Consider the following 72,089-nt stretch of genomic DNA (forward strand, 5'->3'; position numbering starts at 1 on the left):
TGACAGACGCGGTGTATATAGACATAAACATGTCCACCCGTCCATCTGTCCGTCCAATTCACTTTTGGTTTCCTGGTCATAATTAGAAACCGCTTTAAAAAATGAAATGACATCTAAAAGGAAAGTTTTGGACCTCCAAAGACCAGTACAGATCGATTTTCGACGTTTTCACATTTACATTTCCACAGTTTTGGTACTTGATTGTTAGAAACAATTAAAATTCTAATATGACGTCCTTCTTTCGCTTTGTAAACACCACCGTGGTAAAATTCTTAATATATCTATACTTAACGCAGACTTAGAGATATACATAATAATGGCTGTTATAATATACCTCCCACGTAAATCCACATGTATCGTAACCTATTTGCAAACGCCATGCCGAATTTTGTTGTGTTAAAAATTGTAATTGAAAAAAGAATGCATAACCCGTATTCTTATTATGATGCACAACAAAAAGAATTAATGCATTAGAGCTCGAAAAGATGATCAAAATCAAATAAAATTCCGCGAAATTCCATTAATGCTTTTGACTACCTGACTGTTAGAAAGAGTTACAAATAAATAGATTCAAAAATATGTGTTTTGGGGTGAAATGATTGAATTTAACTCTTTCTTAATATAAATCATTATTAACTAGTTAAACAAGTAGAATTCTACTTATATAGATATAGGAAGATGTGGTATGAGTGCCAATGAGACAACTCTCCATCCAAGTAACAATTTATAAAAAGTAAACCATTATAGGTCAAGGTACGGCCTTTAATATGGAGCCTTGGCTCACACCGAACAGCAAGCTATAAAGGGCACCCCAAAAATACTAGTGTAAAACCATTCAAACGGCGAAATCAACGGTCTAATCTAAATAAAAACGAGAAACAAGTATGAACTACATAAACAGAAGACAACCACTGTACATCAGATTCCTGACTTAGGACAGGTGCAAACATTTGCAACGGGATTGAGCTGATACTAGAGGTTGTCTTAAACTTGCTATGATGTATCTTTATTTTGCTAATTTTTTAAGGCATGAACTCATGTTGACTTCAAGATGAAGAAGTACCAAAAAGGCATCGTGTCATAGCTTTGATTGCCCGGTATTGTTTTGGATTATGTCTTAACAAGGTTTACTCCATACCCCTTCCATTTTATTCTCATTAACATTTTTCATAGTACTCAATAACTTACAAAAAACATTGGTGTGATTATAACTATTTATCTGTAACAAATGACTTCTAAAGTATTCAAACAATTTTGGCTTCAACGGCAGAAAGCAGAAGTAAACAAAAAACAAAAACGTTCTAACAGAAACTACAGTATTTTAAAGTCTCTTAAAATGTCAGAAAAAATTAAATGATATGTACTATTTTCCCCTTATTGTTCAATTGTAATAGTTAATTACTTGTCAGGCTAATAAATCCAACCCACTTGTCTTTCAAAGTAACTACGCTCCGCCTTTGCACGTGAAATTGAAAATGATTGAAGAGTAAATCAATAGTATGTTGCAAAAATAGATCAATTTTATTATAGAAGGACATTCTTACATGAAGTATAATAATTTAAAGTAATATAAATTCTTTATATTTTGAAAAAAAAAAAAAAGGTTTCAACTCCCTCAGGCAACTATTAGATGGATTTGGCTATTTTTTTTATGTCCTTTATCGGTCTTTATGCATCCTTGGCCTTCAAATATTCGGCTCTGAGCATTCCAGATGAAGGTAAATCTAGAAAAGCGCTTCCGACGCAAAAAAGTATAAGGTATTGTTTTCAATTTTTTAATGGATAATCAACTTTTAATTTGTAATCGGTGGTTCTCTCCTGGCACTCCGGCTGCCACCACTAATATAAAATGACCGCCACGAAATAGCATAATAGTGCTGAAAGTGGCGTTAAACACCAATCAATCAATTTTATTTTGTATTTAAAATATTTATAGAAGTTTAAGTTCGTATGATACACACACTTGTAAAACACTTTCGTTCAGTTGATTTATCAAAATTAGACATAATCAGTCATAATTTAAAACAGGTTAAAAATATTTGGTGTATAAATTCACAATAATAAGATGAATAACTGCTAAACATTGACAAATAAGGTGGCAGGTACACGTTTTGGTGTACCAGAACATGTGTCCCACGCAGAAATTTTGTTATAGTTAAGTATTGAGGTATATAATTGCATCATGTTAACTGAAAAAATAAATGAATGTAAATTCTAGGCTATTGTACTACACAAGTAAGTAGTTGCATACACAGGTTGGGGATTTCCTTCACATATAGGTCCAATCAGATGTCAATATTGTTGTCTCCTCACCTGACGGCTTCCAATCAAAGTGGGGGAAAAATTTTATGTAAACAAAAATATCTTGAGATTTTGATGGTAAGGATAGGTTAGGACAAGGCTCTAATTCACTAAATATCCTTTATCTCTTGAATTTTGCCTAAAATTCTTGTCAACTTTTACCAGGATTCTGCAGGTGAAGATTAGATTGGTATCAGAGCATCACATTTTTTGCCTTATTTGCAATGCATTTATAAATTTTTAAATCTCCATGCTGGACAGACAACTAAATGTAAAGGTTTTTTTATATATTTACACGAGCACGCACACATCTTAGTTCCTTGAAACAATACATTTTATTTGTATATAAGCTTGAATGAATTTTCAAGAAAATAAAATCATAAATCCATGACATTCTAAAGATTTACTGTAAAATATCTGGTTTCTGCCACCTAAGTAAATTTGGGGAAACGTCAACAAAACATCCTTTCAACTACATAAAAACTGAATAACGCCTAAGACGGGAGCCACATGTGGAACAGGATCTGCTTACCCTTCCGGAGCACATGAGACCCCCCAGGTTTTATTGGGGTTCGTGCTGCTCACTTATAGTTTTGTGATGTTGTGATATATGTACTATTGTTTGTCTGTTTGTCTTTTTTCTTTTTAGCCATGGCGTTGTCAGTTTATTTTCGACAAATGAGTTTGAATGTCCCTCTGGTATCTTTGGCCTCTCTTCTACGGAATACCATATTTTAAAAACCAATTACTTTTATAACTCAAAATAAAATCCTTTACTGTATTTTAATATCTGCACTCCTACTTTTATAATTCATGGTGATGGTTAATCTATGAATAACTGCAGTGTGTATATTTACAATATAAATTTTGAAACCTATTGAAATATTTTCTAGAGAATTATTCGAAAAGACTTCCAAAATTTCATAAATTTGGTGCAAAATGACGGTGGGCACGGATAACATAAACAAGCTCCGTTGGAAGTTGGTCATGATACTATTTGGCTTCTATACTATTAAACGAGCAGACCTCATTTTGTGTGTCGCTTCTCTTCCTTCCACGATAAATTAATCATCATGCCTCTGTGTTCTATAGGTAACATGCATAGTCGCATTTGTCATCCATTCTTATGATTATTCAGGTTGAGTTATTTTTGGAGAAAAACGACAAAAAAGGAGTCCGGATATTGATTCCGTCATTAGACTGACTTTTAGTCATAGATAAGACTTCCGGTTTGAAACATGCACAAGTACAACCAATCGTATGATAGATAACAAAAACGAAAAATAAATAAGCCAATCAGAGCGTTCTCCATATCATGGTGTTTAGATCGCAAGAACCACAACTATTATACCTCCTTAGAGAGGACAATTATTTTTCGCGTTTATCTACATGTAATCTACGATTATACTACTTTAATATATAGAGACTCTCTGTATTCTCTCTACTGTTTTCTTTGAAATGTTTACAAATTAAGGGGTCATACCAGTTGTATATATATTAAAATAAGCAAAACATGTTGAAACAAGAATGTGTCCATAGTACACGGATGCCACATCGGCACTATATTTACTAAGTTTCGAGTTGATTTGACTTCAACTTGCTTCATAAAAAAATACCACCACCAAAAAATTTAACCTGAAGCGGGATAGACGGACGTACGTACGAACGAACGAACACACGGAAACACAGACTAGAAAACATAATGCCCATAAATAGGGCATACAATTTTATTGTTGAAAGTGAAAGTAGTGATTTGGCAAAAATGAAAGTAGGGTAGAGATTAGAGGGAGGCAGGACCTTTTTCGGGAAGCGGGATCGGGTGTTTTTTACCTCGGGATTTTGGTATTAATCCTTACGGGATCCTGGAATATGATTTTCGATTTCTGGATTTCGGGATATGAATTTATTTAAATTCTGTATATCGGAATTTCAGGTTTTTAAGCCCGGGATTTCGGGATCAGGGCCCTCCGATCACCCCTAAAATTAGCCTTAGTCGGTCTAAGACATTTATACAAGATTCATATCCTACCATTGGCATGTTAATAAGGCTCTCAAAGGAAAAAGCATCGGATGATCCTAGAAGCATATTTTCATAGACTAATAATGGTCTATATATAAGCAGTTACATTTATTTCATGTGTGAAGCGGTGCAAATTTTGAATTTAATTTGACTTTTACCAATAGATGCATTGTAGCAAAGGAGTAGAATACTTGTGGTCTGAGGCCAGAAACACGAAAATAATTGAATTTAACAGAAAGGAAACAAATATCAAACTTTGGAAAATGGGAGAGGGCTTTTGATACCTTAAAAAAAATTATGAAATTCTCCATACATAATATCTTTTACAAAAATCATCCTACAGCAGTTCAGAAGATGTATATGCCCGCGATTTCGCGGGTGTGTTCTAGTTAATTTTTAAAACAGAATAATAAAGTACTAACACAACACATAACTGTTTTATCTAGGTTTTATCTTAAAAAGTGGTAAATTTAGAAAATGTTAATATTGTCGCCAATGGCAGAATAAATAGTACCGTTTTCCCTGCCTGAAAAACGGTAGTATTTAATTTTCCCAGCATTAGGTTGGCCTTTTGTGTACCCAAGGCAGGTGAAGGAAGTCAAATTAGGAGCGCTGTGATTGGATGTAAGGGTACAATATATTTTTTATGTATCTATGAATAACTGCAGTGTGTATATTTACAATATAAATTTTGAAACCTATTGAAATATTTTCTAGAGAATTATTCGAAAAGACTTCCAAAATTTCATAAATTTGGTGCAAAATGACGGTGGGCACAGATAACATAAACAAGCTCCGTTGGAAGTTGGTCATGATACTATTTGGCTTCTATACTATTAAACGAGAAGACCTCATTTTGTGTGTCGCTTCTCTTCCTTCCACGATAAATTAATCATCATGTCTCTGTGTTCTATAGGTAACATGCATAGTCGCATTTGTCATCCATTCTTATGATTATTCAGGTTGAGTTATTTTTGGAGAAAAACGACAAAAAAAAGGAGTCCGGATATTGATTCCGTCATTAGACTGACTTTTAGTCATAGATAAGACTTCCGGTTTGAAACATGCACAAGTACAACCAATCGTATGATAGATAACAAAAACGAAAAATAAATAAGCCAATCAGAGCGTTCTCCATATCATGGTGTTTAGATCGCAAGAACCACAACTATTATACCTCCTTAGAGAGGACAATTATTTTTCGCGTTTATCTACATGTAATCTACGATTATACTACTTTAATATATAGAGACTCTCTGTATTCTCTCTACTGTTTTCTTTGAAATGTTTACAAATTAAGGGGTCATACCAGTTGTATATATATTAAAATAAGCAAAACATGTTGAAACAAGAATGTGTCCATAGTACACGGATGCCACATCGGCACTATATTTACTAAGTTTCGAGTTGATTTGACTTCAACTTGCTTCATAAAAAAATACCACCACTAAAAAATTTAACCTGAAGCGGGATAGACGGACGTACGTACGAACGAACGAACACACGGAAACACAGACTAGAAAACATAATGCCCATAAATGGGCCATAAAATTTTATTGTTGAAAGTGAAAGTAGTGATTTGGCAAAAATGAAAGTAGGGTAGAGATTAGAGGGAGGCAGGACCTTTTTCGGAAGCGGGATCGGGTGTTTTTTACCTCGGGATTTTGGTATTAATCCTTACGGGATCCTGGAATATGTTTTTTGATTTCGGGATTTCGGGATATGAATTTATTTAAATTCTGTATATCGGAATTTCAGGTTTTTAAGCCCGGGATTTCGGGATCAGGGCCCTCCGACCACCCCTAAAATTAGCCTTAGTCGGTCTAAGACATTTAAACAAGATTCATATCCTATCATTGGCATGTTAATAAGGCTCTCAAAGGAAAAAGCATCGGATGATCCTAGAAGCATATTTTCATAGACTAATAATGGTCTATATATAAGCAGTTACATTTATTTCATGTGTGAAGCGGTGCAAATTTTGAATTAAATTTGACTTTTACCAAAGATGCATTGTAGCAAAGGAGTAGAATAATTGTGGTCTGAGGCCAGAAACACGAAAATAATTGAATTTAACAGAAAGGAAACAAATATCAAACTTTGGAAAATGGGAGAGGGCTTTTGATACCTTAAAAAAAATTATGAAATTCTCCATACATAATATCTTTTACAAAAAATCATCCTACAGCAGTTCAGAAGATGTATATGCCCGCGATTTCGCGGGTGTGTTCTAGTTAATTTTTAAAACAGAATAATAAAGTACTAACACAACACATAACTGTTTTATCTAGGTTTTTATCTTAAAAAGTGGTAAATTTAGAAAATTTTAATATTGTCGCCAATGGCAGAATAAATAGTACCGTTTTCCCTGAAGGGAAAACGGTAGTATTTAATTTTCCCAGCATTAGGTTGGCCTTTTGTGTACCCAAGGCAGGTGAAGGAAGTCAAATTAGGAGCGATGTGATTGGATGTAAGGGTACAATATATTTTTTATTTATCTATGAATAACTGCAGTGTGTATATTTATAATATAAATTTTAAAACCTATTGAAATATTTTCTAGAGAATTATTCGAAAAGACTTGCAAAATTTCATAAATTTGGTGCAAAATGACGGTGGGCATGGATAACATAAACAAGCTCCGTTGGAAGTTGGTCATGATTCGTTTATAAATTTACATCGTTTCAATGTATGATTTGTAAAGAAAATGATATAGAAACACTTTAACAGACAATACAGAAACTGACCTAATTTTTCATCCGACATCTTGGGATGACCGTGAATGCAGTTACGGTCATCAGCTTTACCCCAGTGTATATAGAATCGGATTGAAAACTATAGGAGCAGTTACTTAAAAAAAAATGTAGATCTATTAACGTCTTTTATAAATTTTGCTATAAAATTGATAGGTTCGCAAGTCTTGAAAACGAAATAAAACAATTATGCAATTAAACAATTCCATAACAGCAGTTGGACATCTATAAAGATGCAAAAATGCGTGATATTTAAAGATAATATTTATTAATAAATTACAAATAAAGTTTTGTTGAATAATGGAAGAATTGCACAGAAGTTAAAGAGAATATTTATCACTAAATTGTAAAATAAAATGATAGAAGAATAAACGTAAATAAAATTAATTAAAGAAAGTTTAACTTGTTTATAGAACAATTTCCTAAAATATAAATGTAAAGTGTTTAATCTTTTAAGCATATTTGATAAAGTTGTCTCAAAAATGTCCCCCAGCTAATTGATAAATGTGTCAGCTTCGAAGGAATAAATATAATTGTATATACTTTTGAAATTAATAGACTTGAACAATTAAGATTAAGTAATTCTGCCTTTAACGATATATAGTCAATTGTTTATTAAAAGAGATCAAAGAAAGCTATTGTGTTGAGTAACAAAATAATATGTGTCAAATTAAGTCCAGCCTGCTATATAAAGTCGTGCAAAACTATTTGGTTCACTAGACTGTGTGAACCAGAATAGAATGTAGTTAGCAGACTGGATTGTCTTTTAAAGGTTAGTAAATATGTTAATGTGTTTAATAGTTTGTTTTATAAATTTAGAGGAAAAAGAATTAAAAGATGTTTCCCAGTAAAGTAATTTTAATCACATTCGCATGTAAATTCGTGGTATAGATTAAATAAATAATAGGCAAAGTTTGAAATGATGTTTAGGTAAATGATTTGTATAAAAGATTCTAAAGTTATAAAAAAGGAATTAACTTATTCGTAAAGATAACTTTTGAAAATACAATTCTTAATTTGATACTTGATTAAATATTAAAAGTCAACGAATTAAGGGGAGATAACAAATGACACGACTGTTCATTTATGGCGCGTATACTATTGTCGGGTTTTGTATTATTGTTCGATTTATATCGCGAATTATTTGATGTATAACTATGATGGAAAAGTAATGTAATCTGTAATTGTAACTGTTGTAAATTTGACTAGACTGTGTGAACCAGAATAGAATGTAGTTAGCAGACTGGATTGTCTTTTAAAGGTCCCGTTGTCATGCCGAGTCCAAGCTAGTTCCCAAATAATGTAACATCAATGTGAGCAGTTCCCCGGAAAAAAGAATCGATAAAACCATGAGAGAAAGAGCACAACATGAATCACAAAAACGGGACCAAGTTCCCGCATAATACATCTTTAATATGTGTGTAATTTATCAACACAATTTTAAGGATCACCACACATACTATCGACCTTTACGGCTAATTGTTCCTTTCTGTCAAAAATGGTCCAGTTTTACAACCCAACATCAACATTTTACAGATCGATATTGACCTGGTTTTATTTTCGATCTATTTTTAAAATAAAATTATATTAAGTATCAGAAAAATTCATGCTTTTTTTATTTAAGGAATGACTGTAATATTTTTTCTGTCTATGAAGAAATAACATAAAAAGTTTGGTGCACACTGAATAACGCGTGTAGCGGGTTATTAAACAGTGTGCACCACATTTTTTTAATGTTATTTCGAATAGACAGAAACAAATATTACAGTCATTTCTTATAATTTAATTCTAAATTCCATTTTAAACCGTATAAAACCATGACAAAACGTTGATGACGTCACGGTCACATGACTAAATTGTGTCTATGGGTTCATAACAAAATAACGTCAACCAATCAGAAGACGCGTTGCATCCAAAATTAAATTATTCAGAAATAACTCATAGTTATCAAATGGTCACAAATTGAGAAACAAACGTCATTTTTTGCCGTATATTTATCAAAATAAAAAAAATTTGCACTATTTACAGTTTTATAAAATTTGGTCCACATAATCTTCCTGAAACATGAAACGAAATGTCGTTTTAAAAAATAGGGGTCCATGCACTCGTTTTCAAATTAAATCAGTTTGAATTATAAAAATCAGTCGAAAACTGCATCTTTTCCCGATATGTCACAGTTTGACGTCGCGAAAATAACATTTTACGTTAGCGTTGAAACTATAAAACCGTAACGTTAAACGTTATATAAATCTGATTGAAATGTATTTTCCTTTGTCTTGTTTGATTGTATAAAAAAAATTTGACATATTAAGTTTCTCAGTGAAAAGTAAGTTACTTAATCACTAAAATGTCGGCGGGTCAATTTTGTTTGAACAATAGTCGGTATTGTTATATAGTTTTTTTTTACATTATTTTGAATTATTTAGCAGGGTTGATTTAAACACTATTCCATTATCGGATGAACAGAAATATAAAATAAAATGGGAAGCGGAGTATACGTCAATGCGTGCGACGACACGCAAACGAATCCAGAAGACAAATAGAGAGGAAAAAAACTTCCTTTTAACATTTAACACTCGTAAAAAAAGAATAAACATAGGAGTACGATAATGAACCAACAGTTTCTTTTCTAAGTTATGTTGAAAATTGGCCAGGCTGTAAGGACATGTAGGTGTAGTATTTTTTTTGTAAACAATTGCTTGATCTTTAACCTAATTATTAGTATATTGAGTACATCTATACCATGTTTCAGCGACAAATACATTTTCGCTCCAGTTGTTGATATCACTTTAGTGAGAACGAGGTAGGCGCGATAACTGCTACTGCAATAATAATTAAGAATTGTTTTGCTTTAATCCATATATGTATCAAGGCACAATAGTAGTGCAATTCAATGCTGCTATTTCTGCAACAACAAAAAAAGTTCAGTGATTTCAATTGCAAATTATTTACGTTTATTAATTAATCTCTTTTTAAATATTATATATTTGTTAAATATACTTTATGAAGTAATAAGAAAGATCAATGTCGTCTTGAGATGATGATGATGGATGTCAAGAGGCAATGTTATAAGCATATTCAAGACGAGAACATGTAAATGTTATATAGATATTAAATCTGTTTTGCACTAGATCGGCACGCTTAAGTAGATTTATTAATGTTGTAGTACACTAGGTAGCAGCATACAAGGCATGTCATCTTTTCCCGGATACTTTATTTTGACATCGAACCGACCGTTTTTTTCTGACTCGTTACTGCCGCGTTCTTTGCGTAGAAGCAGCGAATACCAATTTTAAAGTCTCTTGTTTGAACAATTTAAGCGTCTCGTACTAAGATATATAGAACCAAACTAAACATTTTTTAAGAACATTTTATTTTAAATACGTAAATAAGCACACTCAGTCTGGTAATTGTAATTACTATAAAAATATATCAATAATAATCAAAGTAATAGATTTAATAAAAACAATGTTTTAACAAAACCAAAACCAATTTGCAGGTTTCGACAAAAGTAAATTCATTTCGTAGTCCTGAAAAGGAAACTCTTAATCAACAGAGTCTAGATTGTGAATTAATAACACTAAGAAAGGAGGGACGAAAGATATCAGAAGGACAGTCAAATTCATAAATCGAAAACAAACTGACAACGCCATTGCTGAAATGAAAAAGACAAACAGAAAATAATAGAACCCATGACACAACATAACATCATTCCTCGGATTGGTGTAGGTAAATGTTGAATAGATTTAGTCTTACAGTGGTTATTGCGCTTTTTAAAGAAAGGGGCGAGTGTGACCTTAACAAGCAACCTATGTATTCTTATCTTGGATGTTTTCTTCTTTCCTGCAAATCGGAACTGTTTTCACCATTAATTTTGTACGCATTGCGAAATCAAATTGAAGTGCTTCATAAAAGTTTAATTCATTGTCCTGTTCAAATAACAAAAATAACAGGTAACACGGCAAATAAAGCATTATTCGTGATTACAAATTAGTAAACGACAAATTAGCAAATATATTAATAAAGTTAAGAATGAAAACTGGTAATGTGTCAAAATTCAGCATTCACCAGGAGAAGAACTTCACAAAATATAAATATTGGACTTTTCAACCCATTACACAAATATTTCGCAATATAAACTAAAAAACAAATTGACAGAATCATACCTGCTTTGTTTTATATTAATTGATGCTCACCATTGTAGATACAAAATAAGTATTTTGTCTTAGGGAAGGATGAAACGTACATTTTTAAGATCATTGTGATTCAAGGAAAAAATTCTCTGAAAATGACATTATATCATTTTGTTTTGGCACTATACAGTTCAGAAAGAAAATTGTGTACATGTTGCGTTCGCGGGAAAGGTTTTGCAACAAAAAAGGTATAACCATTGGAATGAAATGTGCTCTGCCTTCTGCCGAATGGTTTTTAACACGTCTTTTATGGATATTATTGATCGAACTACAGGCGGTAATCCTTTTATATTTATTCTATCATTGTCAAATATAAGTCCTGTCTATTTTCTATACAATTTCCTCCGTATGAAGCACATTAAAACCACAAATGGGCCTTGGTGACCCTATTGTCTAAGTAGTGAATCGAACAACTGTTTCACTAGCCAGTCAACGTTTAGTTTTCAGTTCGATCCCGCACGGGGTAGGTGCATTCGACTCTAATCTGAAATGACCAAGATTGTTAGTTTTCCTACCGAAGGTTTGTGGTTTTCGCCGGACATTACAACTTCCTAAACCAATGAAAACTGATTGCAACGAAATAGTACAACAGTGTTGAAAATGGGATTTAACACAAATCAATTAATCAATCAATCAATCAACGAAACCACTAAATGTTATATAGTCTTAAATCTGAATATAGATATCGTGCAAAACCTTTTTTTCTATTATAGAACATGTCTTACGTTAAATGGCATTATGCTTCAAAACTTGTTAACAAACGGTATTAAATTAACATTCGCTTATCTAAAAATTACCTGTTTGAAATGAACCGCCATTTAAATGTCTCACTTAAACTGTTTGTTTATTTGTTACATTGTGACCATGACTCTCGACTACCACGTGATCAGTTTCTATTTTTGCATTATTACCTTCCTTGTCAATGTACCCTTTTGCGTTTCAGCTTGTGTTATTACTCCAGATTTGATTCAGGTAAGTATTGGAATACTTATATTTGGTAGTAATCAGTAAATAGGCTTTTCCAATTAACATTTTAATTTGTAATTCGGCGATCATTTACCAGGTAATGTCGAGGATATGAAATATAGGTTCATTTATATCATGTATGATAACGTAGTATATTAATAACTTTTAGCTCACCTGGACCTAAGGGCAATGTGTGAATGTGTGATAACGACATCATTTTGGTTATAACTTCGGCCTCCCGAAGCGGAAGTAAAAATATAAGGATTCCTAGGTTAGCAAGTCTTGGAAACGATGTTCCTTCGTGCTAACCGGCAAAATGTGCTTCAATATAAACCCACAATAAATGAATTAAAGAGCAGAATCTATATTTATATTTCGAAATTAAAATTTTACTTCTGGGACAGATTGAAGCAAAACAAATTCTGAAAGTTCAAAGACAATACAAACATTGTGTAGATGATCCCAACTCTTTCCCTGTTTATACTGTCTAGTATATGATTTTAATTTATAAACAATGTCATATACCTTTTAAATAACACTTTTATCTGAATCGGTTATTTTATTTTCGATCTATTTTTAAAATAAAATTATATTTTATAAGTATCCGAAAAATTTATGCTTTTTTTATTCAGATATGCTGTATATTTATCAAAATTAAAAAAATTGCACTATTTACAGTTTTACAAAATTTGGTCCACATAATCTCCCTGGAAAATGAAACGAAATGTCGTTTTAAAAAATAGGGGTCCATACACTCGTTTTCAAATTAAATCAGTGTGAATCATAAAAATCAGTCGAAAACTGCATCTTTTCTCGATATGTCACAGTTTGACGTCGCGAAAATAACATTTTACGTTAGCAACGTCATTACCTCCCCTGTAACTGTATCGTATGCCCTTAAATCTGACTGAACTTTAGTAAACTCTGCAATAACACCACCAAAACATTTAACAATGAAAAAGGGACATTCCCTTCTATACTGATATTTACGTTTTGTTGGAATTAATGGACGATCAGACTTCGATTTATTATATTACTTGGACGTCATGTCTACTGCATGTGTTTAATGCCACACATGACAATATTCACAAAAAAGATACATGATATATTCTACATGTTAAAACAACAGATCGTGTCTTTTTATAGCTGACTATGCAGTATGGGTTTTGGTCATTAATAAAGGCCGTAACTGTATTTTAAAGTTGTTTTATCTTGATGTCATTTGGATGAGAGTAGTCTCATTGGCAATTTTACCACATATGTTTCTGTTAAGGTAGCACAATACAAAGATTTTTTTACTTCCAATCACTAACCTTTGAAAGGCTGCAACTTTCTTATGAATGCATATAAAATAATAAAAGAGGTATACATAGATAGATAAAAGATTAATCTTTTAAATGAATGCAATATTTTTATTATGCAATCATTATGTAATCAATTATTATGTAATTAGTGGCAAAATCTGGGTAAGTTCACTTGAATGAATTTAGCTCTATCATCTCTTTAACTATACAGAAAATTTAACAAAATCTCAATCAACACACCATGGGCTTCAAAAGGGTGTCTCAGATTGTCCCTATTGTATTCCATTCTCTCATAAATCTCTAATTAGTGTAAACATCCTAACCACATAAAAGAAGATAATGTTTAATTAGGTGTAAAATTTGTTTTATACATTCTATCTGAAATCTGAGACACCCTTTTGTAGATAATGGCCATAGGAACAACATATAATAAAATCAACCCTCTAGGGATACCTATTCAGAAGCTAATTTCATTTGAAAGTGGAAATTTGGGGGAAAATATTTTACACACAGTTAACATTATAATTGGTTACATAATTGTTGCATGATACTAACATTGCATTAATTTGAAAGAGTAATCTGTTAGCTATATAAAACTACCACTTTTATAAATTTTCAAGCATTATTAAGAAAGTTACAGCATTTTAAAACTTGGGAGTTGGAGTTATAAAATCTTTGTATTGTGCTACCTAAATACATAAACACATCTTGATTCATAGAAAAATATAACGCAGAACTCTGATGCTGTTTAGAAAGAAAGCTAAACTTGTACAGCATTGTGTTTCTTACATGACGCTACAATATTGTAAACATCATTGTAAAGATTTTTCAGGGTGTAGACATTTTCAATACACCATTCAAATAATGGGTAAAATATTATAATAAATATTGACAACCTTATGGTCAACTACTATCCCCGAATATCAAATGGAATGACTTTAAAATATGTTAATTGTCGAGGATGAAACAATACTGATAAGTTCAACTACATGCATGATCAATCTGCAAATTATTTAATCATGATAAAAGCAGTCACGATTATGTATAGCCACACCATAATTGAACCACGCTTATAACCTGAATCAAGACCAATTCCAACACAAGCTGTAACACAAAAAGAGCTAAATAGACAAGGAAAGTAAAATGTAGCAATAGAACCTGATCACATGATTGCCTGCTAACATGGTTATACAATGCAAACGAGTGAAAAAGAGTTACATGATCTTGAACCGGTTGTTTATTTTAAATCTTTCCGTGAGCAGTACCTGAAATTGCTTCTATTAAACGGACGTGTATCATATTAATGAATTATTAATTTTCATTCTTCATTATACCACGTTATTTTGATTGCCTATCACCTATCTCGTGTCATTCTGATATATACATTCATTTCAAAATTAAATGTAAGATTCATGATAACACGAGCGTACCTCACTCTATAAATTACACAGTCAGGTAGATGAAATAAAAAAAAAGTGATAGAAAACGTGTTTTCATGATCCTAGCAAATCAAATAAAATGTCATTAGAAGTATTAAATTCGTCTCTTAAATTTTGTACAGGGTTGCAAAAGCGTTGACCGTTCGCACATTTCTTCAGTCAGCGACATCAATTGTAGAAGTTATTTCTCTTGAACGATGACTTTTCCCAATTATTTATTTCTTTTGTCAAATATTATTAGCAGTTATAGAAACAATTTAAAAGCAGAACAATGAGCAAACTATTTTGTTTTCGATTGACGAGTTTGAATGTCCGTTTGGTATCTTTCGCGTCTCTCTTATAACAAGTGTGATAATGTGGTCATGTTGCTTAACTAGCAGATCTTAGATTGCTGATTGTCTGTCTTTTGATTGTTTTGCTAACTCCTTATTATTTTTGCATATAAATGTGTACAGAACACGTACAGTTCAACAATTACACAAAATAAAACAGATTACATTCACAACTTTTGAAACTATAAAACCGTAACGTTAAACGTTATTTAATTCTGATTGAAATGTATTTTCCTTTGTCTTGTTTGATTGTATAAAATAAAATTGACATATTAAGTTTCTCAGTGAAAAGTAAGTTACTTAATTACTAAAATTTCGGCGGGTCAATTTTGTTTGAACAATAGTCGGTATTGTTATATAGTTTTTTTTACATTATTTTGAATTATTCAGCAGGTTTGATTTAAACACTATTCCATTATCGGATGAACAGAAATATAAAATAAAATGGGAAGCGGAGTAAACGTCAATGCGTGCGACGACACGCAAACGAATCCAGAAGACAAGTAGAGAGGAAAAAAACTTCCTTTTAACATTTAACACTCGTAAAAAAGAATGAACATAGGAGTACGATAATGAACCAACAGTTTCTTTTCTTAGTTATGTTGAAAATTGGCCAGTATGTAAGGACATGTAGGTGTAGTATTTTTTTTTGTAAACAATTGCTTGATCTTTAACCTAATTATTAGTATATTGAGTACATTTATACCATGTTTCAGAGACAAATAAATTTTCGCTTCAGTTGTTGATATCACTTTAGTGAGAACGAGGTAGCCGCGATAACTGCTACTGCATAATTAAGAATTGTCTTGCTTTAATCCATATATATGTATCAAGGCAAAATGGTAATGCAATTTAATTTTGCTATTTCTGCAACAACTAAAAAAGTTCAGTGATTTGAATTGCAAATTATTTACGTTTATTAATTAATCTCTGTTTAAATATCATATATTTGTTAAATATATTTTATGAAGTAAAAAGAAAGATAAATGTCGTCTTGAGATGATGATGATGGATGTCAAGAGGCAATGTTATAAGCATATTCAAGACGATAACATGTAAATGTTATATAGATATTAAATCTGTTTTGCACTAGATCGGCACGCTTAAGTAGATTTATTAACGTAGTAGTTCACTAGGTAGCAGCATACAAGAAGGCATGTCATCTTTCCCGGATACCTTAATTTATTTTGACATCGAGCCGACCGTCTTTGATCTGACTCGTTACTTCCGCGTTCTTTGCGTAGAAGCAGCGAATACCAATTTTAAAGTCTCTAGTTTGAACAATTGAATCTCGTACTAAGATATATAGAAGCTAACTAAACCTTTTTTAAGAACATTTTATTTTAAATACGTAAATAAGCACACTCAGTCTGGTAATTGTAATTACTATAAAAATATATCAATAATAATCAAAGTAATAGATTTAATAAAAACAATGTTTTAACAAAACCAAAACCAATTTGCAGGTTCCGACAAAGGTTAATTCATTTCGTAGTCCTGAAAAGCAAACTCTTAATCAACAGAGTCTAGATTGTGAATTTATAACACTAACGAAGGAGGGACAAAAGATACCAGACGGACAGTCAAACTCATAATTCGAAAACAAACTGACAACGCCATTGCTAAAATGAAAAAGACAAACAGACAATAATAGAACACATGACACAATATAACAACATTCCTCGTATTGGTGTAGGTAAATGTTGAATAGATTAGTCTTACAGTGGTTATTGCGCTTTTTTAAAGATGGGGGGTGTGACCTTAACAAACAACCTATGTATTCTGATCTTGGATGTTTTCCCCTTTCCTGCAAATCGGAACTGTTTTCAACATTAATTTTGTACGCATTGCGAAATCCAATTTAAGTGCTTCGTAATAGTTTAATTCATTGTCCTGTTCAAATAACAAAATTATCAGGTATCACGGCAAATAAAGCATTATTCGTGATTACAAATTAGTAAACGACAAATTAGCAAATATATTAATAAAGTTAAGAATGAAAACTGGTAATGTGTCAAAAGCCAGCATGCACCAGGAGAAGAACTTCATAAAATATAAATATTGGACTTTCAACCCATTACACAATTATTTCGCAATATAAACTAAAGAACAATTTGACAGAATCATACCTGCTTTGTTTCATATTAATTGATGCTCACCAATGTAAATACAAAATAAGTATCTTGTCTTAGGGAAGGATGAAACGTACATTTTTAAGATCATTGTGATTCAAGGAAAAAATTCTCTGAAAATGACATTATATCATTTTTTTTTTGGCAGCATACAGTTCAAAAAGAGAATTGTGTACATGTTGCGTTCGCGGGAGGTGTTTTGCAACAAAAAAGGTATAACCATTGGAATGAAATGTGCTCTGCCTTCTGCTGAATGGTTTTAACACGTCTTTTATGGATATTATTGACCGAACTATAGGCGGTAATCCTTTTATATTTATTCTATCATTGTCAAATATAAGTTCTGTCGATTTTCTATACAATTTATGTATGAAGCACATTAAAACCACAAATGGGCCTTAAAACCCTATTGTCTAAGTAGTTAATCGAACAACTGTTTCACTAGCCAGTCAACGTTTAAGTTTTCAGTTCGATCCCGCACGGGGTAGGTACATTCGACTCTAATCTGAAATGACTAGGATTGTTAGTTTTCCTACCGAAGGTTTGTGGTTTTCGCCGGACTCTACAACTTCCTAAACCAATTAGAACTGACTGCGACCAAATAGTACAAAATAAAGGCAACAGTAGTATACCGCTGTTCAAAACTCATAAATCCAGGGACAAAAAACAAAATCGGGGTAACAAACTAAAACCGAGGGAAACGCATTAAATATAAGAGGAGAACAACGACATAACACCGAAACGTAACACACACAGAAACGGACCAAGCATTAGACAAAACACCACGAGAATAACAAATATAACAAGAAAACCAAATACATGAATTTGGGATAGACAAGTACCGTGCCACGTCTGATCTCAATATCTCAAAAATAAGAGAAAACACAAACGACTCAACGTTAAAATGCAACACACAGAAATGAACAATAATATAACAATGGCCATCTTTCTGACTTGGTACAGGACACTTTTAAAGGGGAATAAAAGTGGTGGGTTGAACCTGGTTTTGTGGCATGCCAAACCTCGCACTTTAATGGCAAAGTTAAATATAACATTGAAATGACAACATAATATTACAGGACTACAATACAAATAAATAGGAGAACATATTAGACAAAGAAAAACATGATTAATAGATAACAAAAAGCATCAGGTTTAAAATTCAATACGCCAAAAACGCGCCTTGTCCACACAGGACTTACAAGTGACGCCCAGATATAAAAGATCGAAAGTGAAAAAAGTACAAAGTTGTACAGCACTGGAGATAAAAAGTTGAAAAGGTTTCGCCAAATACGGCATTGTTTTTATGCCCGGGATAAGAACATTCTTATTATATAGAACAATTCATGCTATTGCAAACAGTAAATTTTATCAAATGAATATGAAAGAGATATACATAAAGAAACTGAAGTATTAACTAATCAAAGAAAACTAAACCCGAATACATAACGCCCAGATATAAAAGATCGACAGTGTTGAAAATGAATTAATCAATCAATCAATCAATCAACATAACCACTAAATGTTACATAATCTTAAATCTGAATAAAGATATCGTGCAAAAACTTTTTTTCTATTATAGAACATGCCTTATGCTTCAAAACTTGTTAACACACGGTATTAAATTAACATTCGCTTATCTAAAAATTACCTGTTTGAAATGAACCGCCATTTAAGTGTCTCACTTAAACTGTTTCTTTATTTGTTTACATTGTGACCATGACTCTCGACTACCACGTGATCAGTTTCTATTTTTACATTATTACCTTCCTTGTCAATGTACCCTTTTGCGTTTTAGCTGCTTGTGTTATTACTCCAGGTTTGATTCACGTAAGTATTGGAATACTTATTTTTGGTACAGTAATCAGTAAATAGTCTTTACCCATTAAAAGTTTAATTTGTAATTCGACGATCATTTACCAGGTAATGTCGAGGATATAAAATATAGTTTCATTTATATCATATATGACCACGTAGCATATCAATAACTTTTAGCTCACCTGGACCAGAGGGCAATGTGTGATAACGACTGCAGTCGTACATTCTGGTTATAACTTCGGCCACCCGAAGCGGAAGTGCAAATACAATGATTCGTTCAGTTCACGTATTTGCCAAGCTATTCACATGCTCTGTTTCTGTTGTTGTTTTTTTTTTATAAATCTCATGATTCAGTAAACAGGTAAACTTCGACATCAAACTCGAACGTTAATTATATTTCGATCGACAACCACTTACGTTATAAATGTGTAATAAGAATAAAATATTTCTTAGTTAAGTTCATATTCATGAATTGGTTCGATAATTTAAACATTAAATTTTCAATTAACTCATATCATATGACTTCAACTGTTTTACATGGTCATTTTGGGGCCTTTTATACTGACTATGCGGTATGGGCTTTGTTCATTGTTCAAGGCCGTACGGTGACCAATAGTTGTAAATTTCTATGTCATTTTGGTCTCTTGTGGATAGTTGTCTCATTGGCAATCATACCACATCTTCTTTTTTATATTCAAAATGCACTGATTATTTAAAAACAAATTCGGATATCTTCATCCCATCAAATATCTCAACCACCTTAACAATGAATTATAAAAAAAAAAAAAATGGAAAAAGCAAACTCACCAAAGTTGGCAGACGGGTCTGTGTTTTAGGTAAAATACCATCATTGATGATTTCTCCTATTAAACTTTGTTAAATTTGCCAAAAAAAATTAAAATATTTACGTGGTACGAGTAAAGTGTTATTCTGCCCAGTACTATAGACACAATTTCACAAAACATTCCATTGCATATAAGAAAATAACCCTCAATGGAATTTAACCAATCGAATTTTTACCTCTTGTTTACCGCTATAAAAGCTTAGTATTCATAATACCTCGAGGTTCCAAAATATTCACAAGAAACACCATAAACAAACAATATTGCTTTGAAACACCGATTATGTATGTGTATGACCCAGAAATGTTATACTGCAAAACAATGTAGGCTTATTTCCCCACAACTGTCAAATCAAATATATGTTTTTTCTACTATTTTTCGTATTCAACTGGATGTGACGTACTATGATTTTTACTCATATAGTTATTTTTCTTTTGCGACATTTGTTATGTATTCATAGGTTTTGTAGATCAGCAGGTTGAAAAGTACCACCTCTATATAAAAATATTATATACAAACAGTCCTTATTCAATGCTGATCAGATGAAAACATTGGTTGCAATATTTGTACATAAACAGTCACCTTTTTATTTTCCGTTTTGCAAAATCGTGACCGAAGTACTTCACAGGACACCGGTATCTTACATACTTTTATGAGTTCCCTTTTCTACGTAGCAACAATTGTATATATTTATAGAACAAACGAGTCGTACCATTTTGTACCAAAAAAAACATAGTTCACAGAATTATGTATTTCTAGTTTATCCTGCATAATGCAGATGTTCATTAAAGTTCAGTTCCCATTTATCTGGAAAACAAACTCACAAAGGCGGGAATTATTGACTAATAGAATAACTCAAAAGGGATATATTGGTCCACATTTGTATTAATTTTAACTTAAATGATATTTTATTTATTAAACTTGTAAGTCATATGGTAATCTTTTTGTTTGGAAGAACTGAAGTAATCGAAAGAAATAATATTTGTAAGTAAAACTCAAATTAACTTGGTAGGTCTTTTTTTGTTAAGTACTGTTAGGATAAGAATACATGAACAGATAATAATTCGCTGATTCGTATTTAATCAAAATAAATCTTTTGATACTGCACGTCTAAATGTTTATGAATTTACCAGGACTTATGATTGTAACATCATCTACAAACAAAACTTAATTTTTTCAAACGATTGACTTGATCGATTGTCTAACACAATAAGCTAGCTATAAAACCAGATTTAACCCACCATTTTTTCTTCTTATAATGCATATGCCTAGTCAGAGGTATGGCAGTAGATTTTCGATTGATCCGTTGATTAATTGCGTTTGATTTCGTTATTAAGGTCTTTCCTTTTACTAAAGGGAAAGACCTTACTGTATTTCTTCCGTTTATTATTATTCTTTTTGTTCCGCCAAACTTTGACAAAATTTCCCTCCGTAACCGTAAGACGTGTCGCTTTCATATTCACACTTTGTATCGGTGTCATGAATACCTATCCGGAACTCACCCTGTGAGTCGAAATATTTTGTCGGTTCGGAGTAATCCCTCCGAAACCCAAAAACCTTGTTATCGTTCCAACACCGTAACCGTAATAGGTAGAAAAAAAACGAAGGGTGAAATTTGTTCAGGACCAGACCCCGGTTCTTCGTTACCTTTGGATCGAAAAGATTCAACGACTCATTGGTAGGGTTATGCCCCTATGAAAATTAACCGGTGTCGGTTGGCCACCAAAACTCAGAAACTGTAAGTCGTAGACACCTAGGATCTTCACCAATCATCATCAATTCATGTATCTTTGAAAAATACCTCAAGGTCAAATTTGTATGTTGACCTTGACCTTTGACCTAACACCTTGTTATGGGATAATCTCAGAAACCATTATACTTACAGAAATTTTAAATGGTGGAAAATGTTTGGGTCGTTACAGCGCAACTTTGTTACATTTTGACCGCAGAGATTTGACCTTTTTTTAAGGGGCATAAAGCCTCTTTTACGTTTCTGAAAAGACAAAATCAGCTTTTACTATATAACCGTAGGTCCTAGACCCATGGGGTCTTCAGCAATGACATTGGGGACTAATGACCTTGACAAAGGTCAAAAGGTCAAAGGTCAAGGTCATGTCCAAGATAGCGAATTTAGTGTTTTTAACCTTATTTAAAGGATTTTCAGTGTGTTTTAAAGCTTTTCAATACATTCTACGTCTATTTGAACATGTATTTTACATTGCAAAAGGAAAGACCTCTCAATTGTTCAAGAACAATTGACAGTTTAATTATGTATTGAGTTCCGCTTTTTGCATAATGTTTAAGTTGATCGTATGCCACTAGTACTGCTGGTGGAGTTTTAATTCCCCGAGGGTATCACCAGCCTTTAGTGCTGACATGAATTATCATTGAAATGGTCATATCTATAAGTTATCTATTGACGAAACTTTTGAATTCTTGAAATTCAAAGGCTTTTTTACCCCAGGAATGGATAACCTTAGCTGTATTTTGCAAAACTTATAGGATTTTTGGTCCTCAATGCTCTTCAACTTCGAGTTTTATTTGGCCTTTTTAACTTTTTTGGATTCGAGCGTCACTGATAAGTCTTTTATAGACGAAACATGCGTCTGGCGTTAATACAAAATTTAATCCTGGTATCTATGATGAGTTTATGGCAAACATGGTAAAAAATGATTTCACAAGTACTCCTCATTTTTTCCTCAATTGATCACGTCTTATCTGACTTTGCATACTATTAGTCAGTCACAGTATTACCTCCTAGAAATAATGCAAGAGAAGTGATATACCTAAATGAAAATCTCAGTAGCCAGATGTATTCCATTTCAACTCATCTTATGGTGACTAGATTGCACATATGGATACAAAAGTTTCATTAACTTCTAAAAAAAAAAGCAAGATTCATAACTTTTCTGCATTGCCATTTTGTCTAGTCTTCAACGAATCGAGTGAAATGTTATTCAACATGTTCAAGTTGCAACTAATATTCCAATGGTCTCACATGGTTACTATTTTAATCTTGAAAGACATTCCAGTGAATATCTTTTCATAAACGTTCATGTGAATACATGTATATGATATGTATTTGTTTGTTTTGTTTAAAATGTTCATATATTGATGAGCTATATTTTTATTTTGCAGCTGTTAAACATAGTTTTATAATGGCTAGTGCAGCACATGTGTGTGGAATATGTGATCTTCGTCACGTGACAAAACCATCTGTAGCATGGTGTCCAGAATGTGATGAAGGATTTTGTTCGGATTGTGAAGAACACCACAGCCTGTCAAAGGCAACCCGACATCACAAAACGATGAAAATAGCAGAATACCAGACACTACCTCAAGATGTGCTACAGATCACCCAGTCTTGTACCAAGCATAATGAAAAAATAATTTTATACTGCAGAGATCATGAAACACCGTGCTGTGGTAAATGTGTCAATGAAGGTCATAAAGGATGCAATAAAGTTGTCAATCTAGACGACATCGTCAAGAACGCAAAGACCTCCACCTCTTTCCAAGAAATTGAGGAAACGCTTGTTGAATTGTTGGACAATATTAAAGAAATACAAAACACGTACAAAGGAAATCTTACCAATCTTTCAGAAAGCAGAAACCAGATTGAAAAACAAATTCAGGACATTCGTTCTAAGATCGATACTCACCTGAATACGATACAGAAGAAGTTGATAGATGAAGTCAACAAAGTAGAGGAAACCGAAATAAAGAAAGTTCGTCTGCTGGTGAAACATTAGAAGAAAAGGAGAATCATTTAACAAAGTACCAGAATTCAATTGCAAATATCAAGCAGCATGCTTCCGACCTCCAGACATTTATGTCAATCAGACAAATAGAGCAGGATTTATCTAAAAACAACGAGTTCATTCAATCATGTGTCAACGGAGACGCGGTTAATACCAGGGTCATCACTTGTAGTATTGACAAATCAATCGAGACCATTACTAGAAGCGTACAAAGATTTGGGGAAATAGCTGTAGTAGTGAGGCCAACTAAAGCAGCATTACGAGACAGAAAAAAAAACACAAGCTCAAATGATTATTCCGCAACTACCAACTAAATCAATTGACAATGTTACAGCGCTGTTACAGCAGACGATCAAGACAACATCAAAGAACGTGCGAGGTTGTTGTATTCTTCCGGATGGTAGACTGGCGTTAACCTGTTATAACAGGGCTGTGCTAATTTTGATAAAGGCTGACGGTTATAAAGACTTTGAGATACAACTACCAGGTGCAGTCGATGTAACAAATGGAACCAGAGACAACATATTGATTGTATCTTCAAATAGTCAAAAGACCGGCCTAAGTATTATTGACATTAAGAATAGGGCGATTACGAAATTCATTCCTATCGAATATCAGTGTTATGGTGTAGTAGTACATAACGACAATGTAATATTTTGTACAGAATTCGAACTGAAGATACTTAACCTTCAGACCGAATCTATTAATACGATCACAAATGAAAACATATCAGAGTTTTCATATGTCGACACAAATGGAAAATACATTTATTACACAGCACTGTATGAAGATTCTGTTACGTGCTGTGACTTTAAAGGTGTCATTCAATGGACATTTACATATAAAAAAAATCCTCGTGGTATTGCTCTAAATGACGACGGCTTTTTGTTTGTTTTATCAAATGATTTAGTTGTTCTTATCTCGCCTTGTGGTAAACAGTATAAACAAATAATAACTAATAGGGATGAGCTAGGATATGCCCAGGCGTTGCATTATGACAAAACAAAAGATATTTTGTTAGTTGCAAAAAGAGAAGAAAACGCATTTGTGTACAAAGTTGGTTTAAATTGAAATAATAAATCAAAATTGTAGTATAGAAAGTTATCTTTCGGTTTTAAAACAGGGACATTCCACATTTCACAAAAGCAAAAGCAAAGATATTTTTTCATGTGGAAAAACGAATTTTGCCCTAAAATAATATCTATCCATGACTTTTCTTGTATCTTGGTTAGTTTTACATGATTGACTGCACACTAAGTTTGAGTTTGACCTTTCAAATAATACATCTATAAGTCCTGGATTTTGTTATCAATGTGTCTAAGTCTTACATTTTTCTATTCATGTGTCGAAGTCCTTAGTTGTGTTATTTATGTGGCTTAGTCCTAAATTGTGTTTAAATTGCTTTTTCAAAAAATTCTTTTTATGTAAGTTACATTTAAAAAAAAAGAGGAGTTTGAGATTTAGAAGAATGACACACAACTAGAATATTTAGATTACATAATTAAGCCATGTAACAAAGAGACATGTAAGCGTAAAATTATTGACTCTGGGTTATGAAAATTACATGTTAATTTAGGCTTTTATTAAACAACCTTTTTATACTACTAAAATGTGTAAAATTATTTATAACAATGATTTGATTGTTGACTGAACCAGTGAAAATATGTTATGGTCAAAGGAGCGATACAAGGTGCCTTTTGGTTTGTCAAACTAGGAGAACGCTAAGGAATCAGTGGTCATGTGACCACGCCCCTTTGGAAACAATAATTTCAAAACCAAAATAAAGTTTAAAAAAAATTATAGGTATTAAATTTACCTTGATCTGATTGTAACACTTTCTTTCTATTTTCCTTCCATATAGGGAGTCAACAAAAGGTCTAGTAGCAATTTCGGCTTTATATATATTATGTGTGTATTTATTGTCTTGCTTACAATATAGTTATGCAAACTGAACACTTTCTTGATTTTGATCATAAAGATAATGTTGATCATTTATGAATTTAAATATCCGACATTTTTTATGGGTAAATGGACAGAATGACATTATTAACACCTTTCCCAATTAAAAACGGTTGTTTAGGTAATAAAGAGTAAAATAATAAAAATACTGAACTCCCAGGAAAACTAAAAACGGGATGTCCCTAATCAAATGGCAAAACGAAATAATGAAACACAATAAACGATTGGACAACAACTGTCATATTTTTGACTTGGTACAGGCATTTTCAAATGTATAAAATGGTGGATTGAACTTGTGTTATAGCGCTAAACTTCTCACTTGTAAGTCAGTCGCATCAAGTGCCATCATATTTATAACGGTGCGTGAACAAAACAGACATAATGAGTAAAGTTGTCAAAATATGGGTTAAGCACTGTGTCATAATCTCAAAACAAACAATTATTTAACAAAGAAGCACACAAAAAGATTTATCATATTTAACAACCACATTCATTGCTGCGCGTGTGTGACGTCAGAAAATGTAAACGTCACACAGAAAGAAATATAAATAATTTTGTCGTTCTAATAAAATTGAGAATGGAAATGGGGAATAAGTATATTCAGAAATATTATAATTTCACCTGGGGAATTGTGGTATACAGGGTTAAAAAATCAAAAGTTAATTTAGAACTTATTTCAGAAAAAGACCGAGATTTAAAATTATTCAGAAGTTCTTTAGAATTTTTAAGAATCAACATATGGTTTTGTCGTTCAAGTATTTTTCAAAATTATAATAGAACAAGAACTTAATTGCGGGATCTTTAAAAGTGTAAAGCCACGTCATATGTACTAAAGAAACACTAAAAGTCACACGTACAAAACACACAATCAAAAATGAAAGATAATACAAACACATGAACGGGATGTTTCAGTACCGAGCTACGTCAAATGGATATCCCAGAAAACAGAACAAACAGTAAAAGCAATATAAATAATAGAATAAAGACAAATAAATAAAAGAACAATATAACCCGTTATTAAGATGTTAAACAACGTCAGTACGCAGAATATATACATCAAGACCATCATGTGTTATTTGTGAAGTTGATACGGAATATCTATCAACAAGGTCTTGGTACCTTCTGATGGACATTTTTTTAGAAAAAGGACGAGACGTTATTTGACATACCCCTGGTTTAATCAATTTTCTGCTCAGACGCTGGTCACGTTTTACAAAGTCTGAATAGGAGCTGCAAGCTCTTGAATATCGAATAAGTTGGGAAAGGTATATCCCATATGCAGGTGAAGTTTGTATATTGCTACTAAGGTGAAAGAAATTGATAATTTCAAAATTAAAATCGTCTCGTTTGTCATATATTTTTGTACTGAAATGAATATGTATGTCAAATTCGAGATATAAGTCTAAACATGAGACGGAAGAAGCCGTGTCTGTTGTTTCCTTAATGTCTAGTTTTGGGAGATATATTAATGGAACGTAATCAGAAAAGTTTGGATTGTTAATGGAAATTGAAAGAGCATCATCAACATATCTAAAAGGGAAATTAAATAATATCGCTTCTTTGATCTGAGTAGCACTTACATTTCTGTCGTGTCAGGCATATTGGTTTGCCGTCGAGATCTGCGTTCATCTAAAAAATGTAAAAAGGAGATACCTTTACAATTGTCAGAACACGCATATTTCACCCCCCAAAAAATGCAGAGTGGGCACGTGAGCATTTGCATTCTGTTATAAGTTAAACAAAATATTAATAAAATAAATAGCATTAACATTGCTTTTAATTAATATTGTAAAAGGGTTAAACAAACTTAGCCATGGTGTGGTTAATAAATTGTTGTTCAATTAACACGCAGTGGCAAATATATCATGCATATCTTTAGCGTAACATATCGAATATAATATGTTAATTTCTTGATGTCTTGTTAATATGTAAATACCTTTGGATTGCTAAGTCCGCGTAAATTGCATTTCTTTTTTTGTATACATATTTGAAGTTACTTCTTACCACATAGTTTCATTGCAAAAATTGTCAACCAAGGTAATGGTTGCTTCTAGGAGGGCCGTAGTAATTTTAACGATTTTGGCGATAACTGTTTTATTTTTCCGAACTATATTGCATTCAATTTGGCCTCGCCGGTATTATGGTTATTTTACTGGCGGTATAATTTGACGAGGATATGCACTGGCCCTTCGAATTTCGACAAAAATATTCTTATTTATTCACACCACGTGAGCTAATATTTGACAAATATTTATCCAATGAAACTGTGAGGTATAAAAATACACGCTTGTGTCCAGTTTGAAGCGAACAAAGAATAAAAAAAAACTGTCCATATTATCAAATAATCAAATACTAAAGAAATATTTGGTCTGGTAATAAGATAAAAGCTATACAAACGGCCAAATTATCGCATAATCAAAAACCCCAAGAGAAAGCTCATTTTTGACATGAACTTTCCTCTATCGATGGTAAATCGCAACAAGTAACTACGATAACTGAAACAAAAGTGAGCAGGATCGAGTCTTCAACAAATGAAAAATATAATAAGAGGAACTATAATTATGTTGCTTTATACTTATGTGTTTTATCCTTACATTGTTTGTTTAAAGAAGTGTCATCTATAAGCTCTACAATATGATAAGCATATACCGACTTTTAAAGTGTTCAAATGTTACACATTATAAAAATTCACGTATTGCTTTTTAAAATGTGCACTAATTAATCACGTGACACATGTAGATCTCCAGATGACTTACCTTGTTTATTTTCCTTGTTATGTGATCTACATTGATTCAGGTGAGTTAACAACTAGCCATCCTTTTGATTAATATATTTAACCAGCCTTATGAACAGTATTATTATAAATAGTTCCGTCTAGTTAACATATGTTTATTCAACATATATATGACAAAAAAATAACAACAATTACAATACATATTAAGTAGATAGGATACTGTGTTAAATGGGATATTACTCTTGTTCATATTATATAACGAAAGGTAAATGTAGAAAAACAACGGATATGGGGTACACAATCAGTACAATGAAGTATTTTTGTTTCTATAACGCATATTGATAAATATCAACATACAGGTGAATTCATAAATTTACAAGACGACACACAGTAGTAAACACAGTACATTTATACTGAGCTAAAAATAAATTGACAAACAGAGATAACACGTACGGTAAACTAAAAGATCATTGAACACACTGATCTCCCATGAATATGGTACAAACAAAGGTCTATTAAGGTTAAATTACTAGATCAAAATATTAGACACAACAACATAGTAGACGATCCTGAACAAAATACAAAGAAAACCCACAGAAATCTACTGAACCTGATTTTTAATATCTGCAAATACTTTACAAACAATACGTATTTATTTTGGACCGTATTTTATAATGATATTAATATAAATGTACCAATACATGTATCATATAAATATCTATAAAAATATTATTTCTTCTGAGTTCATGAAAATACTTTAAATAAAATATTTGTTATTCATGAACAAGAATTCTGTGCAACAACCACTAAATCAGGTTAAATGTTCCAATGAAGACAATTTTGAAACTGTTTGATTTAGTACTACTACACAATCATAAACTCAGAATATAGAGGAAAAACTGTCGACGACAAAGAAAAAGCTTCAAAGTTAATTTAGATAAAATAGTAAACTAAACGTCCAATTATAAGATCTTGTAGCTTTTTTGATTCGAGCGGCAGGCGTTCAAAATTATAAGCTTGACATTGTGATGAGTTTCTTTTTCACCCCAAAAAAAGAACCGTAATAAATCAAGGATGGCGGTAAAATTGATGAATGATTGTGTAACCGAGATTTACAAATGTCGCATGCAGTTACACATGTTACATTAAGAATTTTTACTGCTGTCCTTGGTAGGGCTTTTTCCGTTTATATTTGTTAACGCAAAACGCAAAGCTCTGAATATGTTCTACAATCATGATTAATTGTAACTATTGATATGTTTTATTTATGGGATTGCTATCGGAAAGATATTTATACGAAACGTTTTGATATTATTATCAGTTATAAAAGGTCAAAGATTAATAATGTCTGTAGAACATTTGAATACATGACCCAAATGTTTCAGGTTTAGATTATCATAAAGAAATACACATTTAACTAGATAAAGGTAAGACACATACAGCCATGTATTTTTATTTTGCATCAGGAGGAAAACCATTGACAATGTTTTTTAATCTCGATTGATCAAACTAAAGGTGTATAACGGAGACCCTTACATGAATAGTTTCATACTGTAAGGAAGCTATACATATAGAACTTAAAAAGACATCAAGACGGCAAATACTATTTATGTTTTTCGTTAAGCAATAAGTTTTATGTAAACACAATCTAAACATCAGGTGCATGGTTGTCTTGTTTGAATCAGTATTAGGATATTTCGTAGTATGGGCCTCACATAATTATATGTGCCTCAAATACAAATTCCATGCAAGGCCCTTGTTTACATGTAATACATGTATTTAGCTCACCTGGCACGAAGTGAGCGTTTGCCATTACTTCACGTCCGGCGTTGTCGTCTGTGCACTTTTACAAAAGTCATCTCCTGAAACTGATGATTTAAATTCAACCAAACTTGGCCACAACCATCATTTGGGTGTACAGTATAAAAATGTGTTCGAAAACTCTGCTTTATGTTTCAGAAGGTAGAAGACCTAAATTCTTAATACCTTGTATGCAGATACCTTATGTTACAATGTTTCCGTCTGGCATATGTTCATTGTCCTTCACCTCATTTGTATGGTTCACTGACTGCTTGAAAAAAAATCAAAAAATCTGTGAAACACTCACTTATTATGAGTAATATAATAACTACATATTTGTAAATTTGGTGTATGAGTTCCTTGCAATGTCTATCATGTTGAGTATACCTGACCTCGACCTTATTCCATAGATCAATGACCAAGTTTAAAGTTACGTGATCAAATCCGTATGTCAGATACTGTTATCAATATGTCAACTATATTTGGTTTATGGAGTCATTGTAAGGGGTACATGTCCGACTGGCAGGTTTTATCTGACCTTGACCTCAATTTCATGGTTCATTGAACACTGTTTAGTTTTTGTGGTTTGGTCTATATCTCAGAGACAATAAGCAATAGGTTAACTATATTTGGTGCATTGAATAATTGTAAGCGGTACATGTCCGACTGATAGAAGTTCAGGGTTAATTGAACAGTGTTTAGTTTGACAATGTGTGGTTTGGTTTATTTCTCAGATACCATAAGTAATAGGGCCACTATATTTGGTGTATGGAAAAATTGTCAGGTATATACGTATGTCTTCTAGATTTCATTTGACCTCGACCTCATTTACATGTTTCATTGGACAATGTTTAATTTTTGTGGTTTGGGCTATTTTGCAGATATTAAAATCAATAGGCCAATTATATTAAGTGTATGGAATAATTGTTAGGTGTATATGTCTGGCAAGGTTTATATAAACTTGACCTCATTTTCGTCGTTCATTGGTCAATGTTAAGTTTATGTGATACCTGTTACAGTAGTTAAACCTGCATATTAGTCTTTCATCATAAATTCAATGCGAGATATTTCAGTGTGTGTACTCTTGTTATAAAAATAAGGAGATGTGGTATGATTGCCAATGAACCAGATATCCACCAACAAATGAAGCGGACCAGATCAATTATAGGCAACCGTACGGTCTTTAACTATGCCACAAACCCATACGGTATAGTCAGCTATAACAATGGGCCCCGACATGAAACATAGGAAACAATTCAATTGAGAAAACTAATTGCCTAGTTTTTAATAAAACAATGTACGAAAAAAAAATATAACAGACATGAACCAACGACAGTTACTGAACTACAGGCTCCTGACTAGGGACAGGCACATAAAGAATGTGGTAGGGTTAAACATGTTTGTGAGCGCTATATCCTTCCCTAACCTGGGGCAGTGGTGTTACAGCCCAAACACATCTAACAAAAACACAGACTGAACGTGGCTGGATATTTATCATGTTTATACATCCCCTACAACGAGAAGACACAAAGCACAGAACTGAGAGAGCTCGCATCTAGTTCATCTAGTTCAAAGCCATTAACAACTACATGTAATATAACATAATCTATCTCAGACTAAAATATCAATTGGTTAACTTCCAACATCCAATGGATTTAATGTAAAGACGTCATTAGATACAGAGAAAAACAAAACCTTGTACAATACCAAAATATAGGTATCGACAGATTGTAGAATCTTGAAAGTGCATTTGTGTATATCAATGATATTACGTATGGTTCATGATTTTGTACATAATTTATGCCGTTAGTTTTCTCGTTTGAGTTGGTTTACATTCGTCATTTCGAGGCCTTTTATAGCTGACTATACGGTATGGGCTTTGTTCATTGTTGAAAGTGGCCTATAGTTGTCAATTGAGTGTCATTTGTGAGGGAATTCGATGTTTGCTATACCACTGTTCATTTCAACGAACTTTATGATAATACCACTATACCAATCAGAATGAATTTTTTTGCAGTCTCTTCTGGAAAGTTTTTGTCATTGGTAATCGTACCAAATCTTCGTATTTTTTAATTTTAATTTACTGATAACAAAATCAATATTTATACCGATTAACAGGTGAGCTTTCAGACCAAAAAAGGTGGAATCTGTTGTGGTTTTACGGCATTTTGTACTTTTTTTTCATTTTTTCTTTATCTCACATGGTCCACAGGCCCCAGTCAGCTTGTCTCATCACTTGATGTCCATCGTCTGTCGTCGTCTGTTAATTTTTTCAAACTTTAAAACTATAAAACAAACAAATTGAATTTCAAATGTAAAAGAAAAATCAATAACTTATGCCTATTAATAAGACAAAGTAAAAGTCGAATCATAGATAAATGTTCTAGAACAGAGAAAAGCGATAAAAATAAAACAACTGAAATGATGTCTATTTATAGTCTCGTGCTCTGTGAAGGTCAACTTCAGTGTGACCTAATTGTATTACTTAACGGGATTTTACCTATGTTAACTTTTAAAGTACACATAACACGGTAAAGGGATTATAAATAAAATTAACTACTCACCAACCATGGTATTTAACAAACATCTTCATATCTGTACAGTTAATTGTAAAGGTCTGCAACAACCTGATAAAAGAAACAGATTGATTGAATGGTCAAAATCCCAAAAGTGTGACATTCTTCTAATGCAAGAAACACACTTTACAGATAATTTAATAAACACTTTAAATACTGAATTTGAAGGTAATCTGTTACTGAGTAATGGTTCTAGCAATTCTAGAGGTATTGCCATATGACTGAATAAAAATTTAAACCTTAAAGTAATTGATGACTATAAAGATAAAGAAGGAAGACTTTTACTTGTTAATATTGAAATAAATGACACTATAATAACAATAGTTAATATCTATGCACCAAACAATCCAAAAACCAGAAATACTTTTTTCAAAACTGTCCATACATTAATAGAAGAAAAAAGTTTAGGTCAACTTATTCTAGGAGGAGATCATAATGAAATTTTATGTCAAATTGATTCAAAGGGTAAACCTAAGCAACAAAAAAATAGGAAAAAAATTCACAACTTAAATAAACTTATAAAGACTCTAAAGCTCAATGATGTGTGGAGAATCAAAAATCCAAATAAAATTCAATTCACATGGAGCAGAAAAGACAGGTCAGAGTCAACACGAATAGATTTTTTTTTAATAGCTCCAGAAATATTTAAAAACTGTGTTTCATGTGACATTAGACCAATAGTATTACAATACACAGACCACAACTGTGTTTCTTTAAAAATAAATCTAAACAGAGGCCAAAAAGGAAAAGGGTACTGGAAATTAAACAGCAGTGTACTTCAAAATGAAGACTATGCTGAAATAATTAAGAAAATAATTAAAAAATTTAAAAACAAAGCTAAAACAAGAACAGATCTTGACATACTGTGGGACAATTTCAAAATAGAAGTTAGGGACCAGACAATAAGCTATTGCAAAACAAAAGCTAAGAATAAGAAAAACCTAATCAGCAAGTTGGAAAAAAATTTAACAGAATTAAATAATATTATAGACACATGCAATAATAAAAATAATAATAACATATTAAAAGAAATAGATAATATAGAAAATGAAATAGGAAAACTCTATAACGAAAAAATAAAAGGAAATCAAATAAGAGCACGGGTAAAATGGGTTGAAGAAGGAGAGAAAAATTCGGCATATTTTTTAGGAATGGAAAAATCAAGACAGAGTAGAAAAACAATAACCCAATTATATGATGATAAAGGTCAAATTACAAGAGATCAAGACAAAATATTAAAATTGGAAGCAAATTATTATAAAAATTTATATTCTACAAAAAACCCTGATATAGAAGCAACTAAAAAGTATTTAGATTCTCTCAAGGAATATAAGAAGTTAACTGACTGTGAAAGTAATTCCTGTGAAGGGGAAATAACTGTTGATGAATGTACTGATGCAATTTTTAAAATGAAACTCAATAAAGCGCCCGGGCTTGACGGATTAAATGTGGAATTTTACAGAACATTCTGGGATGAACTTAAATCTTTTATAGTCTCCACTTTTAATTACTGCCATGAAAAAAGAGAACTATCTAACACTCAGAAAGTTGGCTTAATATCTCTAATTTATAAAAAGAATGATCCCTTTTCTCTAGACAATTATAGACCTATTACTCTTTTGAACTATGATGCTAAATTACTTGCTTATGCCTTAGCACAAAGATTAAAACCCCTGCTACCAAAGATTATACATACTGATCAAAAAGGATATGTCAAAAATAGGTATATTGGTTTCAACATTCGACAAATACAAGATGTCATAGACTATTCTGAAACTTTCAAAATTGATGGGGCAATTTTATTTCTTGATTTTACAAAAGCATTTGACTCATTAGAATGGGACTTCATGTTTGAGACTTTAAAAAAATTTGGATTTAAAGATAATTTTATAAGGTGGGTTCAGACAATGTACTCTGATATTAAAGGATGCATTATTAATAACGGGTGGGTTTCCTCCCGCTTTAGGGCATCTCGCGGGATCCGACAAGGATGTCCGTTATCTTCGTTACTATTTGTTCTAGCTGTAGAAGTTATGGCAATAAAGATAAGGGAAAATAAAAACTTAAAAGGACTAGAAATAAAATTAGACGGTAGGAGTAATACCCTGAAAATCTGCCAATTAGCTGACGATACTACTTTATTTCTTCAATCAAAAAAGGATGTAACTCTAGCAATTAATTTAATAGAAATATTTGGTACTCTCTCAGGTTTAAAACTGAATAAAACAAAAACTGAAGGAATATGGCTTGGTCGATTAAAACACAGTCGGGAAAAATTTGAAGATATAAATTGGTGTACTGCACCTATCAAAAGCCTAGGAATTTACTTTGGTTATAATAAACAAGAATGTCAAAAACTTAACTTTGAAAAACAACTGTTTAAAAGTAAAAAAATAATATCTGATTGGAGTAAAAGAAATCTTACTATCATAGGAAAAATAGTCGTCATCAAATCTTTGGTTTTGCCAAACCTAACATATGTTGCATCAAACACTATTATTCCTAAGGAAATGTTGCAAAACTTTAATATACAATATTATTTGGAAAGGCAAAAGGGATAGAATAAAAAGATGAACACTTTCAAATGATTTTCTTGAAGGTGGACTTAAAATGACAGACATTGATGCTTATATAAAATCACTGCATATCAACTGGATTCTTAAATTAAGTGAAAATAAAAATGACAACTGGACAATTATTCCCAAATTTTACTTTAACAAATTAGGAAAAAATCTTCTTGTATTTAAAATGAACTTCAAGAATATAAACGACATTGATAAAAGTAAGTTACAATATTTACCGGACTTCTATAAACAACTAATTAAAGATTGGATAAGTGTAAAGGGAGGTAATACAAAATATCCCAAAAATTTTCTTGAAATTAGAAAACAAGTTTTATGGGGAAATGATAATATCCGGTTTAATGGAAAATGTTTAAACTTTGAAGATTGGATAAAAAGTGACATTACTAATATAAATGATGTAATTGATGAACAGGGCAATATCTCTGAAACTATCATTTTGACTAAACTTAAAAATAAACAAAATTGGATAAGGCAATTATTTATGTTAAAAAAAGCAATACCATTTGATTGGAAAACAATTCTTGGCACTGAAGATTCATTCAAAACTAAAGTTAAAGTTATAAATGATTTAAAAATTATGCACAGGGCAATTACTCCCTTAATAAGTACAAAAGAACTCTATAAATTATTGACATTGAAAAATAGTTGTGATAAACCAAATGGTTTTCTTATGTGGGAAAAAATATTTGATGAACATTTAAATTCTAAATTGAAAAATACTTTTGTTTTTATTTTTCAATATCTTACTGATAATAGATTGAAAATATTTAGATGGAAACTTATTCACTACATACTGCCAAGTAATGAACTATTAAAAAAGTAGAAAATTACTGAAGACAACTTATGTAAGCATTGTAAAAAAAAGGAAGACTATGAACATTTTTTTGTCAATTGCTCATATAATAATGACTTTCTAAAAATAATAATGAAATTAATGAAATCCCTAGGTATTGAAAAAGACATTATAAGCCTTGAAAATTTAGTAACAGGGTACAAAATTGAAGATTCAGCATACTTTGATATTAATTATATATTAACTTTAATATCCTTCTCAATATACAAATCACATTTTGTCTCAGAAAAGAAGACAAAAAAAAAATAAACATTTTAAAAATTTTCCAGAAAGAAATTTCAGAAATAATTGAAATAAACAATTTTAATAACAAAAAAACTAAACAGATACTCATAAAAACAAATAGATTCATTACAAAGATTCAATTGAATCAGGACTAAGCTATGTATGAAGCACACAACATTGTGTACAAAATTGTTTCTTGTACACAAACCAAATATGGCAATATTTATGATCAAGTTCAACCATGCATGATCAATGTTTGTAAGCATGTTCAGCCATGCATGAGTCACCACATGTAAATTATACAGCATTTGTTTTATATTTTAAATTTTGTATTTACAATGATAAAAAAAAAAGTTATACTATAAACAGTATATCCGTACGTTTATTAATTAATGTGGAAAAATAATGTATCATTTCGCATGTCGAGTGTTTCAACTTGTTACACTTAAATTACCTATTTGTGAATTACACACATACATTTCGACAAAAAAGATCAGTAGAAAACTAAAGAAAATTTGAATAGTAAACTCACCATATATAATCGTTAAATCCAGTGGATAATATTTATATAATTTAGACACACATCCAAACTATACCCGATAACGCACATGCGAAAAACAACACATACTGTGCCCAATACTAATGGAAACACGGATCATACCGATAACGGAGTTGATTCCGGAAAAAATAAATACTATGAAAAAGAGAAACAAAATGTAATGTATGTGTATAATCACATTAATTTATAGAATATATTTTGTGAAAATTTTTATGTTATGAATACTAATATTATGAATAAATAATACCTTGCCAAATAGTGCTTCCCTTAACTATTTGGTAAGCTAACATGAGGGATACTAAGTTAAAGCTGTAAACTTAGTAATTTGTTACAGCAAGATTGCAATAAAGATATTGTTACGTTAAAAAAAAAAAAAAATTTTTTCAAAAATCTTTTTATCTGAAAACTACTTGGCCAAACTTGGCAACAATCATTATTAGAGTATCTAGTAAAAAAAATATGACCGATGACTCCCGCCTGCCAACCAAGATGGCCGACATGGCTAAAAATAGAACATAGGGGTAATATGCCAGTTTTGTCTATTATATTGAAAACCGTTACAAATAGAGAAAATCTGACCGAAGCATAAATGCTCAAAATGTTGAGTTCTACCAAGTGTTTAAATTGTCAAAACTGCCAAACTTCTTACAAGAGTTATTGCTCTTACATGACAATTTTTTTTTTTTTTTTTAATTTTTATACGACCGCAAAAATTGAAAATTTTTTGGTCGTATATTGGTATCACGTTGGCGTCGTCGTCTGCGTCGTCGTCGTCGTCGTCGTCGTCGTCGTCGTCTTCGTCCGAATACTTTTAGTTTTCGCACTCTTACTTTAGTAAAAGTGAATAGAAATCTATGAAATTTTAACACAAGGTTTATGACCACAAAAGGAAGGTTGGGATTGATTTTGGGAGTTTTGGTTCCAACAGTTTAGGAATTAGGGGCCAAAAAGGGCCCAAATAAGCATTTTCTTGGTTTTCGCACCATAACTTTAGTATAAGTAAATAGAAATCTATGTTTTGGTCCCAACAGTTTAGGAATAAGGGGCCCAAAGGATCCAAAATTGAACTTTGTTTGATTTCATCAAAAATTGAATAATTGGGGTTCTTTGATATGCCGAATCTAACTGTGTATGTAGATTCTTAATTTTTGGTCCCGTTTTCAGATTGGTCTTCATTAAGGTCCAAAGGGGCCAAAATTAAACTTAGTTTGATTTTAACAAAAATTGAATCCTTGGGGTTCTTTGATATGCTGAATCTAAAAATGAACTTAGATTTTTGATTATTGGCCAAGTTTTCAAGTTGGTCCAAATCGGGGTCCAAAATTAAACTTTGTTTGATTTCATCAAAAATTGAGTAATTGGGGTTCTTTGATATGCCAAATCTAACTGTGTATGTAGATTCTTAATTTTTGGTCCCGTTTTCAAATTGTTCTACATTAAAGTCCAAAGGGTCCAAAATTAAACTAAGTTTGATTTTAACAAAAATTGAATTCTTGGGCTTTTTTGATATGCTGAATCTAAACATGTTTATTTTCTTTTGTTACATCTTCTGACATCAGACTCGGACTTCTCTTGAACTGAATTTTAATGTGCGTATTGTTATGCGTTTACTTTTCTACATTGGCTAGAGGTATAGGGGGATGGTTGAGATCTTACAAACATGTTTAACCCCGCCGCATTTTTGCGCCTGTTCCAAGTCAGGAGTCTCTGGCCTTTGTTAGTCTTGTATTATTTTAATTTTAGTTTCTTGTGTACAATTTGGAAATTAGTATGGCGTTCATAATCACTGAACTAGTATATATTTGTTTAGGGGCCAGTTGAAGGACGCCTCCGGGTGCGGGAATTTCTCGCTACATTGAAGACCTGTTGGTGACCTTCTGCTGTTGTTTTTTTTTCTATGGTCGGGTTGTTGTCTCTTTGGCACATTCCCCATTTCCATTCTCAATTTTATGTACTTAGATTTTTGATTATGGGCCCAGTTTTCAAGTTGGTTCAAATCAGGATCCAAAATTATTATATTAAGTATTGTGCAATAGCAAGAAATTTTCCATTGCACAGTATTCAGCAATAGCAAGAAATCTTCAATTGCACAGTATTGTGCAATAGCAAGAAATTTTCAATTGCACAGTATTGCACAATAGCAAGAAATCTTCAATTGCACAGTATTGTGCAATAGCAATTATTTTCAATTGCACAGTATTGCGCAATAGCAAGAAATTTCTAATTGCACAATATTGTGCAATAGCAAGAAATTTTCAATTGGAGTTATCTTTCTTTGTCCAGAATAGTAGTTGAATCAACTTAAATCATTGTTTTATACAATATACAATGTATATTCACTTTTACTACCAACTGATAAATTAAAACAATCTTTACCATTCAGTGATAACAAGCACTTTATTTTACATTTTAATATTTTATGATGTATTTAAATGAGTAGTTATTGTTGCAAACTCCATTAGAAATTTGAATTGAGATCAGTTTTGGAAAAAGAAAATTTCTTCAAACATTTTTTTGAGAGGATTAATATTCAACAGCATAGTGAATTGCTCAAAGGCAAAAAAAATATTTTAAGTTCATTAGACCACATTCATTCTGTGTCAGAAATCTATGCTGTATCAACTATTTAATCACAATCCAAATTTAGAGCTGAATCCAGCTTGAATGTTGTGTCCATACTTGCCCCAACCGTTCAGGGTTCAACCTCTGCGGTCGTATAAAGCTGCGCCCTGCGGAGCATCTGGTTGAATATTATCTTGAAAACTAAAATGGGAAGAGCAACACTTTAAAGTGCAAAAATTATCAACAAGACAAGTTCGATAAACAAGTCTCATGGTAGAAATCGTCGTACGATCTCTTATCGTCCAACGATTCCTTATTGAAGTTATTCCGCTTTAATGACAATTGTTATATATTTTTGCCTTAACTGATGAAAATTAAAATAGACAATTAGCCACTTTAAATCACAAAAAATGATCTACTCACAAGTCAAATTTATGCCGAATATAGTTAGTAGATTGTCACTCTTTAGAAGAGATAGTACCCTTAAAAGAGCATTTTTAACCCTCTTTTGTGTTTTGAGCAAAAACTAAATAAGATAGAAACTAAACAGACTAAATGGTCAGCAATACAAGATAAAAAAAAAAACCAGAGATTTGTGTCATGAATTTTATGCTCGTCTACAATGTTGGAGAGTTTCCTTTTTTATGCGCATAGAACAAGGCGAGCGACACAGGTTCTTTAGAGCCTCTAGTGTATGTTCCTTGACAATCCAACGTAAATAGTATTAAACGGATTCAAATGCGTACTGTTGAATTTGAAAAAAAGCAAAATTGTATGTAGAAATACGATTTAAACGAAATATTCCATAAAACAGAATGAAAGGCATGTTTTTACAACATACAATTCTCACACACATAGTATTATGTCATTGTACAGCTTCATACACGTGATCGCATTTAAACAGCCTAAAAAAGTTCCTTACTTAAGTAAATTGTAGATTAAATTATTTTACGAATGAACGAAGAAAGGATATGTTTGTTTTATTAATACATTCTAAACCCAATATTCTATATTTTAGAAATAACCCGATGAGCCGATTCAGTAATGGCTAGTTCAACATACATATGTGGTATATGTGATCTTCGAAATATTTCAAAACCGTCGAAAGTATGGTGCTCAGAGTGCGATGAAGGTCTGTGTAATGCATGTCAAGAACATCACAGTTTGTCCAAAGCAACAAGACAGCACTCTATTTTACCAATAGCAGAATACAAAAAACTGCCTTCAGATATTATTCAAATTTCACAGTGCTGTTGCAAGCATGACGAAAAATTAATTTTATATTGCAAAGACCACGAAAATCCTTGTTGTGGTAAGTGCATTGTAGAAAGCCATAAGCATTGCAAAGAAATTGTCAGTCTCGATGGTATCATTAAGAACGCTAAAACTTCCGTTTCATTTCATGAAACAGAAGCCACATTGACTGAATTGATTGAAAATATCAGGAAGATAAGAAATGCTCAACAGGAAAACTTAACAGATTTGTCTAAGAAACGAAAAGCAATCGAACTCGAAATTCAACGAACTCGTATTCTAATTGATAAACATCTTGATAAAATACAGAAAACCCTTCTAGATGAAATACACGGTGTGGGTGATAAAGAACGCGAACAAATACGCCTTTCGATTAAAAGTTTGGACGAAATGGAACACTCTTTGTCAGAATATCAAATGAAAATAGTCAATATAAAAAAGTATGCATCGGATATTCAGGCATTTATGGCAATAAAGAAGATAGAAACAGATGTTGCAAAAGAGGAAGAATGCCTTTTGTCATATATTCCCGAGCAAAACATTAATTACGTGACAATTAGCTGCAAAATGGCAGAACCAATACAAGCTTTTCTAGGCAATACGAAAACATTCGGGGAAGTAGTGATAGAGACCACACCAAGAAGGTTTCCATTATCGTGTAGGAAAAGTATGCAAGCTCAGATGATGTTACCTACAGTACAGTCAACGTCAATTGAGAATATCACAGCACAATTGCATCAGAGGGTGGACACTGCATCAAAAAATGTAAGGGGTTGTTGCATATTACCAAATGAAAACATGATTTTTGCCTGCTTTGACCAAAAATCTCTAACATTTTTGCGAAGCGATGGGTCTAAAGATGCCGCTGTCAAATTGCCAGCAGCAGTTGACCTTGCATATATTGAGGCAGATAACAGCATTGCTGTGACATCTAGTACAGAGAATGACCAATGCATTAGGATCATCGACCTCCAAAATAAGAAAATAAAGAAGAACATTTCCGTTAACACAAAGAGCTTTGGTATTGCAGCTTTTCGTGATAGCTTGGTTTACTGTACGAATTCAAATAATATAAGAATGATAAGTCTGAGAGATGAACTGGTAAAAAACATTGTATATGCTGACATCTCACCATTCGCTTACGTCGAGACATTTCAAGATCTCATTTATTACACAAATACGAATACCGATGATGTCACTTGCTGTGATATGAAAGGAACAGTGAAATGGACGTTTACATTTCATAATATGACCATGATTCCATTAGGAATAACTATAGATAATACAGGCAACGTTTATATTACCACTGGAAACAACAATGTGATAGTAATTTCCCCCGACGGAAAGCGATACAAAGAACTATTGTCGAAAAGAGATGGTCTTCGGAATCCGATTGCACTATATTTTGACCGAAGAACAAACAAACTTTTAGTATCTAATCGAAGTGGAGATGCAGTGATTTATCACATCGTCCAAGAATGACAGAACTGTAGTAACTGTAGTAAACTCAATTGCACTATTAATGTTGCTACTCGAAGTGACATTGTTAGTAAGTCTGTATCACAGTATATAAATGTAGCTTAGTCATCACCTGATGCTCCATTTTTGGTTATGTTGTCATTTGTTTACTTTTTGTACGACTGCATTTTATTGTGGTGGTATAATGCTACAGCCATGTCCCACGATTATCTGTCTTTTTATACCTCTGCTTGACAGACGCGGTGTATATAGACATAAACATGTCCACCCGTCCATCTGTCCGTCCAATACACTTTTGGTTTCCTGGTCATAATTAGAAACCGCTTTTAAAAATGAAATGACATCTAAAAGGAAAGTTTTGGACCTCCAAAGACCAGTACAGATCGATTTTTGACGTTTTCACATTTACATTTCCACAGTTTTGGTACTTGATTGTTAGAATCAATTAAAATTCTAATATGACGTCCTTCTTTCGCTTTGTAAACACTACCGTGGTAAAATTCTTAATATATCTATACTTAACGCAGACTTAGAGATATACATAATAATGGCTGTTATAATATACCTCCCACGTAAATCCACATGTATCGTAACCTATTTGCAAACGCCATGCCGAATTTTGTTGTGTTAAAAATTGTAATTGAAAAAAGAATGCATAACCCGTATTCTTATTATGATGCACAACAAAAATAATTAATGCATTAGAGCTCGAAAAGATGATCAAAATCAAATAAAATTCCGCGAAATTCCATTAATGCTTTTGACTACCTGACTGTTAGAAAGAGTTACAAATAAATAGATTCAAAAATATGTGTTTTGGGGTGAAATGATTGAATTTAACTCTTTCTTAATATAAATCATTATTAACTAGTTAAACAAGTAGAATTCTACTTATATAGATATAGGAAGATGTGGTATGAGTGCCAATGAGACAACTCTCCATCCAAGTAACAATTTATAAAAAGTAAACCATTATAGGTCAAGGTACGGCCTTTAATATGGAGCCTTGGCTCACACCGAACAGCAAGCTATAAAGGGCCCCCAAAAAATACTAGTGTAAAACCATTCAAACGGCGAAATCAACGGTCTAATCAAAATAAAAACGAGAAACAAGTATGAACTACATAAACAGAAGACAACCACTGTACATCAGATTCCTGACTTAGGACAGGTACAAACATTTGCAACGGGATTGAGCTGATACTAGAGGTTGTCTTAAACTTGCTATGATGTATCTTTATTTTGCTCATTTTTTAAGGCATGAACTCATCTTGACTTCAAGATGAAGAAGTACCAAAAAGGCATCGTGTCATAGCTTTGATTGCCCGGTATTGTTTTGGATTATGTCTTAACAAGGTTTACTCCATACCCCTTCCATTTTATTCTCATTAACATTTTTCATAGTACTCAATAACTTACAAAAAACATTGGTGTGATTATAACTATTTATCTGTAACAAATGACTTCTAAAGTATTCAAACAATTTTGGCTTCAACGGCAGAAAGCAGAAGTAAACAAAAAACAAAAACGTTCTAACAGAAACTACAGTATTTTAAAGTCTCTTAAAATGTCAGAAAAAATTAAATGATATGTACTATTTTCCCCTTATTGTTCAATTGTAATAGTTAATTACTTGTCAGGCTAATAAATCCAACCCACTTGTCTTTCAAAGTAACTACGCTCCGCCTTTGCACGTGAAATTGAAAATGATTGAAGAGTAAATCAATAGTATGTTGCAAAAATAGATCAATTTTATTATAGAAGGACATTCTTACATGAAGTATAATAATTTAAAGTAATATAAATTCTTTATATTTTGAAAAAAAAAAGAAAAAAAAAAGGTTTCAACTCCCTCAGGCAACTATTAGATGGATTTGGCTATTTTTTTTATGTCCTTTTGGGTTTACAGCTCTTCAACTTTATCGGTCTTTATGCATCCTTGGCCTTCAAATATTCGGCTCTAAGCATTCCAGATGAAGGTAAATCTAGAAAAGCGCTTCCGACGCAAAAAAGTATAAGGTATTGTTTTCAATTTTTTAATGGATAATCAACTTTTAATTTGTAATCGGTGGTTCTCTCCTGGCACTCCGGCTGCCACCACTAATATAAAATGACCGCCACGAAATAGCATAATAGTGCTGAAAGTGGCGTTAAACACCAATCAATCAATTTTATTTTGTATTTAAAATATTTATAGAAGTTTAAGTTCGTATGATACACACACTTGTAAAACACTTTCGTTCAGTTGATTTATCAAAATTAGACATAATCAGTCATAATTTAAAACAGGTTAAAAATATTTGGTGTATAAATTCACAATAATAAGATGAATAACTGCTAAACATTGACAAATAAGGTGGCGGGTACACGTTTTGGTGTACCAGAACATGTGTCCCACGCAGAAATTTTGTTATAGTTAAGTATTGAGGTATATAATTGCATCATGTTAACTGAAAAAATAAATGAATGTAAATTCTAGGCTATTGTACTACACAAGTAAGTAGTTGCATACACAGGTTGGGGATTTCCTTCACATAAAGGTCCAATCAGATGTCAAAATTGTGGTCTCCTCACTTGACGGCTTCCAATCAAAGTGGAGGAAAAATTTAATGTAAACAAAAATATCTTGAGATTTTGATGGTAAGGATAGGTTAGGACAAGGCTCTAATTCAGTGAATATCCTTTATCTCTTGAATTTTGCCTAAAATTCTTGTCAACTTTTACCAGGATTCTGCAGGTGAAGATTAGATTGGTATCAGAGCATCACATTTTTTGCCTTATTTGCAATGCATTTATAAATTTTTAAATCTCCATGCTGGACAGACAACTGAATGTAAAGGTTTTTTTTATATATTTACACGAGCACGCACACATCTTAGTTCCTTGAAACAATACATTTTATTTGTATATAAGCTTGAATGAATTTTCAAGAAAATAAAATCATAAATCCATGACATTCTAAAGATTTATTGTAAAATATCTGGTTTCTGCCACCTAAGTAAATTTGGGGAAACGTCAACAAAACATCCTTTCAACTACATAAAAACTGAATAACGACTAAGACGGGAGCCACATGTGGAACAGGATCTGCTTACCCTTCCGGAGCACATGAGACCCCCCAGGTTTTATTGGGGTTCGTGCTGCTCACTTATAGTTTTGTGATGTTGTGATATATGTACTATTGTTTGTCTGTTTGTCTTTTTCCTTTTTAGCCATGGCGTTGTCAGTTTATTTTCGACAAATGAGTTTGAATGTCCCTCTGGTATCTTTGGCCTCTCTTCTACGGAATACCATATTTTAAAAACCAATTACTTTTATAACTCAAAATAAAATCCTTTACTGTATCTTAATATCTGCACTCCTACTTTTATAATTCATGGTGATGGTTAATCTATGAATAACTGCAGTGTGTATATTTACTATATAAATTTTGAAACCTATTGAAATATTTTCTAGAGAATTATTCGAAAAGACTTCCAAAATTTCATAAATTTGGTGCAAAATGACGGTGGGCACGGATAACATAAACAAGCTCCGTTGGAAGTTGGTCATGATACTATTTGGCTTCTATACTATTAAACGAGAAGACCTCATTTTGTGTGTCGCTTCTCTTCCTTCCACGATAAATTAATCATCATGCCTCTGTGTTCTATAGGTAACATGCATAGTCGCATTTGTCATCCATTCTTATGATTATTCAGGTTGAGTTATTTTTGGAGAAAAACGACAAAAAAGGAGTCCGGATATTGATTCCGTCATTAGACTGACTTTTAGTCATAGATAAGACTTCCGGTTTGAAACATGCACAAGTACAACCAATCGTATGATAGATAACAAAAACGAAAAATAAATAAGCCAATCAGAGCGTTCTCCATATCATGGTGTTTAGATCGCAAGAACCACAACTATTATACCTCCTTAGAGAGGACAATTATTTTTCGCGTTTATCTACATGTAATCTACGATTATACTACTTTAATATATAGAGACTCTCTGTATTCTCTCTACTGTTTTTTTTTAAATGTTTACAAATTAAGGGGTCATACCAGTTGTATATATATTAAAATAAGCAAAACATGTTGAAACAAGAATGTGTCCATAGTACACGGATGCCACATCGGCACTATATTTACTAAGTTTCGAGTTGATTTGACTTCAACTTGCTTCATAAAAAAATACCACCACCAAAAAATTTAACCTGAAGCGGGATAGACGGACGTACGTACGGACGAACGAACACACGGAAACACAGACTAGAAAACATAATGCCCATAAATGGGGCATACAATTTTATTGTTGAAAGTGAAAGTAGTGATTTGGCAAAAATGAAAGTAGGGTAGAGATTAGAGGGAGGCAGGACCTTTTTCGGGAAGCGGGATCGGGTGTTTTTTACCTCGGGATTTTGGTATTAATCCTTACGGGATCCTGGAATATGATTTTCGATTTCGGGATTTCGGGATATGAATTTATTTAAATTCTGTAGATCGGAATTTCAGGTTTTTAAGCCCGGGATTTCGGGATCAGGGCCCTCCGACCACCCCTAAAATTAGCCTTAGTCGGTCTAAGACATTTATACAAGATTCATATCCTACCATTGGCATGTTAATAAGGCTCTCAAAGGAAAAAGCATCGGATGATCCTAGAAGCATATTTTCATAGACTAATAATGGTCTATATATAAGCAGTTACATTTATTTCATGTGTGAAGCGGTGCAAATTTTGAATTTAATTTGACTTTTAACAATAGATGCATTGTAGCAAAGGAGTAGAATAATTGTGGTCTGAGGCCAGAAACACGAAAATAATTGAATTTAACAGAAAGGAAACAAATATCAAACTTTGGAAAATGGGAGAGGGCTTTTGATACCTTAAAAAAAATTATGAAATTCTCCATACATAATATCTTTTACAAAAAATCATCCTACAGCAGTTCAGAAGATGTATATGCCCGCGATTTCGCGGGTGTGTTCTAGTTAATTTTTGAAACAGAATAATAAAGTACTAACACAACACATAACTGTTTTATCTAGTTTTTATCTTAAAAAGTGGTAAATTTAGAAAATGTTAATATTGTCGCCAATGGCAGAATAAATAGTACCGTTTTCCCTGAAGGGAAAACGGTAGTATTTAATTTTCCCAGCATTAGGTTGGCCTTTTGTGTACCCAAGGCAGGTGAAGGAAGTCAAATTAGGAGCGCTGTGATTGGATGTAAGGGTACAATATATTTTTTATGTATCTATGAATAACTGCAGTGTGTATATTTACAATATAAATTTTGAAACCTATTGAAATATTTTCTAGAGAATTATTCGAAAAGACTTCCAAAATTTCATAAATTTGGTGCAAAATGACGGTGGGCGCAGATAACATAAACAAGCTCCGTTGGAAGTTGGTCATGATACTATTTGGCTTCTATACTATTAAACGAGAAGACCTCATTTTGTGTGTCGCTTCTCTTCCTTCCACGATAAATTAATCATCATGTCTCTGTGTTCTATAGGTAACATGCATAGTCGCATTTGTCATCCATTCTTATGATTATTCAGGTTGAGTTATTTTTGGAGAAAAACGACAAAAAAAGGAGTCCGGATATTGATTCCGTCATTAGACTGACTTTTAGTCATAGATAAGACTTCCGGTTTGAAACATGCACAAGTACAACCAATCGTATGATAGATAACAAAAACGAAAAATAAATAAGCCAATCAGAGCGTTCTCCATATCATGGTGTTTAGATCGCAAGAACCACAACTATTATACCTCCTTAGAGAGGACAATTATTTTTCGCGTTTATCTACATGTAATCTACGATTATACTACTTTAATATATAAAGACTCTCTGTATTCTCTCTACTGTTTTCTTTGAAATGTTTACAAATTAAGGGGTCATACCAGTTGTATATATATTAAAATAAGCAAAACATGTTGAAACAAGAATGTGTCCATAGTACACGGATGCCACATCGGCACTATATTTACTAAGTTTCGAGTTGATTTGACTTCAACTTGCTTCATAAAAAAATACCACCACCAAAAAATTTAACCTGAAGCGGGATAGACGGACGTACGTACGAACGAACGAACACACGGAAACACAGACTAGAAAACATAATGCCCATAAATGGGGCATAAAATTTTATTGTTGAAAGTGAAAGTAGTGATTTGGCAAAAATGAAAGTAGGGTAGAGATTAGAGGGAGGCAGGACCTTTTTCGGGAAGCGGGATCGGGTGTTTTTTACCTCGGGATTTTGGTATTAATCCTTACGGGATCCTGGAATATGTTTTTTGATTTCGGGATTTCGGGATATGAATTTATTTAAATTCTGTATATCGGAATTTCAGGTTTTTAAGCCCGGGATTTCGGGACCAGGGCCCTCCGACCACCCCTAAAATTAGCCTTAGTCGGTCTAAGACATTTATACAAGATTCATATCCTACCATTGGCATGTTAATAAGGCTCTCAAAGGAAAAAGCATCGGATGATCCTAGAAGCATATTTTCATAGACTAATAATGGTCTATATATAAGCAGTTACATTTATTTCATGTGTGAAGCGGTGCAAATTTTGAATTTAATTTGACTTTTACCAATAGATGCATTGTAGCAAAGGAGTAGAATAATTGTGGTCTGAGGCCAGCAACACGAAAATAATTGAATTGAACAGAAAGGAAACAAATATCAAACTTTGGAAAATGGGAGAGGGCTTTTGATACCTTAAAAAAAATTATGAAATTCTCCATACATAATATCTTTTACAAAAAATCATCCTACAGCAGTTCAGAAGATGTATATGCCCGCGATTTCGCGGGTGTGTTCTAGTTAATTTTTAAAACAGAATAATAAAGTACTAACACAACACATAACTGTTTTATCTAGGTTTTTATCTTAAAAAGTGGTAAATTTAGAAAATGTTAATATTGTCGCCAATGGCAGAATAAATAGTACCGTTTTCCCTGAAGGGAAAACGGTAGTATTTAATTTTCCCAGCATTAGGTTGGCCTTTTGTGTACCCAAGGCAGGTGAAGGAAGTCAAATTAGAAGCGCTGTGATTGGATGTAAGGGTACAATATATTTTTTATTTATCTATGAATAACTGCAGTGTGTATATTTACAATATAAATTTTAAAACCTATTGAAATATTTTCTAGAGAATTATTCGAAAAGACTTGCAAAATTTCATAAATTTGGTGCAAAATGACGGTGGGCATGGATAACATAAACAAGCTCCGTTGGAAGTTGGTCATGATTCGTTTATAAATTTACATCGTTTCAATGTATGATTTGTAAAGAAAATGATATAGAAACACTTTAACAGACAATACAGAAACTGACCTAATTTTTCATCCGACATCTTGGGATGACCGTGAATGCAGTTACGGTCATCAGCTTTACCCCAGTGTATATAGAATCGGATTGAAAACTATAGGAGCAGTTACTTAAAAAAAAATAATATTTATTAATAAATAACAAATAAAGTTTTGTTGAATAATGGAAGAATTGCACAGAAGTTAAAGAGAATATTTATCACTAAATTGTAAAATAAAATGATAGAAGAATAAACGTAAATAAAATTAATTAAAGAAAGTTTAACTTGTTTATAGAACAATTTCCTAAAATATAAACGTAAAGTGTTTAATCTTTTAAGCATATTTGATAAAGTTGTCTCAAAAATGTCCCCCAGCTAATTGATAAATGTGTCAGCTTCGAAGGAATAAATATAATTGTATATACTTTTGAAATTAATAGACTTGAACAATTAAGATTAAGTAATTCTGCCTTTAACGATATATAGTCAATTGTTTATTAAAAGAGATCAAAGAAAGCTATTGTGTTGAGTAACAAAATAATATGTGTCAAATTAAGTCCAGCCTGCTATATAAAGTCGTGCAAAACTATTTGGTTCACTAGACTGTGTGAACCAGAATAGAATGTAGTTAGCAGACTGGATTGTCTTTTAAAGGTTAGTAAATATGTTAATGTGTTTAATAGTTTGTTTTATAAATTTAGAGGAAAAAGAATTAAAAGATGTTTCCCAGTAAAGTAATTTTAATCACATTCGCATGTAAATTCGTGGTATAGATTAAATAAATAATAGGCAAAGTTTGAAATGATGTTTAGGTAAATGATTTGTATAAAAGATTCTAAAGTTATAAAAAAGGAATTAACTTATTCGTAAAGATAACTTTTGAAAATACAATTCTTAATTTGATACTTGATTAAATATTAAAAGTCAACGAATTAAGGGGAGATAACAAATGACACGACTGGTCATTTATGGCGCGTATACTATTGTCGGGTTTTGTATTATTGTTCGATTTATATCGCGAATTATTTGATGTATAACTATGATGGAAAAGTAATGTAATCTGTAATTGTAACTGTTGTAAATTTGACTAGACTGTGTGAACCAGAATAGAATGTAGTTAGCAGACTGGATTGTCTTTTAAAGGTCCCGTTGTCATGCCGAGTCCAAGCTAGTTCCCAAATAATGTAACATCAATGTGAGCAGTTCCCCGGAAAAAAGAATCGATAAAACCATGAGAGAAAGAGCACAATATGAATCACAAAAATGGGACCAAGTTCCCGCATAATATATTTTGGTGGAGACGAGTGGTAAAATCATCGGTACCTACAACAACGAACAACATGTATTAAAGATGGACTTCGGCACAGTTCGACAAATTACAACTTGCAGTCAACTGATGGACAACTAAAGAAAAGAACAGGACAACATAATTTAATATCAAGAGAACATCATGGCTGAACCACATGGTAATGTACATTTTAATTATTTTAACATAATAACACCTCCTATGTATAATGGTTCGGGAAACCCGTCAAATTGGTTATTATACTTTAGAAAATGGATAAAAATTAATTCAATATTAAACGAAAATGCTTGTCATTACTTGCCGTTTTATTTGAAAGAATCAGCTAAAGTTTGGTTTGATGGTTTAAATGAAAATATTCAAAATAGTATAGAAAAATTAGAAATAGGTTTAATTGAATGCTTTTCAGGAGATGAAAACGATGTAGAATTAGATGTGAAACAAAGAGAAAATGAATCTGTTTTAGAATATTTCGACAAACTAAGAATAATTGCAAAGGATTTAGAAATACCTGAAAATTTGGAATTCATCATGGGTAAAAAGGGATTACTACCTAAATTAAATACTAGTATAATTTTGAGTAACCCGAAAAATCTTAATGAATTAAAGCAAGCGACAATAATAGCTGAAAAATGTGCTAACATACGTAAAACAATAAAAGATTCAAATTGCTCAAATTTAAATGTAATAAAGCAAAATAAAGATGTAGAGGAAATAACGAAGAACATAGAAACATTAAATTCAAAAATTAAAGAACAAATGCCACAGGTTAATGCATATAGAAATAGCAGAGTCAAAATGACGAGAAAGCAAAATTATGTTTGTAAATATTGTGGTATTTTTAATTGTAAAAAAGTAGGACATTTAGCAAGAGTATGTTTTACTAAAGCTTATAGAAATGTGGTAAAAACTAAAAGCTTTAAAAGTAGACAGAAACCACACAAGAAGAAGAGAGAAAACATTTATATAAATTTAATGACTAATATTGAAGGAAACAATGTAAATGTTGATATATTAGGAATTAAAACAAAAGGATTGATTGATACAGGAGCTGCTGTATCCTGTATTTCAAGTAGCTTATTCAATAAACTAGATAAAACTAAAATAAAAGTAAACTTGTCAAGGATAAACAATGTGTATGGTGTAGGCGGTGAAGGAATTTCTGTTAAAGGACAGGTAAAACTTCCAATAAAATTTAATAAAGAGCCAGTTGTTTACCAAAATTTTTACATAATTGATAGAATTCAACACTCTTTAATAATTGGAAATTATTTTTTGGAATATAATAGAGCTAACATTAATTATCCTACAAAAACTTTAAATTTGTATGATGGAATTGCACAGATCGCACTCATAATTACTAGACAAAATGAAGCTAAAACTCAAAAATACATTGAGCTTCCAGCTAGGAAAATAAGCATTATTCCTGTTAAAATTCCTAAACAATATATAGGGAAGCAAATCATAATTGAACCTAGTCAATCTTTGCAAAATAAAAGCATTGCAGGTGCTGCTTGTCTTGTGTCGTCTTCAACCCAACAAGCAGTAATGCAAGTCATAAACCCAAATGAAGATAAAGTGGTGTTAAACAAAAATGAAATTGTTGCTTTAATATCAGAAATACAACCTAACTCTATTCAAAATTGGTCTGATAAAACTGAAAAATTTCATATAAATAACATTGAAGAGGGTCATAAAAAGCAAAAACAAAATTTGAACATTGATCTCTCTGAAGCAGACTTAACAAATGATCAAAAGGAAAAATTAAGAAAATTTGTTGATAAAAATAGGAATGTGTTTGCAACAGATTTGTCTGAAATTGGCATGACAGATGTACACTTTCATGAAATTGACACAGGGAACAACCCTCCTGTAAGTTTACCCCCACATAGAGCTGCATCCAATATTAGAACAGAGATTGAAAGACAAGTTGAAGAGATGTTGAAATACAAAATTATTGAGCCTTCTAATTCTATTTGGCATAGCCCCGTTTGTCTCACTCGTAAGAAAGACAACAGTTGGCGATTTTGCGTTGATTATAGAAGGGTCAATGATTTTACTACCCCGATGCATGCTACGCTTGGAAACATGCATGATGTCTTTGATACTATGGGAGAAATGCAACCACAGATATTTAGTTCTATTGATTTATCTTCATCATTTTGGCAGGTGCCCTTGCACCCAAATTCTAAACAAAAAGCAGCGTTTGTAACTCATTCTGGAATCTATGAATGGAATAGAATGCCGTATGGTCTACGTAATAGCAGTATAGCTTTTTCTCAGGTCATGTCACAAATATTGAGAGGATTGCACTGGAAGTATGTACTTGCATATATTGATGATATTTTGATTTTCAGTAAAACATTTGAAGAGCATCTGCAACATCTTGAAGAAGTTTTTGCTAGATTACGAAAAGCAAATTTTACTCTTAAGCCACAAAAATGTCACTTTGCTGTTAAGAAAGTCAATTATCTAGGTCACATTATTTCAAAAGATGGTGTCAAGGTAGATGATTCTAAAATTACTATAGTGAAAAACTATCCGAGGCCGAAAAATCAGACCGAGGTCAGACAGTTCTTAGGTCTGTGTAATTACTATAGGCGCTTTGTAAAGGACTATGCTAAAATCACAGTTCTCTTAAATAATCTTTTACAAAAAGACAAAGAATATGTTTGGACTGATAAATGCCAAATTTCGTTTGAAAATCTTAAACAAGCTTTGACAACTGCTCCTGTTTTGTCGTACCCAGATATGTCGAAACCATTTATTTTGACTTGTGACGCATCAGGCTCAGCCATTGGCTACATTCTAGGTCAGTTAGATGAAAATGGTAAAGAAAGAGTAATATCATACAGTGGTCGTGCTTTGAGAAATAATGAATTAAACTGGACTATTACTGAGAAAGAATGCTTAGCAGTTCTTGAAGGTATCACTAAAAATAAAGTTTATTTGTCTCATGCTAGATTCAAAGTGTATACTGATCATCAAGCTTTAGTTTGGTTACACAAATCAAAAGATACTAACTCACGTCTAGGTAGATGGGCTCTTGAATTGCAAAACTATGATTTTGAAATTATTTACAAAGAAGGTAAAAAGAATACAAATGCAGATGCTTTGTCGAGAATTCCATATAAAGAAATTGAAGATGAAATACACCCAAAATTGTCTGTAAACAGTTTATTGGAAAATAAAACTAAAACTGAAATTAAGTTCGAGTATGCAAATGAAAAGCCAATAATTGCAGCTATTGAAAATAATGAGGTTGATTTGAATGATGTATCAGATATTTCCAAATTGCAAAGAGAATGTGATCAGTTGATCCCATTGATAAAATACCTTGAAACGGGCGAGTTGCCCGAAAATCAAAAAGAGGCTCGCAACATATGTTATGAACGAGACCACTATAGATTAAGTCAATCAGGTGAGTTAATTCATTTACATAGGTCAAGAACAAAGGGGATACCTAAAGCTGAAAGCATGATTGAACAATTGGTTTTACCGAAATGTCTAAGACAAGATGCTTTGTTAGCATATCATGACCACAATGGTCATACAGGCATCAAACGCACATACGCGAGTATACATCTTAAATATTATTGGTCAGGTATGTATCAAGAAGTTTATAATTATGTCACGTCATGTGATAAATGTCAAAGGTCAAAACAACCAACCCACCATCGTTCGGCACCATTGCTTCCCCTTCCTATTGAAGACACTTTATCTAGATGGCACATGGACATTCTGACATGTCTTCCCAAAACAAAAGACGGACATCAACACTTATTATTAGTAGTCGACAGTTTTTCTCGATGGCCCGAATGTTTCCCTCTTAAGACTCAAGAAGCTACCGAGATAGCTGAAGTATTATATAATGAGGTGTTTTCTAGATTTGGTGCGCCAAGAGCTATTGTATCTGACAGAGGAGCTAATTTTTGTAGTAAGCTTATTCAAGCTCTATGTGAACTATTTGAAGTTCAAAGGTATCATACTAGTTCGTACCATCCGCAAACCAATTCAACATGTGAACGAATGAATCGAACGATCGCACAAACATTACGTACATTGGTAGCTAAAGATCAGTCAAATTGGCATAAGTTAATCCCAAGCGTTATGATGGCTTTACGTATGTCTACAAATACTGAATCAACTGGTTATTCTCCATTTCAAATGTTGTTTGGTAAAGAAATGAACTTGCCATTTGATATTTCTGTTCAATCTAAAGATGGTATGAGTAAAACTGCTTAGAATCATCTCGAAACCCTTATTGATAGATTAAAAATTGTAAAAGGTATAGCAAAAACTTCGGTAGAAAATTCACAAGAGAAAACTAAAAATAGGTATGATAAGAAAGCTGAAGCACCTAAATTTAGAGTTGGAGATTATGTCATGTTGCAATCTATGAAAGTACCAAAAGGTTTGTCACCCAAATTACACCCAAAATGGGATGGTCCATTTTATGTCATTAATGTCACAATATAGATAGTTCACAAAATGATGATGAACAAATGCAACAAAATGATGCACATATACAACAAAATGATGCATTGTTGCAACAAAATGACGAGACTAATGATGAAGATAATGACTTCATAGCAGAAAAATTACTTGCCAAAAAGCGCAGGCAAGGCAAAAACTATTATAAGGTCAACTGGGTAGGTTACAAAAAGACTACCTGGGAACCTGAAGAAAACATAGGCGAAGGTCTATTGGTTGAGTTTTACACTAAATTTACAAAATCAGGCACAAAGAGAAAAAGGCCAAATAGTTTACTTGTAAAACCAACTAATGTAGTGTCTAAATAAATTTATAAGTCTTAATATCTGTCGGATTCAAGCTACCAATAATGCAATTTAGCTTTCTTTAGTGACCAAGTAACATCATAAACTATTAGTACTAACAATTTAGACCACTGATATTGAATTAGGCCAAGTATGAACCATAAGAATTTTTTATTGCTATTTTAGCAGTATCTAAAAATTAGTGCTCAGCTGTTTCTAGACCAGCTACCGTGATTCATCTTGACTAGTTTGACTTCAACTTAAAAAAAATGCATATTCATGAAAACCTTTAGGTTGGTCGCATACTTTAGACAATAAGCTGTTTTGTGGTAAACTTGCAATCCAAAGCACAGATAACTTGAGAAAAGAAAATAATCAGCTTAAGAGATATAAGGAGCATTAAAATACTGAAAATAAATATTGTGAAGAAAAGTAGCTAAAATAGTTGAGCTGCCACCTGCAAAACAGGGTAAGAGCTGATTTACGAAACCGATTATGACAAATATGTGTGAAATAAATTTTGTGTTCACTCGAATACTTATCAAATAACGTTATTATATAGCAAAGAAAATACAAACTTGTTAAACAAAATATGGTATGAGTATGAAAGTTGTTTGTCTTGACATTTATGAATATATGGCGTGTAAGCTTACTATAATTATCTGAGTTTGCTTAAGCCTTTAGACGTAGCTGCACTCGCAACTATCATTTGAGTCAAGTAAGCCAAAACTTGTAAAGTATCTAGATATTTAATTATTTTACTTGTGAGACGTTGTTACCTTTTAAAATATCCAAGTATATAGATATCTTCATTTACGAATATACAAAACATTGTAAAAAAAAAAAAAAAAAATGTTGTTCGAATTTTTTAAGCTCTGTGATGTACATAAATTGTCTTATTACTAAATAACGTTTTATTGTTTATGCATAAGCTAACTATTATTTTTTGTCGTTTCATATTCCTGAGTATCCTGCTTGGTGATTGGTCCGGGACTACAGCCTCGAAAATTCATCATCATAGAACTAAGAGATAGATAAGATCATTTAAAGAGAAATATAGATACATCGTGATACTAATGTGAAAATTGACAGAAATAGAAAAACTGTGTAAAATAATGTATATAGAACGATTAGTTACAAATCAGTGGATTTATTCGAGTTGAAAAAAAACCAGCCAGCAAACCAAGATGACAGACTAACCAAGAAACATTGAACTATTATTGCAATTAATTGTTATCTCATATAAAACCACATATTGTTCTACTAACATCAACTAATTTTTAAGGACAAAAATTTTGAAACAAAGGGGTAATATAAAGATGCAAAAATGCGTGATATTTAAAGATAATATTTATTAATAAATTACAAATAAAGTTTTGTTGAATAATGGAAGAATTGCACAGAAGTTAAAGAGAATATTTATCACTAAATTGTAAAATAAAATGATAGAAGAATAAACGTAAATAAAATTAATTAAAGAAAGTTTAACTTGTTTATAGAACAATTTCCTAAAATATAAATGTAAAGTGTTTAATCTTTTAAGCATATTTGATAAAGTTGTCTCAAAAATGTCCCCCAGCTAATTGATAAATGTGTCAGCTTCGAAGGAATAAATATAATTGTATATACTTTTGAAATTAATAGACTTGAACAATTAAGAATAAGTAATTCTGACTTTAACGATATATAGTCAATTGTTTATTAAAAGAGATCAAAGAAAGCTATTGTGTTGAGTAACAAAATAATATGTGTCAAATTAAGTCCAGTCTGCTATATAAAGTCGTGCAAAACTATTTGGTTCACTAGACTGTGTGAACCAGAATAGAATGTAGTTAGCAGACTGGATTGTCTTTTAAAGGTTAGTAAATATGTTAATGTGTTTAATAGTTTGTTTTATAAATTTAGAGGAAAAAGAATTAAAAGATGTTTCCCAGTAAAGTAATTTTAATCACATTCGCATGTAAATTCGTGGTATAGATTAAATAAATAATAGGCAAAGTTTGAAATGATGTTTAGGTAAATGATTTGTATAAAAGATTCTAAAGTTATAAAAAAGGAATTAACTTATTCGTAAAGATAACTTTTGAAAATACAATTCTTAATTTGATACTTGATTAAATATTAAAAGTCAACGAATTAAGGGGAGATAACAAATGACACGACTGTTCATTTATGGCGCGTATACTATTGTCGGGTTTTGTATTATTGTTCGATTTATATCGCGAATTATTTGATGTATAACTATGATGGAAAAGTAATGTAATCTGTAAGTGTAACTGTTGTAAATATGACTAGACTGTGTGAACCAGAATAGAATGTAGTTAGCAGACTGGATTGTCTTTTAAAGGTCCCGTTGTCATGCCGAGTCCAAGCTAGTTCCCAAATAATGTAACATCAATGTGAGCAGTTCCCCGGAAAAAAGAATCGATAAAACCATGAGAGAAAGAGCACAACATGAATCACAAAAACGGGACCAAGTTCCCGCATAATACATCTTTAATATGTGTGTAATTTATCAACACAATTTTAAGGATCACCACACATACTATCGACCTTTACGGCTAATTGTTCCTTTCTGTCAAAAATGGTCCAGTTTTACAACCCAACATCAACATTTTACAGATCGATATTGACCTGGTTTTATTTTCGATCTATTTTTAAAATAAAATTATATTTTATAAGTATCAGAAAAATTCATGCTTTTTTTATTTAAGGAATGACTGTAATATTTTTTCTGTCTATGAAGAAATAACATAAAAAGTTTGGTGCACACTGAATAACGCGTGTAGCGGGTTATTAAACAGTGTGCACCACATTTTTTTAATGTTATTTCGAATAGACAGAAACAAATATTACAGTCATTTCTTATAATTTAATTCTAAATTCCATTTTAAACCGTATAAAACCATGAAAAACGTTGATGACGTCACGGTCACATGACTAAATTATGTCTATGGGTTCATAACAAAATAACGTCAACCAATCAGAAGACGCGTTGCATCCAAAATTAAATTATTCAGAAATAACTCATAGTTATCAAATGGTCACAAATTGAGAAACAAACGTCATTTTTTGCCGTATATTTATCAAAATAAAAAAAATTTGCACTATTTACAGTTTTATAAAATTTGGTCCACGTAATCTCCCTGAAACATGAAACGAAATGTCGTTTTAAAAAATAGGGGTCCATGCACTCGTTTTCAAATTAAATCAGTTTGAATTATAAAAATCAGTTGAAAACTGCATCTTTTCCCGATATGTCACAGTTTGACGTCGCGAAAATAACATTTTACGTTAGCGTTGAAACTATAAAACCGTAACGTTAAACGGTATATAAATCTGATTGAAATGTATTTTCCTTTGTCTTGTTTGATTGTATAAAAAAAATTTGACATATTAAGTTTCTCAGTGAAAAGTAAGTTACTTAATCACTAAAATGTCGGCGGGTCAATTTTGTTTGAACAATAGTCGGTATTGTTATATAGTTTTTTTTTTTTTACATTATTTTGAATTATTTAGCAGGGTTGATTTAAACACTATTCCATTATCGGATGAACAGAAATATAAAATAAAATGGGAAGCGGAGTATACGTCAATGCGTGCGACGACACGCAAACGAATCCAGAAGACAAATAGAGAGGAAAAAAACTTCCTTTTAACATTTAACACTCGTAAAAAAAGAATAAACATAGGAGTACGATAATGAACCAACAGTTTCTTTTCTAAGTTATGTTGAAAATTGGCCAGGCTGTAAGGACATGTAGGTGTAGTATTTTTTTTGTAAACAATTGCTTGATCTTTAACCTAATTATTAGTATATTGAGTACATCTATACCATGTTTCAGCGACAAATACATTTTCGCTCCAGTTGTTGATATCACTTTAGTGAGAACGAGGTAGGCGCGATAACTGCTACTGCAATAATAATTAAGAATTGTTTGCTTTAATCCATATATGTATCAAGGCACAATAGTAGTGCAATTCAATGCTGCTATTTCTGCAACAACAAAACAAGTTCAGTGATTTCAATTGCAAATTATTTACGTTTATTAGTTAATCTCTTTTTAAATATCATATATTTGTTAAATATACTTTATGAAGTAATAAGAAAGATCAATGTCGTCTTTAGATGATGATGATGAATGTCAAGAGGCAATGTTATAAGCATATTCAAGACGAGAACATGTAAATGTTATATAGATATTAAATCTGTTTTGCACTAGATCGGCACGCTTAAGTAGATTTATTAATGTTGTAGTACACTAGGTAGCAGCATACAAGGCATGTCATCTTTTCCCGGATACTTTATTTTGACATCGAACCGACCGTTTTTTTCTGACTCGTTACTGCCGCGTTCTTTGCGTAGAAGCAGCGAATACCAATTTTAAAGTCTCTAGTTTGAACAATTTAAGCGTCTCGTACTAAGATATATAGAACCAAACTAAACCTTTTTTAAGAACATTTTATTTTAAATACGTAAATAAGCACACTCAGTCTGGTAATTGTAATTACTATAAAAATATATCAATAATAATCAAAGTAATAGATTTAATAAAAACAATGTTTTAACAAAACCAAAACCAATTTGCAGGTTTCGACAAAGGTAAATTCATTTCGTAGTCATGAAAAGGAAACTCTTAATATTGTTTCATTAAAAAAGCTAACGCCCATCCTTTTAAATTCTGAAAAAAGTCCTTGCCCATCTAAAAAAATCTATAAAAAAGTCCTTGCCCCTCTAAAACTATAAGACAATCAAAAATGATTTAGGTTCTTTTTCTATTTTAAAGTTTTTAAATTTTATGTCTTGAAATCAAAGAATAAACTTTGGTGTTAATACAAAATTTAAAATGTGCTAGTTAATTCCATATATATGTATACATTTAGTTCAAATATGAATATTCCTTTATCTGTTCTACTTTTGGAAAAAGAAATTATGGTCCTTTTAAGCTAATATAGGCAGGCATGTTTTTGAATTTGATGCAGCCTTTTTCGCCTATTAATTAATTCCCTAAATTTGACAACTAAACACCAAACTATCAAAAAACCTGTAAGATTGATATATAAATGAGAAAGCTGTAAAGTTATATGAAAATCTAAGTTGATTTGAAAAAGTTAAAAAAAAATTTAAAGGTGACCAGTCACCATCCAAATTTGGTCCAAACTTAAAATTGCAGCTTTTTTAAAGCTATTAAATTTGACCTACCGAATTAGACTATTTACCGGATTTGTAATCACATAAGCAACACGACGGGTGCCGCATGTGGAGCAGGATCTGCTTACCCTTCCGGAGCACCTGAGATCACCCCTAGTTTTTGGTGGGGTTCGTGTTGTTTATTCTTTAGTTTTCTATGTTGTGTCATGTGTACTATTGTTTTTCTGTTTGTCTTTTTCATTTTTAGCCATGGCGTTGTCAGTTTGTTTTAGATTTATGAGTTTGACTGTCCCTTTGGTATCTTTCGTCCCTCTTTTTTTAACTAAATCCATAAAACTGACAGCAAAAAAACAAAGTACTAAACAGCCTGGCATTCAGTAAGATCAATATAAAAATGATTTAGCAGTAGAGTTTTATGAAAATGCAAGTTGATTTGAAAAACTTATGAACAAATTTAAAGATGACTATCTTGAAATAACCTAAAACAGAAAATTTAGCTTTTTCTTAAACCTTTTTATTAAATCCATAAGAATGACAGCAGCATACCAAACTACCAAACAACTTGGCATTCTTTTAGATCAATATATAAATGAAATAGCTGTAAAGTTTTATGGAAATCCATGTTGATTTGAAAAAGTTATAAAAAAAATTAAAGATGACTATCTGGATTTAGCATAAACTGAAAATTTGAGCTTTTTCTTAAACCTTGTTATTAAATCCGTAAGAATGACAGACATACACCAAACTACCAATCAACGTGGCATTCTGTAAGTTCAATATATAAATGAAAAGGCTGTATAGTTTTATGAAAATCCAGGTTGATTTAAAAAAGTTATAAAAAACATTAAAGATGACTATCTAGATTCAGCCTAAACTTAAAATTCTAGATTTTTTTTACCTATTTATAAAATCCATAAAAATGACAGCAATACACCAAAGTACCAAACAAACTGGCTTTCTGTAAGATCAATATATAATTGAGATAGCTCTTGAGTTTTATGAAAATCCAAGTTGATTTGAAAAAGTTATAAAAAAAATTAAAGTTGACTATCTGAATTTAGCCTTAAATGAAAATTTGAGCTTTTTTTCTTACCTATTAATAAAATCCATAAATTTAACAGCAATACACCTAACTACCAAACAAACTGGTTTCCTATAAGATCAATATATTAATGAATAAGCTGTATAGGTTTTTGAAAATCCAAGTTGATTTGAAAAATTTACAAAAAAATTAAAGTTGACTATCTGAATTTATCCCTAACTAACAATTTGAGCTTTTTTTCTTACCTATTAATTAAATCCATAAATTTAACAGCAATACACCAAATTATTAAACAACTTGGTATTCCATAAGGTCAAAATAATTTATAAGATAGTCCGAACAGAAAATTTTAGCTTTTTTAATCCTTAATTAATTCCTTAAAGTTGACAGAAATGAACCAAGCTACAAGTTTTTGAGTGCCCGCAAAAGAAATTTCTTACACACCGATGAAATGGATAAAAAAATTTCCTATAAAATATGTTCTGGCCCATCCACTAAATATTTTAAAAAAAGTTCTCGCCCATCCAAATATTTCCACAAAAAAAGTGCTTGCCCCGCCCCATTTTGCACCGGCCCATCCATCTGATAAATATTGAACGGTCCCTTATGTAATTAGTGGCAAAATCTGGGTAAGTTCACTTGAATGAATTTAGCTCTATCATCTCTTTAACTATACAGAAAATTTAACAAAATCTCAATCAAAACACCATGGGCTTCAAAAGGGTGTCTCAGATTGTCCCTATTGTATTCCATTCTCTCATAAATCTCTAATTAGTGTAAACATCCTAACCACATAAAAGAAGATAATGTTTAATTAGGTGTAAAATTTGTTTTATACATTCTATTTGAAATCTGAGACATCCTTTTGTAGATAATGGCCATAGGAACAACATATAATAAAATCAACCCTCTAGGGATACCTATTCAGAAGCTAATTTCATTTGAAAGTGGAAATTTGGGGGAAAATATTTTACACACAGTTAACATTATAATTGGTTACATAATTGTTGCATGATACTAACATTGCATTAATTTGAAAGAGTAATCTGTTACCTATCTAAAACTACCACTTTTATAAATTTTCAAGCATTATTAAGAAAGTTACAGCATTTTAAAACTTGGGAGTTGGAGTTATAAAATCTTTGTATTGTGCTACCTAAATACATAAACACATCTTGATTTAGAGAAAAATATAACGCAGAACTCTGATGCTGTTTAGAAAGAAAGCTAAACTTGTACAGCATTGTGTTTCTTACATGACGCTACAATATTGTAAACATCATTGTAAAGATTTTTCAGGGTGTAGACATTTTCAATACACTATTCAAATAATGGGTAAAATATTATAATAAATATTGACAACCTTATGGTCAACTACTATCCCCGAATATCAAATGGAATGACTTTAAAATATGTTAATTGTCGAGGATGAAACAATACTGATAAGTTCAACTACATGCATGATCAATCTGCAAATTATTTAATCATGATAAAAGCAGTCACGATTATGTATAGCCACACCATAATTGAACCACGCTTATAACCTGAATCAAGACCAATTCCAACACAAGCTGTAACACAAAAAGAGCTAAATAGACAAGGAAAGTAAAATGTAGCAATAGAACCTGATCACATGATTGCCTGCTAACATGGTTATACAATGCAAACGAGTAAAAAAGAGTTACATGATCTTGAACCGGTTGTTTATTTTAAATCTTTCCGTGAGCAGTACCTGAAATTGCTTCTATTAAACGGACGTGTATCATATTAATGAATTATTAATTTTCATTCTTCATTATACCACGTTATTTTGATTGGCTATCACCTATCTCGTGTCATTCTGATATATACATTCATTTCAAAATTAAATGTAAGATTCATGATAACACGAGCGTACCTCACTCTATAAATTACACAGTCAGGTAGATGAAATAAAAAAAAAAGTGATAGAAAACGTGTTTTCATGATCCTAGCAAATCAAATAAAATGTCATTAGAAGTATTAAATTCGTCTCTTAAATTTTGTACAGGGTTGCAAAAGCGTTGACCGTTCGCACATTTCTTCAGTCAGCGACATCAATTGTAGAAGTTATTTCTCTTGTACGATGACTTTTCCCAATTATTTATTTCTTTTGTCAAATATTATTAGCAGTTATAGAAACAATTTAAAAGCAGAACAATGAGCAAACTATTTTGTTTTCGATTGATGAGTTTGAATGTCCGTTTGGTATCTTTCGCGTCTCTCTTATAACAAGTGTGATAATGTGGTCATGTTGCTTAACTAGCAGATCTTAGATTGCTGATTGTTCTGTCTTTTAATTGTTTCTTTAACTCCTTATTTTATTTGCATATCAATGTGTACAGAACACGTACAATTCAACAATTACACAAAATAAAACAGATAACATTCACAACTTTTGAAACTATAAACCCGTAACGTTAAACGTTATATTATAAATCTGATTGAAATATATTTTCCTTTGTCTTGTTTGATTGTATACAAAAAATTGAAATATTAAGTTTCTCAGTGAAAAGTAAGTTACTTAATTACTAAAATTTTGAAACAAAGCTTTTTGGAATAATAAATAGAGATTTCACAATATATTTTATGTCGTCATAATATCGAACACTTGCGGGTCAATTTTGTTTGAACAAAAGTCGGTATTGTTATAGTTTTTTTTTACATTAATTTTAAACTATTAAACAGGGTTGATTTAAACACTTTTCCATTATCGGATAAACCGAAATATAAAATAAAATGAGAAACGGAGTATACGTCAATATGTGCGACGACACGCAAACTAATCCAAAAGACAAATAGAGAGTAAAGAAACTTCCTTTTAACTCGTAAAAAAATAAAATAAACACAGGACTACGATAATGAACCAACAGTTTCATGAGTTTCTTTTCGAAGTTATGTTGAAAATTGGTCAAGCTGTAAGGACATGTAGGTGTAGTATTTTTTTTGTAAACAATTGCTTGATCTTTAACCTAATTATTAGTATTTTGAGTCCATTTATACCATGTTTTAGAGACAAATAAATTTTTGCTTCAGTTGTGGATATCACTTTAGTGAGAACGAGGTAGGCGCGATAACTGCTACTGTACAGTCTTAAATAATAGTTAAGAATTATCTTGCTTTAAGCCATATATGTATTAAGGCACAATGGTAATGCAATTTAATTTTGATATTTCTGCAACAACAAAAAAAGTTCAGTGATTTCAATTGCAAATTATTTACGTTTATTAATAAATCTCTTTTTAAATATCATATATTTGTTAAATATACTTTATGAAGTAATAAGAAAGATAAATGTCGTCTTGAGATGATGATGATGGATGTCAAGAGGCAATGTTATAAGCATAGTCAAGACGAGAACATGCAAATGTTTTATAGATATTAAATCTGTTTTGCACTAGATCGACAAGCTTAAGTAGATTTATTAATGTAGTAGTTCACTAGGTAGCAGCATACAAGAAGGCATGTCATCTTTTCCCGGATACTTTATTTTGACATCCAGTCGATCGTCTTTGATCTGACTCGTTACTGCCGCGTTCTTTGCGTAGAAGCAGCGAATATCAATTTTAAAGTCTCTAGTTTGAACAATTGAAGCGTCTCGTACTTTACATTTTATTTTAAATACGTAAATAAGCACACTCAGTCTGGTAATTGTAATTACTATAAAAATATATCAATAATAATCAAAGTAATAGATTTAATAAAAACAATGTTTTAACAAAACCCCAAAACCAATTTGCAGGTTTCGACAAAGGAAAATTCATTTCGCAGTCCTGAAAAGCAAACTCTTAATCAACAGAGATTGTGAATTAATAACACTAACAAAGGAGGGACGAAAGATACCAGAAGGGCAGTCAAACTCATAAATCGAAAACAAACTGACAACGCCATTGCTAAAATGAAAAAGACAAACAGACAATAAAAGAACACATGACACAATATAACAACATTCCTCGTATTGGTGTAGGTAAATGTTGAATAGATTTAGTCTTACAGTGGTTACTGCACCTTTTTTTTAAAGAAAAAAGGGGGGGGGTTGAGTGTGACCTTAACAAACAATCTATGTATTCTGATCTTGGATGTTTTCCCCTTTCCTGCAAATCGGAACTGTTTTCACCATTAATTTTGTACGCATTGCGAAATCCAATTAAAGTGCTTCATAATAGTTTAATTCACTGTCCTGTTTAAATAATAAAAATAACAGGTATCACGGCAAATAAAGCATTATTCGTGATTACAAATTAGTAAACGACAAATTAGCAAAAATATTAATAAAGTTAAGAATGAAAAATGGTAATGTGTCAAAATCCAGCATGCACCAGGAGAAGAACTTCATAAAATATAAATATTGGACTTTTCAACCCATTACACAAATATTTCGCAATATAAACTAAAAAACAAATTGACAGAATCATACCTGCATTGTTTTATATTAATTGATGCTCACCAATGTAGATACAAAATAAATAGGGAAGGATCATAGCCAGAAATCAGTAGTGCTTTTGCTAATTAATATTCATAATATGTAAATGAGAATTGTACTACGTGATTATAGTTTGACTAAACTGGCTTGATATCGTTAAAATCTTTAAAACACGGATATTATAAGTTGCCGGTCACAGAGTCCTTGTTTACAATCACTCTGATATTTCCGTAAAGTTTTCAGGCGGTCAAAATAAAAACAATTAACGCGAATAAAGTGATTTCTTCGTGTTCTCGTGAGTTTATACTTAAAAAAATATTGGCATTTTAATTTTACGTGGGAACCTAGAGTTCAACGACTACACATACAAGGTTTGGACTTGCTTATTCGTTGGACATCCCCGTTTCAAGTTTCTTCCCGGCAACTTGTTTTTCTAAAGACCTTGTTCGCCAATTTTCAACACGAGGTTTGCAAATTTAACGTTTCAGCCATTTTAGCCTGTATATACTGCAATGATAAAAGCCTTTCGCTTCGAGTTTCGAAATAGCTCAGGAACCTTGATTTTTGCAACGACAGTCATTATGTTGCGTTTAAATGGTGTATATTGTTGTGTATATCTATTTTCTGCCCCGGCAACATGTCTATCACTTAAATTAACGTTAAAATTGACCATTTTTAAAAAAAATCCTTATCATTTCAATATAATTTCCGTGACCCGTATCCGATTTCATTAGTATAATATTCAAATGAGCAAAAATGGCATTGATTTCTGGATATGTGAAACGTACTTTTTTTTTGTACATGTTGCGTTCGCGGGAGTTGTTTTGCAACAAAAAAGGTATAACCTTTGAATCAAATGTGCTCTGCCTTCTGCTGAATGTTTTTTAACACGTTTTTTTATGGATATTGTTGATCAAACTACAGGCGATAATCCTTTTATATTTATTCTATCATTGTCATATATAAGTCCTGTCGATGTTCTATACAATTTCAGTATGAATGACATTAAAACCACATATGGGCCATTTTAGCCTGTATTTTATACTGCAATGATAAAAGCCTTTCGCTTCGATTTTCAAAATAGCTCAGGAACCTTGATTTTTGCAACGACAGTCATTATGTTTCGTTTAAATGGTGTATATTGTTGTGTATATCTATTTTCTGCCCCGGCAACCTGTCTATCACTTAAATTAAATTCAAAATTGACCATTTTTTCAAAAATCCTTATCATTTCAATATATTTTCCGTGACCCGTATCCGATTTCATTAGTATAATATTCAAATGAGCAAAAATGGCGTTCATTTCTGGATATGTGAAACGTACTTTTTTAAGATCATTGTGATTCAAGGAAAAAATTCTCTGAAAATGACACTATATCATTTTTTTTGGAAGCATACAGTTCAAAAAGAAAATTTTGTACATGTTGCGTTCGCGGGAGTTGTTTTGCAACAAAAAAGGTATAATCTTGGAATCAAATGTGCTCTGCCTTCTGCTGAATGTTTTTTTAACACGTTTTTTTTTTATGGATATTGTTGATCAAACTACAGGCGATAATCCTTTTATATTTATTCTATCATTGTCAAATATAAGTCCTGTAGATTTTCTATACAACTTCAGTATGAATGACATTAAAACCACATATGGGCCTTGGTGACCCTATTGTCTATGTAGTTAATCAGACAACTGTTTCACTAGCCAGTCAACGTTTAAGTTTTCAGTTCGATCCCGCACGGGGTAGGTGCATTCGATTCTAATCTGAAATGACCAGGTTAGTTTTCCTACCGAAGGTTTGTGGTTTTCGCCGAACATTACAACTTCCTAAACCAATGAAAACTGACTGCGACGAAATAGTACAACAGTGTTGAAAATGGAATTTAACACCAATGAATAAATCAATCAATCAATCAATCAATCAATCAACGAAACCACTAAATGTCATATAATCTTCAATCTGAATATAGATATCGTGCAAACATTTTTTTTTCTGTTATAGAACATGCCTTTCGTTAAATGGCATTATGCTTCAAAACTTGTTAACAAATGGTATTAAATTATCATTCGCTTATCTAAAAATTACCTGTTTGAAATGAACCGCCATTTAAGTGTCTCACTGTTTGTTTATTTGTTTACATTGTGACCATGACTCTCGACTACCACGTGATCAGTTTCTATTTTTGCATTATTACCTTCCTTGTCAATGTACCCTTTTGCGTTTCAGCTTGTGTTATTACTCCAGATTTGATTCAGGTAAGTATTGGAATACTTATATTTGGTACAGTAATCAATACATAGGCTTTTCCCATTAAAAGTTTAATTTGTAATTCGACGATCATTTACCAGGTAATATCGAGGCTCGAGTATCGAGGATATAAAATATAGTTACATTTATATCATGTATGATTACGTAGCATATCAATAACTTGTAGCTCACCTGGACCAAAGGGCAAGGTTTGATAACGACTGCAGTCGTACATTCTGCTTATAACTTCGGCCACCCGAAGCGGAAGTGCAAATATAAGGATTCTTTCAGGGTATTTGCTACGCTTTTCACATGCTCTGTTTCTATTGGTTTTTTTTTATCAATCTCATTATTCAGTGAACTTCGACAACAAACTCGAACGATAGTACGTTATAAATGTGTAATAAGAATACAATATTTCTTAGTTTAGTATATATTCATGAATTTGTTTTATAATTTGAACATCAAAATTTTAAGAAACATATTGCATATGACATCAAATTACACTGATTATTTAAAAACAAATTCGGATATCTTTCCCCATCAACTATCACAACCATCTTCACTATAAATTGAAAAAAAGAAATAGAATGAGCAAACTCACCAATGTAAACAGACGGGTCTGTGTTGTAGGTGTAATACCATCATTGATTTCTCCTGTTAAACTTATTTAAATTTGCAAAAAAGATACAGTTACGTGGTATGAGTAAAGTGTTATTCTGTCCAGTACTATAGACACAATTTCACATATCATTCCATTGCATTTAATAACCCTCAATGGAATTTAAACAATCAATTATTTACCTTTTGTTTACCAGTATAAAAGTTTCAGTAATCATGTTACCTCAAGGTTCCAAAATATTCACAAGAAACACAAGAAACAAATACATATACACCGATTATTTATGTGTATGACCAAGAAATGTTATACTGCAAAACAATGTAGGATTATTTTTCCACAACTGTCAAATTCAAGACATATATATTGTCTATTTTTCGTATTCAACCGGATGTGACGTACTATGCATATAGTTTTTTTTCCTTTTGTGACATTTGTTATGTTCTCATAAGTTTTGTAGATTAGCAGGTTGAAAAGTACCACCTCTTTGCGTGGTAATAAGAATATTATATACAACTAGTCCTTATTTAATGTTGATCAGATGGGAACATTGGTTGCAATATTTGTACATAAATAGTTACTTTTTTATTTTCCTTTTGGCAAAATCGTGACCAAAGTACTTCACAGGACACCGGTGTCTGACATACCCGAGACAAACTTCGTTAAGTCATATGATAATCTTCTTGTTTGGAAAAACTGAGGTAATTGAAAGAAATATAAGTTGTAAGTAAACCTCGAATGACACTTGGTAGGTATTTGTTTGTTAAGTACTGTTATGATAAGAACACTTGAACAGAGAAGTATTCGCTGATTCCCAACTAATTAAAATAAATCTTGTGATGCTGCACGTCTAAATGTTTATCAGGACTTATGATTGTAACATCATCTACAAATACAACTTGGTCCTCAATGCTCTTCAACTTTGTATTTTATTTGGGCTTTTTTTACTTTTTTGGATTTGAGCGTCACTGATGAGTCTTTCATAGACGAAACGTGCGTCTAGCGTTAATACAAAATTTAATCCTGGTATCTATGATGAGTTTATGGCAAACATGGTAAAAAATGTTTTCACAAGTTCTCCTCATTTATTCCTCAATTGATCACTATGTTTATCAAAGTCTAATCTGACTTTGCATACTATTAGTCAGTCACAGTATTACCTCCTAGAAATAATGCAAGCGAAGTGATATACCTAAATGAAAATCTCAGTAGCCAGTTGTATTTCGTTTTAACTCATCTTTTGGTGACTAGATTGCAAACAAGGATGCAAAAGTTTCAATAACTTCTAAAAAAAAAGCAAAAGTTCAAAACTTTTCTGCATTGCCATGTTGTCTAGTCTTCAACTAACCGAGTGAAATGTTATCCAAGTTGCAAGTAATATTCCAATGGTCTCACATGATTACTATTCAATCTTGAAAGACATTTGAGTGAATATCTTTTCAGAAACGTTCATGTGAATACATGTATATGACATGTATTTGTTTGTTTTGTTTAAAATGTTCATATATTGATGAGTTATATTTTTATTTTGCAGCTGTTAAACATAGTTTTATAATGGCTAGTGCAGCACATGTGTGTGGAATATGTGATCTTCGTCACGTGACAAAACCATCTGTAGCCTGGTGTCCAGAATGTGATGAAGGATTTTGTTCGGGTTGTGAAGAACACCACAGCCTGTCAAAGGCAACCCGACATCACAAAACGGTGACAATAGCTGAATACCAAACACTACCTCAAGATGTGCTGCAGATCACCCAGTCTTGTACCAAGCATAATGAAAAATTAATTTTATACTGCAGAGATCATGAAACACCGTGCTGTGGTATATGTGTCAATGAAGGTCATAAAGGATGCAATAAAGTTGTCAATCTAAACGACATCGCAAACAACGCAAAGACCTCCACCTCTTTCCAAGAAATTGAGGAAACGCTTATTGAAATGTTGGACAATATTAAAGAAATAAAAAACATGTACAAAGAAAATATAACTAATCTTTCAGAAAGCAGAAACCAGATTGAAAAACAAATTCAGGACATTCGTTCTAAGATCGATACTCACCTCAATACAATACAGAAGAAGTTGATAGATGAAATCAAAAAAGTAGAGAAAACCGAAATAAAGAAAGTTCGTCTGCTGGTGAAAACATTAGAAGAAAAGGAGAAGCATTTAAAAAAGTACCAGAATTCAATTGCAAATATCAAGCAGCATGCTTCCGACCTCCAGACATTTATGTCAATCAGACAAATAGAGCAGGATTTATCTAAAAATTACGAGTTCATTCAGTCATGTGTCAACGGAGACGCTTTTAATACCAGGATCATCACTTGTAGCATTGACAAATCAATCGAGACCATTACTAGAAGCGTACAAAGATTTGGAGAAATATCTTTAGTAGTGAGACAAACTAAAGTAGCATTACGAGACAGAAAGAAAACACAAGCTCAAATAATTATTCCACAACTACCAACTAAATCAATTGACAATGTTACAGCGCTGTTACAGCAGACGATCAAGACAACATCAAAGAACGTGCGAGGTTGTTGTATTCTTCCGGATGGTAGACTGGCGTTAACCTGCTATGACAGGGATATGCTAATTTTGATAAAGGCTGACGGTTATAAAGATTTTGAGATACAACTACCAGGTGCAGTCGATGTAACAAATGGAACCAGAGACAACATATTGATTGTATCTTCAAAAAGCCCAAAGAAGGGCCTAAGTATTATTGACATTAAGATTAGGGCAATTACGAAATTCATTC

General features: G+C 32.0%; 3 long non-coding RNA genes across 3 annotated transcripts in view; all 3 read left to right on the forward strand.

The window, feature by feature from the left end:
- The first annotated feature begins 19,098 nt into the window (after nucleotides 1–19,098).
- LOC143083621 (uncharacterized) lies at nucleotides 19,099–24,961 on the forward strand. The gene is made up of 2 exons (XR_012980808.1): nucleotides 19,099–19,270; nucleotides 23,239–24,961. It is a non-coding gene; the product is annotated as an uncharacterized LOC143083621 (long non-coding RNA).
- A 4,951-nt stretch (nucleotides 24,962–29,912) lies between these two features.
- On the forward strand, nucleotides 29,913–42,575 carry LOC143083622 (uncharacterized). The gene is made up of 2 exons (XR_012980809.1): nucleotides 29,913–29,981; nucleotides 40,733–42,575. It is a non-coding gene; the product is annotated as an uncharacterized LOC143083622 (long non-coding RNA).
- Nucleotides 42,576–68,634: 26,059 nt separating this feature from the next.
- Nucleotides 68,635–72,089, forward strand: part of LOC143083623 (uncharacterized) — a 3,734-nt gene continuing 279 nt past the window's right edge. The window contains exons 1-2 of the long non-coding RNA XR_012980810.1: nucleotides 68,635–68,717; nucleotides 70,863–72,089. The exon at nucleotides 70,863–72,089 is cut by the window's right edge and continues 279 nt beyond it. This is a non-coding gene — a long non-coding RNA (uncharacterized LOC143083623). The remainder of the gene's footprint in view (nucleotides 68,718–70,862) is intronic.

The sequence above is a fragment of the Mytilus galloprovincialis genome, chromosome 7, assembly GCF_965363235.1.
Source record: "Mytilus galloprovincialis chromosome 7, xbMytGall1.hap1.1, whole genome shotgun sequence".
In the NCBI taxonomy this organism is placed as follows: domain Eukaryota; kingdom Metazoa; phylum Mollusca; class Bivalvia; order Mytilida; family Mytilidae; genus Mytilus; species Mytilus galloprovincialis.